Below are 72,089 nucleotides of genomic sequence, written 5' to 3' on the forward strand. Positions count from 1 at the left end.
AACTTGGAAGAACAACTAAATGTTGAACAGAAACAAATATATCAACAAGTGAAAGAGCAGATTGACCATGGATTACTTCATGAAAAGAAAGGGTGCTCATGTACATCATTTCAACCTATCCGAATGCATGTGAGTGGTCAAGCTGGAACAGGAAAAAGTTTCTTAATTAAAGTAATTACAAGTTATCTGCAGACAACAACTGAGTTGCATGTGTCTTGTGTTGTCACTGCTCCAACTGGGTTGGCAGCACATAACATTAAAGGAATTACTTTACATTGTTTACTAATGCTACCAGTAGAGCATGAGAACAAATTGGAATACCACTAGCTATCTGGAGAAGCTTGTTGTGAAGTTTCAAGAGTCTTGAAGAAAATGAAACTTCTCATTATTGATGAGGTGAGCATGGTCTCAAACTTGATGCTTGCCTTTGTGCATTTAAGAATGCAGCAAATTCTTAAAACAGAGTATGACGTGTTATTTGGAGGAAAACACGTCATAGTTGTTGGAGATCTATTGCAACTGACACCGGTAAAAGGACAACCGGTATGGAAAACACTTACACATGAAGATACCAGAAAGTCTCTTGATAGTGTTGGTAATGTGAACATTTGGACTAATTTTGAATACAAAGAACTGACAACAAATATGCGACAGGCACATGATGCTGAATATGGAAGTATTCTTCAAGATATAAGAATTGGAATTCTTACAAAACATGGCAAACAAGCTTTGGAAAGTCGATTACTTTGCAATGTCTTTCCAAATGAAAATGTAGTTCCTGCAAAAATGTACATGAAAATTGCTGAAAATAAATCAGTGACCTGTTTAATGCCAACACTGCGCGAGTGTTCCTGATTCAACAAAGAACTATTGAAACTGGAAAATGAAGAAATTATAAAAATGGAAGCCATCGATAAAATAGAGCATGAAGGAATCACTATTATTTTGACGGGAAAGTTGAAAACAAAACTGGACTCTTTAGAAAAAAAAATATCTAAAACAGCTGGTTTAGAAAAGACACTGTATGCGTGTGTAAACTGTTGGGTAATTTTAAGGCGTAATTTGGATGTAGAAAAAGGGTTAGTTAATGGCGCAATGGGTAAAGTGTTAATTATCAGAAAAAAGATGGAATTAAAATTTTAAAAATTAAATTTGATCAGATTGAAGATGTTAAAGAAATTGGTCGTTGTTCAGTTCGTTTTTTGCTTATTAAAGATTTATATGTCCGTAGGAAACAATTTCCATTTTCTCTGGCATATGCAGTGACTATTCATAAATCTCAAGAATTAAGTGTAGACAGTGCATTGGTGAATATTGGATCTACTGTATTTAAAGAGGGTATGGCATATGTTGCTGTGTCGCGAGTCAGAACATTATCTGGTTTGTTTTTGATTGATTTTGATGAGACAAAGGTTACTGCTGATGCAAACTGTGTAAAAGAGTATAATAGGTTAAGAAGGGTGTATGCTCCAAATTTAGGTCAATATCCTGTATTTGAAGAGCGTGTGATTGGTCGAAAAAGAAGGTTTGAGAATATCTGAAGGTGTCGAGAAGGGAATAGAACAAGATTATGGTGCCGATTCGGATCCTGGAGAAACTGGGTACGAACCGTCGGTCGGAGCGTTTTATCCATCCGACTCTTACCCGGGAAATAAACATTACAAACATGCAAGTACGATTCCCACGGAAACACCATTTCCGTACAAATCGTAAAAAAAACACCGACCGACGAAAAAATACATACCAATGTGATCCGAGACAGCGCCGACGTGACAAGGGGACGCATTCAGCCTGCGGTTCACGAACCAGGAAGTACGATCTGCACCGACGTCACCCCGCACGGATAAAATTCTCCGCCTGCCAAAAACTGCCGGGAAATCAGGACGACGCACACAAGGAGCACCTGTACGCGACGGACAGCCATGGACCCGAACCTACGTGTCATCCCAGCCCTCATAGCAGTCCACCTGCTCTACAGGCACCGACGCAGATGCCGCAGAAGGTCAGAATAACACCAAGGGGCAAAGGGGGGCAGGACACATAACCCCCACCCAAGTCACAAATTACACATGTCCTGGACATACCTGACCTGCAGGACCTGGTCACCTCGAGGGGGTGGGGGCGTGTCCAGCAACGCAAGCATTCGCCACAATGGAAGTGGATGTTGACGCGAACCGGCAACACAACAATACCGGTACGTACCGTACCCAGGCCTTAAGAGCGTGGGTACGGGTCGTACCACGCCCACCACTACGTCACCCCAACAATGGCGTTACAGCCCGTACCCACGTTCTAAAAGCCTGGGTACGGGCCGTACCAGCATTGTTGGGGTGATGTAGGGGTACGCGTGGTACGACCCGTACCCACGCTCTGAAGAGCTGAGTACGGTGCGTACCCCTACGGCACCCCATTGGGGGTCTGCACCGTACCCAGGCCTTCAGAGCGTTGGTACGGGTCGTACCACGCGTACCCCTACATCACCCCAACAATGCTGGTACGGCCCGTACCCAGGCCTTTAGAACGTGGGTACGGGCCGTACCACCATTGTTGGGGTGACGTAGGGGTGGGCGTGGTACGACCCGTACCAACGCTCTGAAGGCCTGGGTATGGTGTAGACCCCCAATGGGGTGCCATAGGGGTACGCACCGTACCCAACCCATGTATGTCCCGACCGTACATGCCCAGACATAGGAGGGGTGTGTGCAGAGTCCTCCCAGCAGTGCCCAGACACAGGAGGGGTGGGTGCCTATCACGCCCAGCAGTGCCCAGACATGGAGAGGTGGGTGCCTATCACTCCCAGCAGTGCCCAGACACAGGAGGGGTGGGTGCCTATCACTCCCAGCAGTGCCCAGACATAGGAGGGGTGGGTGCAGAGTCCTCCCAGCAGTGCCCAGATGCAGGAGGTGTGGGTGCAGAGTCCTCCCAGCAGTGCCCAGACACAGGAGGGGTGGGTGCAGAGTCCTCCCAGCAGTGCCCAGACACAGGAGGGATGTGTGCAGAGTCCTCCCAGCAGTGCCCAGACACAGGAGGGGTGTGTGCAGAGTCCTCCCAGCAGTGCCCAGATGCAGGAGGGGTGGGTGCAGAGTCCTCCCAGCAGTGCCCAGACACAGGAGGGGTGTGTGCAGAGTCCTCCCAGCAGTGCCCAGACACAGGAGGGGTGTGTGCCTATCACTCCCAGCAGTGGCCAGACACAGGAGGGGTGTGTGCAGAGTCCTCCCAGCAGTGCCCAGACATAGGAGGGGTGTGTGCAGAGTCCTCACAGCAGTGCCCAGACACAAGAGGGGTGGGTGCCTATGACTCTCAGCAGTGCCCAGACACAGGAGGGGTGGGTGCAGAGTCCTCCCAGCAGTGCCCAGACATAGGAGGGGTGTGTGCAGAGTCCTCCCAGCAGTGCCCAGACGCAGGAGGGGTGGGTGCCTATGACTCCCAGCAGTGCCCAGACACAGGAGGGGTGGGTGCAGAGTCCTCCCAGCAGTGCCCAGACGCAGGAGGGGTGGGTGCAGAGTCCTCCCAGCAGTGCCCATACACAGGAGGGGTGGGTGCAGAGTCCTCCCAGCAGTGCCCAGACAAAGGAGGGGTGTGTGCCTATCACTCCCAGCAGTGGCCAGACACAGGAGGGGTGTGTGCAGAGTCCTCCCAGCAGTACCCAGACATAGGAGGGGTGTGTGCAGAGTCCTCCCAGCAGTGCCCAGACACAGGAGGGGTGGGTGCCTATCACTCCCAGCAGTGCCCAGACACAGGAGGAGTGTGTGCAGAGTCCTCCCAGCAGTGCCCAGACACAGGAGGGGTGTGTGCCTATCACTCCCATCTGTGCCCAGACATAGGAGGGGTGTGTGCAGAGTCCTCCCAGCAGTGCCCAGACACAGGAGGGGTGGGTGCCTATCACTCCCAGCAGTGCCCAGACACAGGAGGGGTGTGTGCAGAGTCCTCCCAGCAGTGCCCAGACACAGGAGGGGTGTGTGCCTATCACTCCCAGCAGTGGCCAGACACAGGAGGGGTGTGTGCAGAGTCCTCCCAGCAGTGCCCAGACATAGGAGGGGTGTGTGCAGAGTCCTCCCAGCAGTGCCCAAACACAGGAGGGGTGGATGCCTATGACTCCCAGCAGTGCCCAGACACAGGAGGGGTGGGTGCAGAGTCCTCCCAGCAGTGCCCATGGAAAAAAAGGGTGCAGTACCCACAGATACAATGCCCACAATAGTCAGTCAGGTGCTCAAAGACCCTGCAGAACACGTAACATGTGTGCGAGGCTGGGAGTACACACATGCATAGTGTGTAAAAGGGAACATGTCCACATAAAGTAACTTCAATATACTCCACACACAAGTACAGTGACCACCAAGGATGCCACAAATGATGCAGGTGGAGACATTGCCCAGCATGCATGGCCAAAGTAGAATGGATCTGTCATACACCAAGGATATGTAGACACAGCTCAGCACAACATTTAGGAAACACCCTGCAGGGAAGATGTCAGGGTCCACAGAGGAAGGGACATACCTTGGGACAATGTCACCATGCAGTAAGAGCATACATGAACAAAGTTATTTCGCAAATACCTTCTGATGGCACACAGATACCAGGGTCCATCCCATGAGCAGCACACCACTACATTTGCCAGACACCTAACACATTATCCCCACCCCAAACATGGAGCAGCACCACCAACAGCAATACCAGAAAAGCAGTAGAGTGCAAAGGGGAAAAAACATAGCTTTATTCAGCATAAAAAACGATTTGTAATTAAAAGTTGAATATGTACAAGGCCCATAGGGCAGTCCATAGTCCAATTCCTGGTGGGGGACACATAGGGACGCGTGTCCCCTAGCTTGCCTGCACAGTTCATACCTCCTATGCTTCCACAGGGGGGGGGCATCATGTGGGGGGGAAGGACCAGGCGCCGCAGGGACAGGAGGGGCAAGGGTAGGTGTTGTGGGTGCAGGGACGGAGGACTCCACCACAGGGGATGGGGAAGCGCCAAAGGTGGAGGTCAGAATGGCGCTGCACACGGTTGCAAGGTCCTCCAGCGTCTCCCCTGCACCCGAAGGAACCACAGGCCCCAAGGAGGGGAGGGTGTCGGAGGGATGGGTTGCAGGGCTACTGGGGAGGGTGTGGACAGGGGGGGGACACAACCACCCTGACCGGGGACTCCTTTGACCGCTTGCGGGGTGGTGTCACTTTGGGGCTCAGGGACAGAGCGGCCATGAAGGAGTCTTTGGTGGTATCCTGGCCAGGAGAGCTGAGGGGATTGGATTTGGAGGTAGTGGGTTATGATGAATGTGGACTCCCACTGTGGCTGCGTGTCTTCCGTTTGCCCCCGACCCAGTGGGTGTGCCTACTTCCCCCTGTGTGTGCGTGAGAGGAGGTGTGCGCTTGGCCTTCCCTGGTGGTGTGGTGCCTGTGTCTGGTGGGGTGCGTGCATGGCTACGTCTGGGTGTGCTTTGGGCAGGCATGGGAGTGGGAAGTGTGGATGGTGCAGGGGTAGGGGGGGACGTAGCGCTGCAGGAGACCCACTGCTGCAGTCAGTGTCGAGTCAATGGACCTCAGCAACTGGCGTTGTTCAGACTGCGCAGCTGAGATGCCCTCCATGTATGCCTCCATCTGGGTGAGCACTCGTGTGTGACCATAGAGGACATTAAGCATCGCAGTCTGACCAACCTGCAACTGGCGCAGAATGTCCACAGACTCGGCATTGGCGGCAGCAGTGGAGACAGGGGCAGGGGGTGCGGTGCCTGGCAAGAAGGAGACACGTGGTGACCTAGCACGGCGGGAAGGGACCAGAGCAAGTGGGAGGCCGGTGATGGGAATCAAGGGGGCGGGTAGAGATCGAGTGCTGCTGTCAGCTGTGGGAGCAGCCTCCGCCCCTTCTGGGAGATCAGCCTCGGACCCATCAGAGTCATAGTCGGTGGTGTTACTGGACAGGTCCTCCGCCTCACTACCCTCGGCCTCCGTGCCACTCGATGTGCCAGACAAGACAGCACTGCTGCCACTGGTGCCTGCTCCCTCCTCATGGTCCGTGCCAGTGTCTCCCTCGGAGTCCCCCGACGATGCTGTGGGCAAGGTGAAGAGACAGGAAATGATCAGACACCTGTATACATATGTCACATGAGTCAAATCGACATAGGTCACAGTGCATAGCCCGAAAAGCAACATGAGTAACATCTACAACACAAGGTACATATGTAGGCCCTGCAACACCCAGCTGGTTGACCCACCATGCCACTGAGAAACAATGGAGAGCATGACCCAACAGCAAATTACTTGTTATCAAATAGGACAGAGGAGCCAGGCTCTGGGGACAATCGTGCACAGCATCTGTACCACACAGCGTTGACAAAAAAGGGATGAGCAGGAACCATGTCTATTAACTTTTTGCACATGCTGCAAAGCCAATACATTAAAACATGCACAACATGACTGGGTCACTGCACCTTGAGTGTATGTCCAGACAAACATCACACACAGGCCAGACCTAGCAGGGAGACTTCAGATTTGGACATGTAGGCCTTGCCCGCACAAAGCACCCCCTACCTGAGACAATGTGATTGTGACAGAGGAAGTACTTACACCTCTTACTCTGGGATAAAAACACATGGCCTGCACTAAATCCTGATTGTACACAAACTACCCCTGGTGCGCCTGTCCACATATATCATTGACAATCAGCCATCATCAGATTGTCATTCCAAGACACACAGGCCCTGCCCACTGTGAGTATGCACAAGCAAAATTGGGTCACACTGTACAGTGGACACATGTAGCACAGTTTACGTCAATACAGATGAGGCCAGGGTACAATGCCACAGAGCCCAACCTATGCCGAAGACACAGAAAATGTCCACATAGTTGGATGACACACATGATACCTAGGAAAAGGTGCCCCAGGGCACGGTAGTGGCCACACACCTCCATGGTCCTGGATGGATATGACTGCAACTGAAGCAACCGTCCCTGCACTATGCATTAATCCCACTCATGGACATCATGTCAGATGGCACAACATTGGACATGCATGCTGGAAGGCAGTACACTTTAAAGACACACTCCTATGTTGGGACTCAGCATGAGTGCCAACTGACATGGACCCCACAATGACTGAACTGGCCAGGGCACAGCCAAGGTACCAACACCTGTTACACTCCACCCCCGCACATGATGCTGCAAGCATTGGGCACTTGGATTTACTGCCAGCCTAGATTACCTTGTGCAAGAGTGACTACACAGGGAACACATGGCAAGGAGGGGAAGGGAGGAAGAACAGCACCGGTTTACTTTGGGGAATTGGTTATGCACTGCACATGTAAACCCTGGCAGTGTATCCATGCAACTGCGCACTTCCAAAAGCTGGTGACACACAACAAACACACATGTACCTACCCCCTTCCTGCTGCTGCTTCTCCAGTAAGCGCCTATCCAAGTCGGGGAAGACCACCGCCAGCACACGCTTCTAAATGTGGGTCAGACGCCGGCACCCACAGTTCTTCCGGCTCTCATGTGAGTCCCCCAGCAGGACCCGTGCAATCCTCCTCGTCCAGCACCGGATATCCTGCCAGCGTTTCCTCACCTGGGCTAGGCGCCGCTTCCGTCCCTCCGTATTCCTCACGGCTTGCTTCCATATCTCCCCCTTGGCATGGACGCCTACCTGTGAGGATGCAAAAGTGAGAATACTTTAATTCACCTGAGCAATGACACAGAGACACACATATTAACAAATTGTCTTCTTTGAACAGGCCATGGTATGCAGGCAACTCATTGCACATTTGTCATAGGGACATAATCCACTGTGGAAGGCAAAATGCACTACGTGGCATTGAAGGTACACAGGTGGCATGAGGGGTGCCACACAATCAATGATCCTGGATCACACTGTGCATCACAAGCTACACAAGGATTATGTACAACACCTCAAAGCAGTCACATGTCCCAGCCCACTGACGCTACCTCAGCAGAGTACACAGACACACACAGGCACAGGACAATCACCTGCCATTGCCAACTGCGGGTACAAACCTCACTCTGCCCATGTGCCACTAGACTGGGGGGTGTCACAGGTGTGGGGCTGGCTCAGCACCGCAGTCACACAGCACTGCTCCCTGCTCACATCACATGGGCAGGGTATATCCATCCCTCATGCAACTGGTGTGCAACACTCCCCATATGCACTCACCCACATGACAGGGGACTTACACACACACCAATGTCCAGGGGACGAACACATCATTTGTACACGCACAGGTACACTAAACAAACACACATCTATGGGTACTGTCACCTGTCACACTGGGGGGACCACAGAATCACATCAGGACAGGAGCAACAACATTCCCAGGAGGAGTAGCCATGCAGAGTGTGGCATGCACCATGCATTGATTGTCACAGTAAGCACAATGCAAGTGAGGAGTGCACACAGGAACCACAGCATGCTCTGCATGGGAGACATGAGGCCTTCCCCACCCTGTGACCCACTCCAAACAACATTGCATGTCTGTCACACAGGGACACAGTGCCAGAAGTCACAGTCACAAAACAGGGGCACAGTTTAAGCTAGTGGAGTCTGCACTCACCTGCTCCTCCATGGTGAATGGCTGGGCCCTCTCCACAGACCTGGACATGGTGCCAGAGGAATCACGAACAGCAGCAGTGTTGTGGAATGAAAGGACCGACCCTACACAATCGTGTACGGTCCGTATCACTGTGGCGTACGCATACACCAGCACTCCCATAGTGATAGGGACCCTACACACGCGTGTACGGTCCGTATCACTGTGGTGTACGCATACGCCAGCACTCCCATAGTCATAGGGACCCTACACACGCGTGTACGGGCCGTATCACTGTGGCGTACGCATTTGCCAGCACTCTCATAGTGATAGGGACCCTACACACACGTGTACGGTCCTTATCACTGTGGCGTATGCATACGCCAGCACTCCCATAGTGATAGGGACCCTACACACACGTGTACGGTCCGTATCACTGTGGCGTACGCATTCGGCAGCACTCCCATAGTGATAGGGACCCAACACACGCGTGTACGGTCCGTATCACTGTGGCGTACGCATACGCCAGCACTCCCATAGTGATAGGGACCCTACACACGCCCTCAGACCGTATGTACGGTGCGGTTCACACCTGACAGTGGTGACAGGCGGCACACAGGAAGGAATTGAGCTGTCATACCTGGCCAAGGCTGGACATCAAGGCATTGTCTGTGCAGTACTACATGTGTCGGGCACAGGTGGGTCAGGCTGTGATGTGGCACTATACTCCTGAGGTGTGAAGCTAATTAAAGTATGATGAGCTGTGTACACATGTCATGTGTGATGGTGCCCTATGTGCCACACATCCCCTTCACTCCTTTGACATGTGTGCATGTAGTACAGACTTGGTGAGCCATGCGTCACTGGCATGGCACAGTCACCAACACCCGCAAATGTCCCCTGATGCCAGGTACACGGAATACTACCCCTGACAAGTGAATGCCCGCGTTGCACGCTGTAACTATGTCATGTGTGTGTCATGTGTTCCCATAGGTTTGCTGTAGGTGTTTGGTCAAATGCATCTGCAGTTGCTGCAACCAATATGTGTCTGTGTGTAGATGGGCATGGCACACTGTTACGCACACCAGCACCCATGTGTAATCCGACGTAAGGTGTGTATGTATGCATCGACACGGAGTTTCAAAACAAGGACATATCTGCATACTCTCAATGTATGTGTGATCAGTCTTGACATGTAATCCTTCATGGCAAGGTGTGTGGTCTGTCCTTTTTCTATGACATGTGACCTGTGCCTCTAGTGTTCCGCAACCTGTCTGTACAATAAACATCCTTCTTCTGCACATATTTGGATGTCTGTAACTCCTGTAATGCGTCTGCCTGCTCACTTACACTGGCCCACAGCTAGTTTCATGGCATGGCATATTGAGGTTGAGAATCAACGTTTGTAGCTGGCTCTTGGTAGGTGTGTCACATGCCTGGCATACGTGTCCAGGGCATATTGCACAGACCTGACTCTGTATGCAGCATATGTGTATTGCCTGTTGAGCATGTGCTCAGTACATTGACATTGGTGGTGTCCTGTACTCACTCTTCGTTGTCCCTTCTAATTCTCTGCAGGGATCCGCCTCTCCCTCGACCAATTCCGGACTTGGCTGACCTGAGGGAACATGACTGTATACGCCGCTACCTCTTCCCCCAATGTTTGATTGAGGACTTGACGACACGGCTGGCACCACACCTCCAACCACTACACAGGTATCCTACTGCACTGACACCCAAGATGAAGGTAATGGCAGCCCTACATTTCTTTGCCACGGGTACCCCCAACATACCATTGCCCATGTCGGCGGCATGTCCCAAACCATGTTCAGCTGTGTTCTGCATGATTTTTTAGAGGCCATGTTGGATCACCTGGATGAGTTCATAAAATTCCCAACTCCTGAGCAGTTGACAGGTATCAAGCATGAGTTCTATGCCCTGGGAGGGATGCCCCATGTCATTGGGTCCATAGATGGAACACATGTGGCTTTGGTACCACCACAGGCACAGGAGGTAGCGTATAGGAACCACAAGCATTACCACTCCATTAATGCCCTTGTGGTGTGTCTTGCCAACATGGTGATTTCACATGTCAGTGCTCGTTTTCCAGGAACAGCACACGATGCCTACATCATGAGGCGTAGCAGGGTGCCTGAAATTATGCTGCAGCTGCGCAACGAACAAGCATGCATTGTTGGTGGGTATACTCTGGCAGTCCTGTATTTAACATCATCTTCCTGTCTTACTGCTTCTCCTGCCCACTGTTGTCCATGATGTTTCCATGTAGGGGACGCTGGCTATCCCAACATGCCATGGCTGATCACGCCTCTCCGCAACCCCAGCACGGCTGCCGATCACCGCTACAACAACGCCCATGGGCGGACCAGGCGAGTGATAGAGAGGACGTTTGGCCTCCTGAAGAGCCGATTCCGTTGCCTCCACAAGACCGCTGGCGCACTCCCATATGCACCGGTGAAGGTCTGCAAGATCTTCCTCGTGTGCTGCATGCTGCACAACATGGCAGTGGAGAAAGCTGTGCCACTCATCCTGGATCCAGATGAGCAGGATTATCCACCCGTGGAGGATGAAGGGCTTGGTGACGAGGCAAGTGATGTGGAGGAGGAGGAGGCGGTAGAGGACATCCGGAGTCGGCTCATACGCAACTTCATTGCTTAGTGGTGAGTTCCAGTGTCTGAGTGTGCACGCATTGGGCCGTGTGTGGCATGTGTTGCAATGTGTGTGTCCATCTGCATGTCTGCAAAGTGAGTCAGAGGTGTGTTTGGATGTGTCACTCGAGTGATGGTGCAACAGAAGAATGTTTTTCCAGAGTCATCATTGTCAGCTAGCATGTTGACAACCTTATACGTGTCGAGTACATGCACATGCATGCGGATGTGCTTCTTTTGGCTGACTTCTGGTGTGTCTCTCATCCACAGGTACTTGCGCATGCTGTCTGCTGGTGGCATTGTTGTGCTCCTGTTATTCCTCATGAACACAGCAACATGTGCTGAATCAGCGTTACATGCACGGACAAGTTTGAAAATCTCCTTAGGGTAAGGGATGCAGCACGGCTTTTTGGGAGTGGTATTTGTTTTGAATGTGTGTGCACTGCTCCTGTTCATATTTGGATACTTTACATACATGTAGAATCACCATGGGGCACATGACATGGAGCTGAATTCACCTGAATTGATGGTCAGACTTGGTGACAGTCATCTGTAATGGGATTGTGGATTGTGATGGAGCCATCAATGTGTGTAACACTGCCCTCGGAAATATACAGGTTGCACCGGGTTGACATGGTGTGTGAATTCCCCATTAGGGGCTCAATGGTGTATAGCAGCCTCTCCGTGAGCAGCAGGGGGTGTTTAGCTGTAACCCGTCACTTGTGTGCCAGTGCCATGGATTTCCAGCATCTGTGGTGCTAAGGGGGGTGCCAGTGTTGGTCCCACGTGTTCATCCACATGACCTGTGTATGTGTTGACAGAGTTGCATTAGCATTCCGACACACATGAGTAATAAAGGTGTCCCTCTGCCTCCAAGGTGCCTCATCTCTGTCAATGGTGGTCTGTTGCCACTGTGCATGCAGCATGTCTGGCATTGTTCTCAGAGATGGTGCATATGAGTCTATGTGTAGAGTAGTAAGATGCAAGCTGTTTGTCAGGGATTAGATTCTGTATTGTGCATGATGTCCATCGCTGTGTAGGTATTGTGGCATGTCAGTCTGCACGACGGCCACTGTGCTGCATGTGAATCAATTGTGTGTGTGTGTGTGCCATGTTGAACCAGACATTCCTTCCTTGACATACACCTTTTGCATAGTTCCTTCCTGAGATCCTTGTCTTTGTGTGCTACTTGTGGCATTGTTTTCTTGACATGGCGCATGCTGCTGCAGGCCCTGCAGCAAGGGCACCCAGTGTCCACGCAAACGAGCTGGTGTTCATCATGGATTGCTTGCTGACATGTGCTATGCTGATCAGCAGCATCTGTGCGTCATGCAGCAGCACACTCTGCATTATGCACAAGATCCCCAGTTCCATCAACCTCAAGGCAAGAGGGAGACCATCCCCCAGGTCAACTACGACATCCGTGTCTAATCCTACCCTGCACTCTACGGACATGTGCGTTAGAAATCCCATGATACTTGTCCACATCCAGGGTGCATCTGCACAGCTCTGCTACTACATCCGGCGACCAGGCCACATCAACGTCCAACAGAGATGGGGGGAGTGGATCACTGCCAGCTGCAGGATGACCTTCTCAATCCACGCACACACTCAGGATGCAGCCCACAACCACAACACAACCTTGTGGCACTGTGATCCAACACCCAATTGTGCCATCTCCATGCATCCAACCTTGGCTGGCCCACCATTCTCCACATCCACCTGACTCAAGCATGCAGGACATGGTTCTGCCACGTGTCTACACATACCTGGGAGTGGCACCCCAGGACAATCCACATGATCCCTGACCTCCGCGCATGACTGTTGCTCTTCTAAATAGGTCTGTAGGCACAGTTGTGCGGGCACCCCCTCCGCTGGTTGGGCCCATCACGGGTGAGTATGGTGCTCCATGTCTGTCTTGGATGGTACATTGTGACCCATGTGTGTCCTGTGCCAGACTCAGACCCCAGTGTATGGATGTTTGGAGTTACTTCACACACATGTAGTGGAATACTGCAAAATGACGGCATCATCTTGTGATTGTGATGAATTTTATTAGTGCTGGGGTATCTGTTTGGGGGGTGACAAGAGGTGCTTGGCGGGAGTGTAGAATCCAAAGTTCACAGGGGGAGTTGGTATCCTTGCCATTGAAAGTCATCAGAGTCTGTGCCACAGTCTTGTCAACATTGGTCAGACAGTGACCAGCAAGGCCATGTGGCAGAGAATGTCATTTGCTGCTGTGCTGCTGTTGGGCCAGAGGGCCAGGTGCCAGGCCAGGTGACCTGGGAGATGGTGATGTTCCGCTGACTCTCACAGACTTTTGCGTGGACGACCCACCTTCCTGCGGGGACCCTCAGAAGCAGGCCTTGACGATGCTAGGGACGCTCCGTCAAATGAATCCTCCTCCTCCTCCCTCCCTGTTTCTGGTGCTGGTCTACGCCTGGTGGCACAGGGAGGGTTTGCCAGGCTTTGGGCGATCTGATGGAGTGATTGGCTCACGTCCCTGTGCACCGCCAGGAGCTCAGCCAGTCTTGCCTCCATCCGTCCATGGTGTTGTAGATGACTGATGACTAGCATGATGCTCGACCTGCATGTTCTTGATCTCATTGAGGGTCTCCACTACCTGGTCGATGCCTCTGGAGTCACGCCGGTATGTGTCCAGGATGTTGTGGACGTGTGACATTACCGGTTCCTGAGCCAACTGGTCAGGTTCGCACCTCAGCCGTCTTCCACTCCCACCACCCCTGCCCACTTGCGCCTGGCCTGCCGTTGTGGGCACATTAGGTCTCCGGGACCCCTGAGGGATGGCATTTGCGGTTTCGCCTGCCTCCTCCTGGGTGCCCGGAGCACCTTGTCCCTCGTGGACAGACTGGCTGTGTTGTTGTGTGCGGGCAGGGCTCCTGGGTGTCTCCTGGGATGTGGCCGGAATGGGGGTGGTGGTTGGCACAGTTGTACCTGACGAGGGTGCTGCAGGTGGTTGGACACCAGAGGGGCCAGGTTGGTCTGGGTCATCCACGGAGTGGTGAGAGTCGTCGCTGCCGGTGGGGTCCTCTTCACGCAGAGCCTGGTCCTGTGAGTCTTCCCCCCCAGTGTTGGGGGGAGATCGACGACGTTTACCTGTGTGTGAGAGAGACAGTGTTAATTGTGTTACATGCGACATCCATGTTCATTCATTTTTGATTAGGCACAGTTCCTCTGGGTGGTTGGATTTGGCTAGCATTCCTCTCACAGTGCACTTGTGCATGGGTATGTCCCTTGGCCACAGCTTTCGACACTTTACCTATGTGTGACACAATCTTAGTTGATGCATCTTTTGGGAACGCAGTCAGCAGTGTAGTGAGCGGGCGTAGCAAGCCATGCAGAGCCGCCTTACGTGTTGCATTGTACGTGGCCAAATGGTGTTTTTTCCATGCTATTTGAGAATGCAGGTAGGTAAATTAACAATTTGTGACAGGGTTCTGACAAACACAGTGGGTGGGTATACTGGGTGTAAGGTTCTGTTTGTGCCTGCAGCACGGATGTACTCGTGCACAGATTGACACATGGCCCAGTGTTTATCAAAGGTTGAAGGGGGGTTCACGCACTGCCAAAACTTGTCTACATGCACACAGTCCACCTGCTGACGAGCGGACATGCCCACACCACCCAAGGGTGATTTGGTCTCCCTCTGTCTCCCTTTCTCCCTCCCTCTGTCAGCCTCCTCCACCTCCTCCCACTGTCTGTCTCCCTTTCTCCCTTCCTCTGACAGCCGCCTCCCTCTGTCCGTCTCCCTTTCTCCCTCCCTCTGTCAGCCTCCTCCCTCTGTTCGTCTCCCTTTCTCCCTCCCTCTGTCAGCCTCCTCCCACTGTCCGTCTCCCTTTCTCCCTCCCTCTGTCAGCCTCCTCCCTCTGTCCGTCTCCCTTTCTCCCTTTCTCCCTCCCTCTGTCAGCCTCCTCCCACTGTCCGTCTTCCTCTGTCTCCCTTTCTCCCTCCCTCTGTCAGCCTCCTCCCTCTGTCCGTCTCCCTTTCTCCCTTTCTCTGTCAGCCTCCTCCCTCTGTCCGTCTCCCTTTCTCCCTCCCTCTGTCAGCCTCCTCCCTCTGTCCGTCTCCCCTTCTCCCTCCCTCTGTCAGCCTGCTCCCACTGTCCGTCTCCCTCTGTCTCCCTTTCTCCCTCCCTCTGTCAGCCTCCTCCCTCTTTTTGTCTCCCTTTCTCCCTCCCTCTGTCAGCCTCCTTCCTCTGTCCGTTTCCCTCTGTCTCCCTTTCTCCCTCCCTCTGTCAGCCTCCTCCCTCTGTCCGTCTCCCTTTCTCCCTCCCTCTGTCAGCCTCCTCCCACTGTCCGTCTCCCTCTGTCTCCCTTTCTCCCTCCCTCTGTCAGCCTCCTCCCTCTGTCCGTCTCCCTTTCTCCCTCCCTCTGTCAGCCTCCTCCCACTGTCCTTCTCCCTCTGTCTCCCTTTCTCCCTCCCTCTGTCAGCCTCCTCCCTCTGTCCGTCTCCCTTTCTCCCTTCCTCTGTCAGCCTCCTCCCTCTGTCTGTCTCCCTTTCTCCTTCCCTCTGTCAGCCTCCTCCCTCTGTCCATCTCCCTTTCTCCCTCCCTCTGTCAGCCTCCTCCCTCTGTCCGTCTCCCTTTCTCCCTCCCTCTGTCAGCCTCCTCCCACTGTCCGTCTCCCTCTGTCTCCCTTTCTCCCTCCCTCTGTCAGCCTCCTCCCTCTGTCCGTCTCCCTTCCTCTGTCAGCCTCCTCCCTCTGTCCGTCTCCCTTTCTCCCTCCCTCTGTCAACCTCCTCCCACTGTCCGTCTCCCTCTGTCTCCCTTTCTCCCTCCCTCTGTCAGCCTCCTCCCTTTGTCCATCTCCCTTTCTCCCTCCCTCTGTCAGCCTCCTCCCACTGTCCGTCTCCCTCTGTCTCCCTCCCTCTGTCAGCCTCCTCCCTCTGTCCGTCTCCCTTTCTCCCTCCCTCTGTCAGCCTCCTCCCACGGTCCGTCTCCCTCTGTCTCCCTTTCTCCCTCCCTCTGTCAGCCTCCTCCCTCTGTCCATCTCCCTTTCTCCCTCCCTCTGTCAGCCTCCTCCCTATGTCTGTCTCCCTTTCTCCCTCCCTCTGTCAGCCTCCTCCCCCTGTCCGTCTCCCTCTGTCACCCTTTCTCCCTCCCTCTGTCAGCCTCCTCCCTCTGTCCGTCTCCCTTTCTCCCTCCCTCTGTCAGCCTCCTCCCACTGTCCATCTCCCTCTGTCTCCCTTTCTCCCTCCCTCTGTCAGCCTCCTCCCTCTGTCCGTCTCCCTTTCTCCCTCCCTCTGTCAGCCTCCTCCCACTGTCTGTCTCCCTCTGTCTCCCTTTCTCCCTCGCTCTGTCAGCCTCCTCTCTCTGTCTGTCTCCCTTTCTCCCTCCCTCTGTCAGCCTCCTCCCTCTGTCTGTCTCCCTTTTGTCCTCCCTCTGTCAGCCTCCTCCCTCTGTCTGTCTCCCTTTCTCCCTCCCTCTGTCAGCCTCCTCCCTCTGTCCGTCTCCCTTTTGTCCTCCCTCTGTCAGCCTCCTCCCTCTGTCCGTCTCCCTTTCTCCCTCCCTCTGTCAGCCTCCTCCCACTATCCGTCTCCCTCTGTCTCCCTTTCTCCCTCCCTCTGTCAGCCTCCTCCCTCTGTCCGTCTCCCTTTCTCCCTCCCTCTGTCAGCCTCCTCCCTCTGTCCGTCTCCCTTTCTCCCTCCCTCTGTCAGCCTCCTCCCACTGTCCGTCTCCCTCTGTCTCCCTTTCTCCCTCCATCTGTCAGCCTCCTCCCTCTGTCTGTCTCCCTTTCTCCCTCCCTCTGTCAGCCTCCTCCCACTGTCCGTCTCCCTCTGGCTCCCTTTCTCCCTCCCTCTGTCAGCCTCCTCCCTCTGTCCGTCTCCCTTTCGCCCTCCCTCTGTCAGCCTCCTCCCACTGTCCGTCTCCCTCCGTCTCCCTTTCTCCCTCCGTCTGTCAGCCTCCTCCCTCTGTCCGTCTCCCTTTTGTCCTCCCTCTGTCAGCCTCCTCCCTCTGTCCGTCTCCCTCTGTCTCCCTTTCTCCCTCCCTCTGTCAGCCTCCTCCCTCTGTCCGTCTCCCTTTCTCCCTCCCTCTGTCAGCCTCCTCCCTCCCTCTGTCTGTCTCCCTGTGTCCACCTCTGTCTCTGTCCCTCTCTCTGCCCCTCTCTCTCCCTCTGTGTGTCACCCTCTGTCACCTCAGCCCAGCTTCCTGGGCACACACAGTTTGCAGGTCTTTCAAAGGCCATTGGCTTGTTCATGTGGGTTTGTTTCTTCTCTGCGGGCACCCATTGGGCGGAGTGTCTGAGTCTGCACTGCTGCTGTGGCGGTGTGTGAAGACACTCTTTCAGAGTGATGCGTCTTCATTAGCTGCTGTTATGTGCAAATTGTGCCTTTATACCCATGTCGTCCTGCAATGCGGCCACCATTAGCAGGCAAAACAGTACTGTGTGGGGACACACTGTTTGTATGGCTGTGCCCTAAGCCATATGGGCTGAGGGCATTGTTGTGTGCGTCAGAGTTGCTCTATATTAGTTTTGAGGCCCACCCTCCCGGCATCGGGGACATCCTGTCTTGTGTTGGTGTTTTGTGTGGCCTGTGACTTGGCATGGCCTTGCTTGGGGCATGGGGCATGGAGGCGCTAGTGGCATGTGTGTGTTTTTGGAGTGTGGTTGTGTACGGTGCAGGCTTTGGGGTGGTTGCGTGCATGATTGGTATTTGGGTTGTATATGGCGTTCCCTCATGTGAGGTGAGTTGTTTGTGTACTCACCAGGCTCTCGGACTCCTTCTACTCCGTCTACTCCCACCGGCGGCAGCGTGGCCATCACCTTCTCCTCCCAGGGATGGTAGTGTACCGGTCTGCGGGCCGGACCTCCTTCAGTGATGTTGGCCTGGTTGCGGTCGTCCGTCATTTTGCGGCGGACCGTCCTCCGCAGATCGTACCACCTGGCTTGGCACTCATGCCTGGTCCTTCTGGTGGACCCAACAGCATTCACAGAATTGACAATCCTCTCCCACATGGCAGATTTTTCGGATATGCTGGTCCATCTGACCAATGTTCCAAAGAGCTGTGGCTCGACTCTTACGATTTCGTCGAAAAGGACCTCCAGCTCCTCTTTTGTGAACTTTGGATTCTTGTTAGTGGGCATGATGTGGGGTGTGGGTGTGGATGGTTGTGGGGGTGTGGGTGTGGATGGTTGTGGGTGTGTGAGTGTGGTTGTGCAGGTGTGTGTGTGTGAATGTGATGAGGGTGTGTTTGTGATGGTGGTTGTGTGCAGGAGTGCAAGTGTAAGGTGTATTGATGTATGTAGTATGGTGCAGTGCGTTGTCTCTGTGGTCTGGCAGTAGGGGATCTGTTGCAAAGGATCATGGTTTGTGTGTGCTGGGCCTTTTTATTGGTCCATTTGTGGGTGTGGCTGTGTTTGAACTTTGGGTGGGTGTGTTATAAGGAGTGGTAGTGGTTTGGGCCTCTGTTTAGCTGTTTGTCAGTTGCAGGTCAGTGTATAGGATGTATTTGGGCTTGTTGGATATGTTTAGTGGTGTTGTGTGCATCGAATTGACTCTCCTTGTGTTTTTTTGGTTGGTCCTGGTTCAGTACGAGTGTTTTTTGCGTCTGTACGGTGCGTACATGGGCCATGTTGTTGTACAGTGCTGTCCTTTGCTATGGCTTAGTATGACTAGTACATGCGCGATGTTGTGTGAGGGTGCTGGTGTGTGGGCCTGGGGTAGGGTGCGTACGAACACGGGCAGGGTGTTGGTCTGCACCGTCCATCGGTGGTGGTGTTTCGCACCGTACATACAGGGGGGGCTGGGTGTAGGGTCCGTACATACACTGGTGGGGTGTGGGTACGGTCCGTACATACACGGGTGGGGGTACGTTCCATACATACACGGGTGGGGAGTTGGTACGCTCCATGCATACACGGGTGGGGGTACGGTCCGTACATACACGGGTGGGGGTACGCTCCATACATACACTGGTGGGGTGTGGGTAAGGTCCGTACATACACGGGTGGGGAGTTGGTATGCTCCATGCATACACGGGTGGGGGTACGGTCCGTACATACACGGGTGGGGGTACGGTCCATACATACACGGGTGGGGGTACGGTCCGTACATACACTGGTGGGATGTGGGTACGATCCGAACATACACAGGTGGGGGTACGCTCCATACATACACGGGTGGGGAGTTGGTACGCTCCATGCATACACGGGTGGGGGTACGGTCCGTACATACACGGGTGGGGGTACGGTCCGTACATACACTGGTGGGTTGTGGGTACGGTCCGTACATACACAGGTGGGGAGTTGGTACGCTCCATGCAAACACGGGTGGGGGTACGGTCCTTACATACACGGGTGGGGGTACGGTCCGTACATACACTGGTGGGGTGTGGGTATGGTCCGTACATACACGGGTGGGGGTACACTCCATTCATACACGGGTGGGGAGTTGGTACGCTCCATGCATACACGGGTGGGGGTACGGTCCGTACATACACTGGTGGGGTGTGGGTACGGTCTGTACATACACAGGTGGGGGTACGCTCCATACATACACGGGTGTGGAGTTGGTACGCTCCATGCATACACGGGTGGGGGTACGGTCCATACATACACGGGTGGGGGTACTGTCCGTACCTACACTGGTGGGGTGTGGGTACGGTCCGTACATACACGGGTGGGGGTACACTCCATACATACACGGTGGGGAGTTGGTACGCTCCATGCATACACGGGTGGGGGTACGCTCCATACATACACTGGTGGGGGTTCGGCGCGTACATCCGCGGCCGGGGGGCGTTTTGCGCGTACATGCGGGGGATGGGGGTGGGTGTTCTGCGCGTACATACGGGGTCTGTGGTGGGGTGTTCGGCGCGTATGCGGGCACATGTATCCATGGTTGCTATAGGAATTCGGTCCGTACGGTGTTTTCTTCATCCAGTTGTAAAATCGAAGGGACGGGAGTGATCGTACTTGCGCGGTCGGACTTCATGTTTCTGATTCGTACGGTAAATCGTCCGGGGATGTGTTGGACACATTTTCCGACCCGAGGACGTGTGGGGAAATTTTCCCAATGCGATTCTTATGGACTTCTTCCCATGCGAATCATACTTGGCAGTTTGTACGCTACTTGTACGATTCGTACGGTAAAAAATCCGGATACGATTCGTACGGGGAAAATTTTTCCAGGATCGGAATCGACCCCTTAGTTGTGATTGCAAGTAAAAAGAAATTGGACACTGTTGAAGAGGTTGTTGGTTATCAGTTCAGGTGTCAATTGAAATGCTAATATAGGGGTCAATGTTTTTTATCTTGAAGGTTTGCAAGAACAAATTATGCAGAATTGGCAAAAAAGATTTTGTTCTCTGTTGCATTCTGTTTTTGAAAAATTGACAAGAGATACAAGTAAAATACAATCTGTTTCAGATGTTTGTAATCTTTTGGATGTGTGTTCTGGTTTTACACAATTTACACATCCAACAAGATGCTCAGGAATTTTTAATGTCCTTATCACTGTGGCGTATGCATACGCCAGCACTCCCATAGTGATAGGGACCATACACACGCGTGTACGGTCCGTATCACTGTGGTGTACGCATTCGCCAGCACTCCCATAGTGATAGGGACCCAACACACGCGTGTACGGTCGGTATCACTGTGGCGTACGCATACGCCAGCACTCCCATAGTGATAGGGATCCTACACACGCCCTCAGACCGTATGTACGGTGCGTTTCACACCTGACAGTGGTGACAGGTGGCACACAGGAAGGAATTGAGCTGTCATACCTGGCCAAGGCTGGACATCAAGGCATTGTCTGTGCAGTACTACATGTGTCGGGCACAGGTGGGTCAGGCTGTGATGTGGCACTATACTCCTGAGGTGTGAAGCTAATTAAAGTATGATGAGCTGTGTACACATGTCATGTGTGATGGTGCCCTATGTGCCACACATCCCCTTCACTCCTTTGACATGTGTGCATGTAGTACAGACTTGGTGAGCCATGCGTCACTGGCATGGCACAGTCACCAACACCCGCAAATGTCCCCTGATGCCAGGTACACGGAATACTACCCCTGACAAGTGAATGCCCGCGTTGCACGCTGTAACTATGTCATGTGTGTGTCATGTGTTCCCATAGGTTTGCTGTAGGTGTTTGGTCAAATGCATCTGCAGTTGCTGCAACCAACATGTGTCTGTGTGTAGATGGGCATGGCACACTGTTACGCACACCAGCACCCATGTGTAATCCGACGTAAGGTGTGTATGTATGCATCGACACGGAGTTTCAAAACAAGGACATATCTGCATGCTCTCAATGTATGTGTGATCAGTCTTGACATGTAATCCTTCATGGCAAGGTGTGTGGTCTGTCCTTTTTCTATGACATGTGACCTGTGCCTCTAGTGTTCCGCAACCTGTCTGTACAATAAACATCCTTCTTCTGCACATATTTGGATGTCTGTAACTCCTGTAATGCGTCTTCCTGCTCACTTACACTGGCCCACAGCTAGTTTCATGGCATGGCATATTGAGGTTGAGAATTAACGTTTGTAGCTGGCTCTTGGTAGGTGTGTCACATGCCTGGCATACGTGTCCAGGGCAGATATTGCACAGACCTGACTCTGTATGCAGCATATGTGTATTGCCTGTTGAGCATGTGCTCAGTACATTGACATTGGTGGTGTACTGTACTCACTCTTCGTTGTCCCTTCTAATTCACTGCAGGGATCCGCCTCTCCCTCGACCAATTCCGGACTTGGCTGACCTGAGGGAACATGACTGTATACGCCGCTACCGCTTCCCCCAATGGTTGATTGAGGACTTGACGACACGGCTGGCACCACACCTCCAACCACTACACAGGTATCCTACTGCACTGACACCCAAGATGAAGGTGATGGCAGCCCTACATTTCTTTGCCACGGGTACCCCCAACATACCATTGCCCATGTCGGCGGCATGTCCCAAACCATGTTCAGCTGTGTTCTGCATGATTTTTTAGAGGCCATGTTGGATCACCTGGATGAGTTCATAAAATTCCCAACTCCTGAGCAATTGACAGGTATCAAGCGTGAGTTCTATGCCCTGGGAGGGATGCCCCATGTCATTGGGTCCATAGATGGAACACATGTGGCTTTGGTACCACCACAGGCACAGGAGGTAGCGTATAGGAACCACAAGCATTACCACTCCATTAATGCCCTTGTGGTGTGTCTTGCCAACATGGTGATTTCACATGTCAGTGCTCGTTTTCCAGGAACAGCACACAATGCCTACATCATGAGGCGTAGCAGGGTGCCTGAAATGATGCTGCAGCTGCGCAACGAACGAGCATGCATTGTTGGTGGGTATACTCTGGCAGTCCTGTATTTAACATCATCTTCCTGTCTTACTGCTTCTCCTGCCCACTGTTGTCCATGATGTTTCCATGTAGGGGACGCTGGCTATCACAACATGCCATGGCTGATCACGCCTCTCCGCAACCCCAGCACGGCTGCCGATCACCACTACAACAACGCCCATGGGCGGACCAGGCGAGTGATAGAGAGGACGTTTGGCCTCCTGAAGAGCCGATTCCGTTGCCTCCACAAGACCGCTGGCGCACTCCCATATGCACCGGTGAAGGTCTGCAAGATCTTCCTCGTGTGCTGCATGCTGCACAACATGGCAGTGGAGAAAGCTGTGCCACTCATCCTGGATCCAGATGAGCAGGACCATCCACCCGTGGAGGATGAAGGGCTTGGTGACGAGGCAAGTGATGTGGAGGAGGAGGAGGCGGTAGAGGACATCCGGAGTCGGGTCATACGCAACTTCATTGCTTAGTGGTGAGTTCCAGTGTCTGAGTGTGCACGCATTGGGCCGTGTGTGGCATGTGTTGCAATGTGTGTGTCCATCTGCATGTCTGCCAGGTGAGTCAGAGGTGTGTTTGGATGTGTCACTCGAGTGATGGTGCAATAGAAGAATGTTTTTCCAGAGTCATCATTGTCAGCTAGCATGTTGACAACCTTATACATGTCGAGTACATGCACATGCATGCGGATGTGCTTCTTTTGGCTGACTTCTGGTGTGTCTCTCATCCACAGGTACTTGCGCATGCTGTCTGCTGGTGGCATTGTTGTGCTCCTATTATTCCTCATGAACACAGCAACATGTGCTGAATCAGCGTTACATGCACGGACAAGTTTGAAAATCTCCTTAGGGTAAGGGATGCAGCACGGCTTTTTGGGAGTGGTATTTGTTTTGAATGTGTGTGCACTGCTCCTGTTCATGTTTGGATACTTTACATACATGTAGAATCACCATGGGGCACATGACATGGAGCTGAATTCACCTGAATTGATGGTCAGACTTGGTGACAGTCATCTGTAATGGGATTGTGGATTGTGATGGAGCCATCAATGTGTGTAACACTGCCCTCGGAAATATACAGGTTGCACCGGGTTGACATGGTGTGTGAATTCCACATTAGGGGCTCAATGGTGTATAGCAGCCTCTCCATGAGCAGCAGGGGGTGTTTAGCTGTAACCCGTCACTTGTGTGCCAGTGCCATGGATTTCCAGCATCTGTGGTGCTAAGGGGGGTGCCAGTGTTGGTCCCACGTGTTCATCCACATGACCTGTATATGTGTTGACAGTGTTGCATTAGCATTCCGACACACATGAGTAATAAAGGTGTCCCTCTGCCTCCAAGGTGCCTCATCTCTGTCAATGGTGGTCTGTTGCCACTGTGCATGCGGCATGTCTGGCATTGTTCTCAGAGATGGTGCATATGAGTCTATGTGTAGAGTAGCAAGATGCAAGCTGTTTGTCAGGGATTAGATTCTGTATTGTGCATGATGTCCATCGCTGTGTAGGTATTGTGGCATGTCAGTCTCCACGACGGCCACTGTGCTGCATGTGAATCCATTGTGTGTGTGTGTGCCATGTTGAACCAGACATTCCTTCCTTGACATACACCTTTTGCATAGTTCCTTCCTGAGATCCTTGTCTTTGTGTGCTACTTGTGGCATTGTTTTCTTGACATGGCGCATGCTGCTGCAGGCCCTGCAGCAAGGGCACCCAGTGTCCACGCAAACAAGCTGGTGTTCATCATGGATTGCTTGCTGACATGTGCTATGCTGATCAGCAGCATCTGTGCGTCATGCGGCAGCACACTCTGCATTATGCACAAGATCCCCAGTTCCATCAACCTCAAGGCAAGAGGGAGACCATCCCCCAGGTCAACTACGACATCCGTGTCTAATCCTACCCTGCACTCTACGGACATGTGCGTTAGAAATCCCATGATACTTGTCCACATCCAGGGTGCATCTGCACAGCTCTGCTACTACATCCGGCGACCAGGCCACATCAACGTCCAACAGAGATGGGGGGGGTGGATCACTGCCAGCTGCAGGATGACCTTCTCAATCCACGCACACACTCAGGATGCAGCCCACAACCACAACACAACCTTGTGGCACTGTGATCCAACACCCAATTGTGCCATCTCCATGCATCCAACCTTGGCTGGCCCACCATTCTCCACATCCACCTGACTCAAGCATGCAGGACATGGTTCTGCCACGTGTCTACACATACCTGGGAGTGGCACCCCAGGACAATCCACATGATCCTTGACCTCCGCGCATGACTGTTGCTCTTCTAAATAGGTCTGTAGGCACAGTTGTGCGGGCACCCCCTCTGCTGGTTGGGCCCATCACGGGTGAGTATGGTGCTCCATGTCTGTCTTGGATGGTACATTGTGACCCATGTGTGTCCTGTGCCAGACTCAGACCCCAGTGTATGGATGTTTGGAGTTACTTCTGAAATCAGGCATGGTTTGTCTTTACAACACACACATGTAGTGGAATACTGCAAAATGACGGCATCATCTTGTGATTGTGATGAATTTTATTAGTGCTGGGGTATCTGTTTGGGGGGTGACAAGAGGTGCTTGGCGGGAGTGTAGAATCCAAAGTTCACTGGGGGAGTTGGTATCCTTGCCATTGAAAGTCATCAGAGTCTGTGCCACAGTCTTGTCAACATTGGTCAGACAGTGACCAGCAAGGCCATGTGGCAGAGAATGTCATTTGCTGCTGTGCTGCTGTTGGGCCAGAGGGCCAGGTGCCAGGCCAGGTGACCTGGGAGATGGTGATGTTCCGCTGACTCTCACGGCCTTTTGCGTGGACGACCCACCTTCCTGCGGGGACCCTCAGAAGCAGGCCTTGACGATGCTAGGGTCGCTCCGTCAGATGAATCCTCCTCCTCCTCCCTCCCTGTTTCTGGTGCTGGTCTATGCCTGGTGGCACAGGGAGGGTTTGCCAGGCTTTGGGCGATCTGATGGAGTGATTGGCTCACGTCCCTGTGCACCGCCAGGAGCTCAGCCAGTCTTGCCTCCATCCGTCCATGGTGTTGTAGATGACTGATGACTAGCATGATGCTCGACCTGCATGTTCTTGATCTCATTGAGGGTCTCCACTACCTGGTCGATGCCTCTGGAGTCACGCCGGTATGTGTCCAGGATGTTGTGGACGTGTGACATTACCGGTTCCTGAGCCAACTGGTCAGGTTCGCACCTCAGCCGTCTTCCACTCCCACCACCCCTGCCCACTTGCGCCTGGCCTGCCGTTGTGGGCACATTAGGTCTCCGGGACCCCTGAGGGATGGCATTTGTGGTTTCGCCTGCCTCCTCCTGGGTGCCCGGAGCACCTTGTCCCTCGTGGACAGACTGGCTGTGTTGTTGTGTGCGGGCAGGGCTCCTGGGTGTCTCCTGGGATGTGGCCGGAATGGGGGTGGTGGTTGGCACAGTTGTACCTGACGAGGGTGCTGCAGGTGGTTGGACACCAGAGGGGCCAGGTTGGTCTGGGTCATCCACGGAGTGGTGAGAGTCGTCGCTGCCGGTGGGGTCCTCTTCACGCAGAGCCTGGTCCTGTGAGTCTTCCCCCCCAGTGTTGGGGGGAGATCGACGACGTTTACCTGTGTGTGAGAGAGACAGTGTTAATTGTGTTACATGCGACATCCATGTTCATTCATTTTTGATTAGGCACAGTTCCTCTGGGTGGTTGGATTTGGCTAGCATTCCTCTCACAGTGCACTTGTGCATGGGTATGTCCCTTGGCCACAGCTTTCGACACTTTACCTATGTGTGACACAATCTTAGTTGATGCATCTTTTGGGAACGCAGTCAGCAGTGTAGTGAGCGGGCGTAGCAAGCCATGCAGAGCCGCCTTACGTGTTGCACTGTACGTGGCCAAATGGTGTTTTTTCCATGCTATTTGAGAATGCAGGTAGGTAAATTAACAATTTGTGACAGGGTTCTGACAAACACAGTGGGTGGGTATACTGGGTGTAAGGTTCTGTTTGTGCCTGCAGCACGGATGTACTCGTGCACAGATTGACACATGGCCCAGTGTTTATCAAAGGTTGAAGGGGGGGTTCACGCACTGCCAAAACTTGTCTACATGCACACAGTCCACCTGCTGACGAGCGGACATGCCCACACCACCCAAGGGTGATTTGGTCTCCCTCTGTCTCCCTTTCTCCCTCCCTCTGTCAGCCTCCTCCGCCTCCTCCCACTGTCTGTCTCCCTTTCTCCCTTCCTCTGACAGCCGCCTCCCTCTGTCCGTCTCCCTTTCTCCCTCCCTCTGTCAGCCTCCTCCCTCTGTTCGTCTCCCTTTCTCCCTCCCTCTGTCAGCCTCCTCCCACTGTCCGTCTCCCTCTGTCTCCCTTTCTCCCTCCCTCTGTCAGCCTCCTCCCTCTGTCCGTCTCCCTTTCTCCCTCCCTCTGTGTTAGACCTGGCACCTTGGCGTGAGTCTCCCTCCCTGTTTTTGCCGCTGTGCCTCATGTGATTTTATGGTGTTGGCCGCTCAGCGCGCTGTGCCACTGCCAACCAGTGTCGCGGTGCGAGTGCTCCCTGTGTAAATTGTATATGTTGGTTGGATTCCATGATTGGATTGTTTGATTTACTATCAGACCCCAGTAAAGTGCGCCAGGAGCGCCAGGGCATGTAAAGGCAAACACCGCTGGTGGGCTTGCAGCACGGGTTGTGCCACCCACAGATGCGGCCGGTAAAATATGTCTAAGGTCTGCCATCGCAGAACCTGCGTGCAGTCTGGTACTGACACGCCGACCGACAAGTGCCCACACTTGCCGGTCCCTGAAACCTTCCCTTAGCTGCATGTTAGTCACCCCTCTGGTAGGCCCACGGGCAGGGTGCATTGTGAGCCTGAGGTAGGACAAGCCTAGATGCCTGGCATGTCCTGGTAGTGAATGACCGCCATTTTGTTGTTCACTGCTGTAAGGCTACCCTGTTCTCATAGGCCAGTATGGGCGGCCTGGATTATTACACCCTATGATCCTAACCGACCCAGGGAACATGGTAGGAGATCGAGTTTAGTATGCCTGAACTCGGAATAATAAGGTACATCTTTTCGCAAGGTTTATTTTAATATTCCGGGTTTGCAAATGTCACTTTTAGAAAGTTGGCCTTTGCTTGCCTAAACATTTCCGCCGCCTCTGCATGATGTGTATCTGATGTCTGGCTGGTGTGAGTGACAGGGCTGGGGGAACCCAGGTGGGCAGGGCTAGGTAGCCTGGTATGAATAGGACGATCGACAGGTAGATGGGTGGGAGGAGTGCTCCTAGGTTCTGGATAGGACAGTGCTCCGCTACCTCGATGCCGGCTCCACCCCCTGTGAAGCGTCTGATGACTCTGCCCTGCACTCTGAAAGAAGAAGCCTGCATCACGTAAACAAAGTGCTCAGAAACCGGACTGAACTAGGCAAGGGCCCCACTGGCCTGGGAGAACAAAAGATTTGTGGTATAAATGGAGGAGCCCTGCTCCTAAGAAACTAGATCCGCTTTTGACCAAGAAGAATCTCTGCCTGAGGAGGAGGCACTTTCAAGACTTGTGCTTTTCCAAAACGATCTCCAAGGGCTTGGAACTGAGCTTGCCCCCTGAACTGAGCCCCAGGACCTTTGGGCTCTACCTGATCTTCACTCGCCTGCTGCTGGACTGTGGTGTCCTTTCCCTCGCCGGAGCTGTGACCCTCGTGCCTCAGTCCCTCCCTGAGCCGTGACCAGGACTGCTTAGCCGCCCCCGCCTTGAGAAGAGCCTCGCTCGATCGGAGCCGCTCCCCCTACGCTGTGCTGGGCTGCCCCTGTCACCTCGCTCGCTGGAGGCTCGCTGTGCACCTTCACCCTCCTGCCGGAATCAGCGTTTGTGAGCATCTCCAAGCTTCGGACGGCCCGGACGTATCTGCGTGCCCGGCTGCCCCGCTTTGTTCACCCGCCACCTGCAACACCCCGCTCTTGCCGTGAGCCTCGTGAAGTGTGGGAGCCCCGGACGCCGCCTCGCTCTTCTGTTGAAGAGCCGCTGACATCCCGCACCCACCTTCACGACAAGAAACAAGGTACTGTACTTACGAACTCGACCGCGAGCTCGCATCGGATCCAGGGTCCGCAACGTTCTGATTTCCCTGTCATCTGCCGTGTGCTTCCCGGTCGCCGCTTCAGCACGGAGTGTGCTGAGGCCTACAGTCACCTTGTGCCAGACTAAAGAACTTTCTGTACAAAGAGAACTTTACCGTATTCCTAAGAATTGTGGCCCCATCAGTTCAACGTTACTGGGCCTTGTATTTAACTCTGCTGAAACTACATAAAAGCTTATTTTTACATACTACCGGATTGGTGTCCATTTGTGGTGCATGCAAGGGGTTTACTGTATGTGTAATTGCATTTGCTTAACCGTGTACGCCTGAGACTTAGCCTAGACTGCTCGCGCCACGCACCTAGAGGGTGAGCAGGGGTTATTCTGGGGAGTCATCCTTCGCCCTGACAAGAAGTAAAGGGTCCCTGCTTGATGTGGGTTCACACCTGCGTCAACCAGAGGCCCCTCATTTCTAACATTGGTGGCAGCGGTGGGATTTACGGATTTGCATTTGTGGTTTGCGTATAGTGAATCACTGATCACCACGTAGTGAGAGCAGACCAGTAACACAGCCACAAGGCTAGCATTTGTTTTTGTTTTGCCAAGTATCTCTGTTGTTAGAGCCATGCCTGGTTCACACTCCGCCGGAAGGGCGGCTTCCATAATCTCTGGATTTGAAGACGTAGATTGGGAAGAAGGCGCACTTCTGGATCGTACCAATGAAGACTTGAAAGGTCTTTGCTCCAAGTTCAGGATTGCCCAAACTGGATTGAAGAAGAAGGAGCAATTTGTGAAGGCGCTGAGGGCCTGGTATGAGTCAAAGGCACCAGAGAATCAGGTGGAAGTGGTTCCACCAGAAAGTGTCCATGAGTTCGGCAGATGCCTGTCGCCAGAAGAGTTGGCGGACAGGGCAGCAACCCGGGCACACGAGGTGGAAATGGCAAAACTTAATGGGCAGATGGATATGGAAAAACAAAGATTAGCCATGGAAGAAAAGAAACTACAATTAGAGCATGACATGAAGCTGAGGGAGCTGGAGCTGAAAGCAAAAAGTTTGGAGCTTAATCCCTCTGGTGGCAGCACACCGCCAGCACCGGCGGAACCAAGAGTTTATATTCCCAAGGATGTAGTGAAGGAGTTCTTCAGGAATGACGACATCGGGCAGTGGTTCAGAGCCTACGAGGTAGCCATGTCTTCCCACCGGGTCCCTGAGAAAGATTGGGGAGCGGGGTTGTGGGGAAGGTTCCTGAGTGAAGGGCGGGACACACTGTTAGATTTACCTGTTGATGTTCGTAATTCTTATTCCCATATGAAGGAAGCATTGATGGCTAGGTATGGGTTGACCCCTGAGTTATACAGACAGAGGTTCAGGGGTTGCACTAAGATTCCCAATAGTACGTATGTGGAGTATGTGACTTTCTTTTGCAGAGCGCTGGATGGTTGGGTGAAGGGTAGTAAGGTGATTGATTATCAAGGGCTTCTTGATCTAATGGCATGGGAGCACTTGTCCAGTAATTGTTTTCCTGAGCTACGCCAGCACCTGATCGATAGTAAGCTGACTAACCCGAGGAAGCTTGCTGAGGAGGCGGACCGCTGGGTCAGTACCAGGGTCCACAAGGGTACCGTGGGAGATTCCGCCAAAGGTGGGCAGGGTCCCCAGCAGAAGAGTGGGGGGGACAGGAGTAAACAGAAGCAGTTCCAAAAAGGGCCCCAAAATAATCCCCAAGGGAACCAAGGGAAGGGTTCTCAGCCTCCCCCACCCCAGAAACCAACCGGGGCCCCGACAGGTCCTCCTGTTCAGAAGGGGCCCGTAAGATGTTACAGGTGTAACAATTTGGGGCATTTTGCCTCTGATGTAAAGTGTCCGTTGTTTGGTAAACCAGCACCCACTGGTGCTCCACCCCGGCAGGTGACTAGTGTAGCCTTGGGGGAGGAGAGGGATGTCCAAGGTGGGTGGGGTCCCGCAGAGATGTCCCTGGTCTCGCTAGGAGACCGTGAAGTGGTCCCTCCAACCCAGCTGCCTGAGAACACTAAGAAGTACAGGCAGTGGGTGACCATAAATGGCCATAGGGTGGAAGCTCTAGAGATACAGGAGCCAGTGTGACAGCTGTCAGGTGTCACCTGGTGTCTCAGGAGCAGGTGGTCCCCAATACATTCTATCCCGTTGTTGCCGCTGACAACACAGAGAGGCACTGCAAGGTGGCTCAGGTTCCCTTCGAGTGGGGGGGGGTCTCTGGTACTCTTCAGGTAGCTGTGAGGCCCGCCATGCCTGTAGACTGTTTGTTAGGGAATGATTTGGAGAGCTCACCTTGGGCTCAGGTGGAGCGGAGTGCTCACCTGGAGATGTTGGGTATGCCGGATTGGGCGTGTGTCACCACACGGTCCATGGCAGCCAGTAGAGGTACTCGAGAGGTCCTGGAGCCTGAGAGGGAGGCCCAAGAGCCAGCCTCAGAGAGAAGGAGCAAGGGGCGCGGGAAGCCGGCCCCTGAAGTTCCCACGGTCCAGGAGGAAGCAGACCTTGAGGGGGATGCCCTGGAGCCTACAGGGGAACAAATAGCTGAACTGGGAGACCTACCGGAGCTGACCCATTGGCAGCAGGAAGGGGGTCCCACCAGGGAGGACTTTTGTAAGGCACAGAAGGAGTGCCCTTCTCTCGTGGGTATGCGGCAGCAGGCTGCAGCCCAGGCCGCAGGTGATCAGTCAGGATCGCATTTCATTTACTGGGAGAACGACCTCCTATATACAGAGCCTAAGGTTGCTGAGCCTGGGTCAGCCCGTGCGCTGGTGGTACCCCAGGACTTCAGAGCCTTCCTACTGGGGCTGGCTCACGATGTGCCATTGGCAGGGCATTTGGGGCAGGACAAGACCTTTGAAAGGCTTGTCACCCACTTTTATTGGCCTCAAATGCGCAGGAGTTCGGATACTCACTGCAGGACATGCCAGACTTGCCAGGCAAGTGGAAAGAGTGGGAGGAAGCAGAAGGCTCCACTCCAGCCATTCCCTGTGGTCGGTACTCCATTCCAGCGAGTGGGGATTGACATTGTAGGGCCACTGGACCCCAGGACAGCGATGGGCAATAGGTTCATCCTGGTCCTGGTGGACCATGCCACCCGGTACCCGGAAGCCATTCCTCTGAGGACAGTGACGGCCCCCGTGGTGGGACGTGCACTGATGGGAATTTTCTCCCGAGTGGGATTCCCTCTAGAGGTGGTGTCTGACCGAGGTACCAATTTCATGTCCAAGTACATGAAATCTCTTTGGCAAGAGTGTGGTGTAACCTACAAGTTCACCACACCTTACCACCCCCAAGGGAACGGGTTGGTTGAGAGATTCAACCGAACCCTCAAAGGCATGATAATGGGCCTGGAAGGACCCATGAGGCGCAAGTGGGACGTCCTCTTACCATGCCTTCTCTTCGCTTACCGCGAGGTGCCACAGAAGTCTCTGGGGTTCAGTCCCTTTGAGCTTCTGTATGGTCACCCCGTCAGAGGACCTCTAAGTCTGGTCAAGGAAGGCTGGGAGCAATCTCCCAGGAAACCTCCCCAGAATGTATATAGCTACATGCTGGCCTTCAGGAATCAGACTAGGCGTTTCAGGCAACTTGCTGAGGCAAATCTGGAAGCCAGCCAGGAGGAGATGAAGCGGTGGTACGACCAGAATGCCACTCTGGTAGAGCTTCAGCCTGGGCAGAAAGTATGGTTCTTGGCCCCCGTGGAGCCATGTGCGCTCCAGGATAAGTGGACCGGTCCCTTTGAGGTGGTGGAGCGCAAGAGTCCTGTTACCTACGTGGTGGACCTGAAGACTCCCAGGAACCCCTTACGGGTCCTACATGTCAACCGCCTCAAGCCCCACTTGGAGAGGTCCCAAGTGGGCATGCTCTTGGCCACAGATGCGGGGATGGAAGAGGAGACAGAACCTCTTCCTGACCTCCTGTCAGCCAAGGAGCAAGATGGGTCAGTGGATGGTGTCATCCTCTCTTCCACCCTGACCCCTGAGCAACAGAATGATTGTCGCCAGTTGCTGGGACAATTTTCTGATCTGTTTTCCCTGGTCCCTGGTGTCACTGATTGGTGCGTCCATGATGTGGACACTGGGGATAGCCCACCTGTGCGGCACAAGGCCTACAGGGTGACTGACAGGGTGAGGACATGCATCAAGGAGGAGGTCTCCAAGATGTTTGCACTCGGGGTCATTGAGTCTTCTAGCAGTCCTTGGGCCAGCCCCGTGGTCTTGGTCCCAAAGGCTGCAGCGCCGGGAGCCACACCCGAACTCCGGTTCTGTGTGGACTACAGAGGACTCAATTCAGTCACTAGGACTGACGCACACCCCATCCCCAGAGCTGATGAGCTCATCGATCGGCTAGGGGCTGCCAACTACCTCAGCACGTTTGATCTAACGTCTGGGTATTGGCAGATCGCCTTGACCGAGGGGGCCAAAGAGAGGTCAGCATTTTCCACCCCAGATGGGCACTACCAGTTCCGGGTCATGCCATTTGGGATGAAAAATGCCCCTGCCACCTTCCAGAGATTGGTCAACCAGGTGTTGGCTGGGCTGGATTCGTTCAGTGCAGCCTACCTGGATGACATCGCCGTGTTCAGCTCCACGTGGGAGGAACACTTGCGTCACCTCTGGGAAGTGTTGATGGCGCTGCGGAAGGCAGGCCTCACGATCAAGGCGAGTAAGTGCCAGATCGGGCAGGGTTCCGTGGTATACTTGGGACACCAAGTTGGGAGTGGCCAGGTGGCACCCCTTCAGCCCAAGATAGAAACCATCCTGAATTAGGAGGCGCCCAAAACCCAGACAGAGGTGAGAGCCTTCCTAGGTCTCACCGGGTACTACAGGAGGTTTGTCAAGGGGTATGGCAACATGGTTGCCCCCTTGACAGCGCTGACTTCGAAGAAGCAGCCCAGGAAGGTGATCTGGACTGACACCTGTCAGAGAGCTTTTGAGGCCTTGAAGACTGCTATGTGCACGGCGCCCGTGCTCTTGGCTCCCAACTTCTCCAAAGAGTTTATCGTTCAGACAGACGCTTCAGAGCATGGTGTGGGGGCTGTTCTTTCACAGATTAATGAGGAGGGCCTAGATCAACCCGTAGCCTTTCTTAGCAGGAGGTTACTTCCACGGGAACAGAGGTGGAGTGCTATTGAGCGTGAGGCATTTGCTGTGGTCTGGGCGCTGAAGAAGCTAAGACCCTACTTGTTTGGGTCTCACTTCCGGGTTCAGACGGACCACAGGCCCCTCAGATGGTTGATGCATATGAGGGGTGAGAATCCAAAGCTGTTGAGGTGGTCCATTTCCCTACAGGGGATGGATTTCATGGTGGAACATCGCCCTGGTACGGATCACGCCAATGCTGACGGTCTGTCCAGATTTTTCTGCCTTAGTGATGAGGAACTCCCTGGGGTAGGGTAGTTCTCCCCACTTTTCAGCTGGAGGGGACACGTGTTAGACCTGGCACCTTGGCGTGAGTCTCCCTCCCTCTTTTTGCCGCTGTGCCTCATGTGATTTTATGGTGTTGGCCGCTCAGCGCGCTGTGCCACTGCCAACCAGTGTCGCGGTGCGAGTGCTCCCTGTGTAAATTGTATATGTTGGTTGGATTCCATGATTGGATTGTTTGATTTACTATCAGACCCCAGCAAAGTGCGCCAGGAGCGCCAGGGCATGTAAAGGCAAACACCGCTGGTGGGCTTGCAGCACGGGTTGTGCCACCCACAGATGCGGCCGGTAAAATACGTCTAAGGTCTGCCATCGCAGAACCTGCGTGCAGTCTGGTACTGACACGCCGACCGACAAGTGCCCACACTTGCCGGTCCCTGAAACCTTCCCTTAGCTGCATGTTAGTCACCCCTCTGGTAGGCCCACGGGCAGGGTGCATTGTGAGCCTGAGGTAGGACAAGCCTAGATGCCTGGCATGTCCTGGTAGTGAATGACCGCCATTTTGTTGTTCACTGCTGTAAGGCTACCCTGTTCTCATAGGCCAGTATGGGCGGCCTGGATTATTACACCCTATGATCCTAACCGACCCAGGGAACATGGTAGGAGATCGAGTTTAGTATGCCTGAACTCGGAATAATAAGGTACATCTTTTCGCAAGGTTTATTTTAATATTCCGGGTTTGCAAATGTCACTTTTAGAAAGTTGGCCTTTGCTTGCCTAAACATTTCCGCCGCCTCTGCATGATGTGTATCTGATGTCTGGCTGGTGTGAGTGACAGGGCTGGGGGAACCCAGGTGGGCAGGGCTAGGTAGCCTGGTATGAATAGGACGATCGACAGGTAGATGGGTGGGAGGAGTGCTCCTAGGTTCTGAATAGGACAGTGCTCCGCTACCTCGATGCCGGCTCCACCCCCTGTGGAGCGTCTGATGACTCTGCCCTGCACTCTGAAAGAAGAAGCCTGCATCACGTAAACAAAGTGCTCAGAAACCGGACTGAACTAGGCAAGGGCCCCCCTGGCCTGGGAGAACAAAAGATTTGTGGTATAAATGGAGGAGCCCTGCTCCTAAGAAACTAGATCCGCTTTTGACCAAGAAGAATCTCTGCCTGAGGAGGAGGCACTTTCAAGACTTGTGCTTTTCCAAAACGATCTCCAAGGGCTTGGAACTGAGCTTGCCCCCTGAACTGAGCCCCAGGACCTTTGGGCTCTACCTGATCTTCACTCGCCTGCTGCTGGACTGTGGTGTCCTTTCCCTCGCCGGAGCTGTGACCCTCGTGCCTCAGTCCCTCCCTGAGCCGTGACCAGGACTGCTTAGCCGCCCCCGCCTTGAGAAGAGCCTCGCTCGATCGGAGCCGCTCCCCCTACGCTGTGCTGGGCTGCCCCTGTCACCTCGCTCGCTGGAGGCTCGCTGTGCACCTTCACCCTCCTGCCGGAATCAGCGTTTGTGAGCATCTCCAAGCTTCGGACGGCCCGGACGTATCTGCGTGCCCGGCTGCCCCGCTTTGTTCACCCGCCACCTGCAACACCCCGCTCTTGCCGTGAGCCTCGTGAAGTGTGGGAGCCCCGGACGCCGCCTCGCTCTTCTGTTGAAGAGCCGCTGACATCCCGCACCCACCTTCACGACAAGAAACAAGGTACTGTACTTACGAACTCGACCGCGAGCTCGCATCGGATCCAGGGTCCGCAACGTTCTGATTTCCCTGTCATCTGCCGTGTGCTTCCCGGTCGCCGCTTCAGCACGGAGTGTGCTGAGGATTACAGTCACCTTGTGCCAGACTAAAGAACTTTCTGTACAAAGAGAACTTTACCGTATTCCTAAGAATTGTGGCCCCATCAGTTCAACGTTACTGGGCCTTGTATTTAACTCTGCTGAAACTACATAAAAGCTTATTTTTACATACTACCGGATTGGTGTCCATTTGTGGTGCATGCAAGGGGTTTACTGTATGTGTAATTGCATTTGCTTAACCGTGTACGCCTGAGACTTAGCCTAGACTGCTCGCGCCACGCACCTAGAGGGTGAGCAGGGGTTATTCTGGGGAGTCATCCTTCGCCCTGACAAGAAGTAAAGGGTCCCTGCTTGATGTGGGTTCACACCTGCGTCAACCAGAGGCCCCTCATTTCTAACATTGGTGGCAGCCGTGGGATTTACGGATTTGCATTTGTGGTTTGCGTATAGTGAATCACTGATCACCACGTAGTGAGAGCAGACCAGTAACACAGCCACAAGGCTAGCATTTGTTTTTGTTTTGCCAAGTATCTCTGTTGTTAGAGCCATGCCTGGTTCACACTCCGCCGGAAGGGCGGCTTCCATAATCTCTGGATTTGAAGACGTAGATTGGGAAGAAGGCGCACTTCTGGATCGTACCAATGAAGACTTGAAAGGTCTTTGCTCCAAGTTCAGGATTGCCCAAACTGGATTGAAGAAGAAGGAGCAATTTGTGAAGGCGCTGAGGGCCTGGTATGAGTCAAAGGCACCAGAGAATCAGGTGGAAGTGGTTCCACCAGAAAGTGTCCATGAGTTCGGCAGATGCCTGTCGCCAGAAGAGTTGGCGGACAGGGCAGCAACCCGGGCACACGAGGTGGAAATGGCAAAACTTAATGGGCAGATGGATATGGAAAAACAAAGATTAGCCATGGAAGAAAAGAAACTACAATTAGAGCATGACATGAAGCTGAGGGAGCTGGAGCTGAAAGCAAAAAGTTTGGAGCTTAATCCCTCTGGTGGCAGCACACCGCCAGCACCGGCGGAACCAAGAGTTTATATTCCCAAGGATGTAGTGAAGGAGTTCTTCAGGAATGACGACATCGGGCAGTGGTTCAGAGCCTACGAGGTAGCCATGTCTTCCCACCGGGTCCCTGAGAAAGATTGGGGAGCGGGGTTGTGGGGAAGGTTCCTGAGTGAAGGGCGGGACACACTGTTAGATTTACCTGTTGATGTTCGTAATTCTTATTCCCATATGAAGGAAGCATTGATGGCTAGGTATGGGTTGACCCCTGAGTTATACAGACAGAGGTTCAGGGGTTGCACTAAGATTCCCAATAGTACGTATGTGGAGTATGTGACTTTCTTTTGCAGAGCGCTGGATGGTTGGGTGAAGGGTAGTAAGGTGATTGATTATCAAGGGCTTCTTGATCTAATGGCATGGGAGCACTTGTCCAGTAATTGTTTTCCTGAGCTACGCCAGCACCTGATCGATAGTAAGCTGACTAACCCGAGGAAGCTTGCTGAGGAGGCGGACCGCTGGGTCAGTACCAGGGTCCACAAGGGTACCGTGGGAGATTCCGCCAAAGGTGGGCAGGGTCCCCAGCAGAAGAGTGGGGGGGACAGGAGTAAACAGAAGCAGTTCCAAAAAGGGCCCCAAAATAATCCCCAAGGGAACCAAGGGAAGGGTTCTCAGCCTCCCCCACCCCAGAAACCAACCGGGGCCCCGACAGGTCCTCCTGTTCAGAAGGGGCCCGTAAGATGTTACAGGTGTAACAATTTGGGGCATTTTGCCTCTGATGTAAAGTGTCCGTTGTTTGGTAAACCAGCACCCACTGGTGCTCCACCCCGGCAGGTGACTAGTGTAGCCTTGGGGGAGGAGAGGGATGTCCAAGGTGGGTGGGGTCCCGCAGAGATGTCCCTGGTCTCGCTAGGAGACCGTGAAGTGGTCCCTCCAACCCAGCTGCCTGAGAACACTAAGAAGTACAGGCAGTGGGTGACCATAAATGGCCATAGGGTGGAAGCTCTAGAGATACAGGAGCCAGTGTGACAGCTGTCAGGTGTCACCTGGTGTCTCAGGAGCAGGTGGTCCCCAATACATTCTATCCCGTTGTTGCCGCTGACAACACAGAGAGGCACTGCAAGGTGGCTCAGGTTCCCTTCGAGTGGGGGGGGGTCTCTGGTACTCTTCAGGTAGCTGTGAGGCCCGCCATGCCTGTAGACTGTTTGTTAGGGAATGATTTGGAGAGCTCACCTTGGGCTCAGGTGGAGCGGAGTGCTCACCTGGAGATGTTGGGTATGCCGGATTGGGCGTGTGTCACCACACGGTCCATGGCAGCCAGTAGAGGTACTCGAGAGGTCCTGGAGCCTGAGAGGGAGGCCCAAGAGCCAGCCTCAGAGAGAAGGAGCAAGGGGCGCGGGAAGCCAGCCCCTGAAGTTCCCACGGTCCAGGAGGAAGCAGACCTTGAGGGGGATGCCCTGGAGCCTACAGGGGAACAAATAGCTGAACTGGGAGACCTACCGGAGCTGACCCATTGGCAGCAGGAAGGGGGTCCCACCAGGGAGGACTTTTGTAAGGCACAGAAGGAGTGCCCTTCTCTCGTGGGTATGCGGCAGCAGGCTGCAGCCCAGGCCGCAGGTGATCAGTCAGGATCGCATTTCATTTACTGGGAGAACGACCTCCTATATACAGAGCCTAAGGTTGCTGAGCCTGGGTCAGCCCGTGCGCTGGTGGTACCCCAGGACTTCAGAGCCTTCCTACTGGGGCTGGCTCACGATGTGCCATTGGCAGGGCATTTGGGGCAGGACAAGACCTTTGAAAGGCTTGTCACCCACTTTTATTGGCCTCAAATGCGCAGGAGTTCGGATACTCACTGCAGGACATGCCAGACTTGCCAGGCAAGTGGAAAGAGTGGGAGGAAGCAGAAGGCTCCACTCCAGCCATTCCCTGTGGTCGGTACTCCATTCCAGCGAGTGGGGATTGACATTGTAGGGCCACTGGACCCCAGGACAGCGATGGGCAATAGGTTCATCCTGGTCCTGGTGGACCATGCCACCCGGTACCCGGAAGCCATTCCTCTGAGGACAGTGACGGCCCCCGTGGTGGGACGTGCACTGATGGGAATTTTCTCCCGAGTGGGATTCCCTCTAGAGGTGGTGTCTGACCGAGGTACCAATTTCATGTCCAAGTACATGAAATCTCTTTGGCAAGAGTGTGGTGTAACCTACAAGTTCACCACACCTTACCACCCCCAAGGGAACGGGTTGGTTGAGAGATTCAACCGAACCCTCAAAGGCATGATAATGGGCCTGGAAGGACCCATGAGGCGCAAGTGGGACGTCCTCTTACCATGCCTTCTCTTCGCTTACCGCGAGGTGCCACAGAAGTCTCTGGGGTTCAGTCCCTTTGAGCTTCTGTATGGTCACCCCGTCAGAGGACCTCTAAGTCTGGTCAAGGAAGGCTGGGAGCAATCTCCCAGGAAACCTCCCCAGAATGTATATAGCTACATGCTGGCCTTCAGGAATCAGACTAGGCGTTTCAGGCAACTTGCTGAGGCAAATCTGGAAGCCAGCCAGGAGGAGATGAAGCGGTGGTACGACCAGAATGCCACTCTGGTAGAGCTTCAGCCTGGGCAGAAAGTATGGGTCTTGGCCCCCGTGGAGCCATGTGCGCTCCAGGATAAGTGGACCGGTCCCTTTGAGGTGGTGGAGCGCAAGAGTCCTGTTACCTACGTGGTGGACCTGAAGACTCCCAGGAACCCCTTACGGGTCCTACATGTCAACCGCCTCAAGCCCCACTTGGAGAGGTCCCAAGTGGGCATGCTCTTGGCCACAGATGCGGGGATGGAAGAGGAGACAGAACCTCTTCCTGACCTCCTGTCAGCCAAGGAGCAAGATGGGTCAGTGGATGGTGTCATCCTCTCTTCCACCCTGACCCCTGAGCAACAGAATGATTGTCGCCAGTTGCTGGGACAATTTTCTGATCTGTTTTCCCTGGTCCCTGGTGTCACTGATTGGTGCGTCCATGATGTGGACACTGGGGATAGCCCACCTGTGCGGCACAAGGCCTACAGGGTGACTGACAGGGTGAGGACATGCATCAAGGAGGAGGTCTCCAAGATGTTTGCACTCGGGGTCATTGAGTCTTCTAGCAGTCCTTGGGCCAGCCCCGTGGTCTTGGTCCCAAAGGCTGCAGCGCCGGGAGCCACACCCGAACTCCGGTTCTGTGTGGACTACAGAGGACTCAATTCAGTCACTAGGACTGACGCACACCCCATCCCCAGAGCTGATGAGCTCATCGATCGGCTAGGGGCTGCCAACTACCTCAGCACGTTTGATCTAACGTCTGGGTATTGGCAGATCGCCTTGACCGAGGGGGCCAAAGAGAGGTCAGCATTTTCCACCCCAGATGGGCACTACCAGTTCCGGGTCATGCCATTTGGGATGAAAAATGCCCCTGCCACCTTCCAGAGATTGGTCAACCAGGTGTTGGCTGGGCTGGATTCGTTCAGTGCAGCCTACCTGGATGACATCGCCGTGTTCAGCTCCACGTGGGAGGAACACTTGCGTCACCTCTGGGAAGTGTTGATGGCGCTGCGGAAGGCAGGCCTCACGATCAAGGCGAGTAAGTGCCAGATCGGGCAGGGTTCCGTGGTATACTTGGGACACCAAGTTGGGAGTGGCCAGGTGGCACCCCTTCAGCCCAAGATAGAAACCATCCTGAATTAGGAGGCGCCCAAAACCCAGACAGAGGTGAGAGCCTTCCTAGGTCTCACCGGGTACTACAGGAGGTTTGTCAAGGGGTATGGCAACATGGTTGCCCCCTTGACAGCGCTGACTTCGAAGAAGCAGCCCAGGAAGGTGATCTGGACTGACACCTGTCAGAGAGCTTTTGAGGCCTTGAAGACTGCTATGTGCACGGCGCCCGTGCTCTTGGCTCCCAACTTCTCCAAAGAGTTTATCGTTCAGACAGACGCTTCAGAGCATGGTGTGGGGGCTGTTCTTTCACAGATTAATGAGGAGGGCCTAGATCAACCCGTAGCCTTTCTTAGCAGGAGGTTACTTCCACGGGAACAGAGGTGGAGTGCTATTGAGCGTGAGGCATTTGCTGTGGTCTGGGCGCTGAAGAAGCTAAGACCCTACTTGTTTGGGTCTCACTTCCGGGTTCAGACGGACCACAGGCCCCTCAGATGGTTGATGCATATGAGGGGTGAGAATCCAAAGCTGTTGAGGTGGTCCATTTCCCTACAGGGGATGGATTTCATGGTGGAACATCGCCCTGGTACGGATCACGCCAATGCTGACGGTCTGTCCAGATTTTTCTGCCTTAGTGATGAGGAACTCCCTGGGGTAGGGTAGTTCTCCCCACTTTTCAGCTGGAGGGGACACGTGTTAGACCTGGCACCTTGGCGTGAGTCTCCCTCCCTCTTTTTGCCGCTGTGCCTCATGTGATTTTATGGTGTTGGCCGCTCAGCGCGCTGTGCCACTGCCAACCAGTGTCGCGGTGCGAGTGCTCCCTGTGTAAATTGTATATGTTGGTTGGATTCCATGATTGGATTGTTTGATTTACTATCAGACCCCAGCAAAGTGCGCCAGGAGCGCCAGGGCATGTAAAGGCAAACACCGCTGGTGGGCTTGCAGCACGGGTTGTGCCACCCACAGATGCGGCCGGTAAAATACGTCTAAGGTCTGCCATCGCAGAACCTGCGTGCAGTCTGGTACTGACACGCCGACCGACAAGTGCCCACACTTGCCGGTCCCTGAAACCTTCCCTTAGCTGCATGTTAGTCACCCCTCTGGTAGGCCCACGGGCAGGGTGCATTGTGAGCCTGAGGTAGGACAAGCCTAGATGCCTGGCATGTCCTGGTAGTGAATGACCGCCATTTTGTTGTTCACTGCTGTAAGGCTACCCTGTTCTCATAGGCCAGTATGGGCGGCCTGGATTATTACACCCTATGATCCTAACCGACCCAGGGAACATGGTAGGAGATCGAGTTTAGTATGCCTGAACTCGGAATAATAAGGTACATCTTTTCGCAAGGTTTATTTTAATATTCCGGGTTTGCAAATGTCACTTTTAGAAAGTTGGCCTTTGCTTGCCTAAACATTTCCGCCGCCTCTGCATGATGTGTATCTGATGTCTGGCTGGTGTGAGTGACAGGGCTGGGGGAACCCAGGTGGGCAGGGCTAGGTAGCCTGGTATGAATAGGACGATCGACAGGTAGATGGGTGGGAGGAGTGCTCCTAGGTTCTGAATAGGACAGTGCTCCGCTACCTCGATGCCGGCTCCACCCCCTGTGGAGCGTCTGATGACTCTGCCCTGCACTCTGAAAGAAGAAGCCTGCATCACGTAAACAAAGTGCTCAGAAACCGGACTGAACTAGGCAAGGGCCCCCCTGGCCTGGGAGAACAAAAGATTTGTGGTATAAATGGAGGAGCCCTGCTCCTAAGAAACTAGATCCGCTTTTGACCAAGAAGAATCTCTGCCTGAGGAGGAGGCACCGGGAAAGCTGTAGGAGGAAGACTGTCCCTATCCTGGGGGATTGGCCTGCAGTGGTGACCTTGCTGCCAAAGGGGAGAAGAGAAACTGTTGCTGAAGACTTTGCTTTATTTTTACTTTCAAGACTTGTGCTTTTCCAAAACGATCTCCAAGGGCTTGGAACTGAGCTTGCCCCCTGAACTGAGCCCCAGGACCATTGGGCTCTACCTGATCTTCACTCGCCTGCTGCTGGACTGTGGTGTCCTTTCCCTCGCCGGAGCTGTGACCCTCGTGCCGCAGTCCCTCCCTGAGCCGTGACCAGGACTGCTTAGCCGCCCCCGCCTTGGGAAGAGCCTCGCTCGATTGGAGCCGCTCCCCCTACGCTGTGCTGGGCTGCCCCTGTCACCTCGCTCGCTGGAGGCTCGCTGTGCACCTTCACCCTCCCGCCGGAATCGGCGTTTGTGAGCATCTCCAAGCCTCGGACGGCCCGGACGTATCTGCGTGCCCGGCTGCCCCGCTTTGTTCACCCGCCACCTGCAACACCCCGCTCTTGCCGTGAGCCTGAAGACCAGACACCCCTCGTGAAGTGTGGGAGCCCCGGACGCCGCCTCGCTCTTCTGTTGAAGAGCCGCTGACATCCCGCACCCACCTTCACGACAAGAAACAAGGTACTGTACTTACGAACTCGACCGCGAGCTCGCATGGGTCCAGGGTCCGCAACGTTCTGATTTCCCTGTCATCTGCCGTGTGCTTCCCGGTCGCCGCTTCAGCACGGAGTGTGCTGAGGCCTACAGTCACCTTGTGCCAGACTAAAGAACTTTCTGTACAAAGAGAACTTTACCGTATTCCTAAGAATTGTGGCCCCATCAGTTCAACGTTACTGGGCCTTGTATTTAACTCTGCTGAAACTACATAAAAGCTTATTTTTACATACTACCGGATTGGTGTCCATTTGTGGTGCATGCAAGGGGTTTACTGTATGTGTAATTGCATTTGCTTAACCGTGTACGCCTGAGACTTAGCCTAGACTGCTCGCGCCACGCACCTAGAGGGTGAGCAGGGGTTATTCTGGGGAGTCATCCATCGCCCTGACAAGAAGTAAAGGGTCCCTGCTTGATGTGGGTTCACACCTGCGTCAACCAGAGGCCCCTCATTTCTAACACTCTGTCAGCCTCCTCCCACTGTCCGTCTTCCTCTGTCTCTCTTTCTCCCTCCCTCTGTCAGCCTCCTCCCTCTGTCTGTCTCCCTTTCTCCCTTCCTCTGTCAGCCTCCTCCCTCTGTCCGTCTCCCTTTCTCCCTCCCTCTGTCAGCCTCCTCCCTCTGTCCGTCTCCCCTTCTCCCTCCCTCTGTCAGCCTCCTCCCACTGTCCGTCTCCCTCTGTCTCCCTTTCTCCCTCCCTCTGTCAGCCTCCTCCCTCTGTCCATCTCCCTTTCTCCCTCCCTCTGTCAGCCTCCTTCCTCTGTCCGTTTCCCTCTGTCTCCCTTTCTCCCTCCCTCTGTCAGCCTCCTCCCTCTGTCCATCTCCCTTTCTCCCTCCCTCTGTCGGCCTCCTCCCTCTGTCCGTCTCCCTTTCTCCCTCCCTCTGTCAGCCTCCTCCCACTGTCCGTCTCCCTCTGTCTCCCTTTCTCCCTCCCTCTGTCAGCCTCCTCCCTCTGTCCGTCTCCCTTTCTCCCTCCCTCTGTCAGCCTCCTCCCACTGTCCGTCTCCCTCTGTCTCCCTTTCTCCCTCCCTCTGTCAGCCTCCTCCCTCTGTCCATCTCCCTTTCTCCCTTCCTCTGTCAGCCTCCTCCCTCTGTCCGTCTCCCTTTCTCCCGCCCTCTGTCAGCCTCCTCCCTCTGTCCATCTCCCTTTCTCCCTCCCTCTGTCAGCCTCCTCCCTCTGTCCGTCTCCCTTTCTCCCTCCCTCTGTCAGCCTCCTCCCACTGTCCGTCTCCCTCTGTCTCCCTTTCTCCCTTTCTCCCTCCCTCTGTCAGCCTCCTCCTTCTGTCTGTCTCCCTTCCTCTGTCAGCCTCCTCCCTCTGTCCTTCTCCCTTTCTCCCTCCCTCTGTCAACCTCCTCCCACTGTCCGTCTCCCTCTTTCTCCCTTTCTCCCTCCCTCTGTCAGCCTCCTCCCTCTGTCCATCTCCCTTTCTCCCTCCCTCTGTCAGCCTCCTCCCACTGTCCGTCTCCCTCTGTCTCCCTCCCTCTGTCAGCCTCCTCCCTCTGTCTGTCTCCCTTTCTCCCTCCCTCTGTCAGCCTCCTCCCACTGTCCGTCTCCCTCTGTCTCCCTTTGTCCCTCCCTCTGTCAGCCTCCTCCCTCTGTCCATCTCCCTTTCTCCCTCCCTCTGTCAGCCTCCTCCCTCTGTCTGTCTCCCTTTCTCCCTCCCTCTGTCAGCCTTTTCCCCCTGTCCGTCTCCCTCTGTTACCCTTTCTCCCTCCCTCTGTCAGCCTCCTCCCTCTGTCCGTCTCCCTTTCTCCCTCCCTCTGTCAGCCTCCTCCCACTGTCCATCTCCCTCTGTCTCCCTTTCTCCCTCCCTCTGTCAGCCTCCTCCCTCCGTCCGTCTCCCTTTCTCCCTCCCTCTGTCAGCCTCCTCCCACTGTCTGTCTCCCTCTGTCTCCCTTTCTCCCTCCCTCTGTCAGCCTCCTCCCTCTGTCTGTCTCCCTTTCTCCCTCCCTCTGTCAGCCTCCTCCCTCTGTCCGTCTCCCTTTTGTCCTCCCTCTGTCAGCCTCCTCCCTCTGTCCGTCTCCCTTTCTCCCTCCGTCTGTTAGCCTCCTCCCTCTGTCCGTCTCCCTTTTGTCCTCCCTCTGTCAGCCTCTTCCCTCTGTCCGTCTCCCTTTCTCCCTCCCTCTGTCAGCCTCCTCCCACTGTCCGTCTCCCTCTGTCTCCCTTTCTCCCTCCCTCTGTCAGCCTCCTCCCTCTGTCCGTCTCCCTTTCTCCCTCCCTCTGTCAGCCTCCTCCCTCTGTCCGTCTCCGTTTCTTCCTCCCTCTGTCAGCCTCCTCCCACTGTCCATCTCCCTCTGTCTCCCTTTCTCCCTCCATCTGTCAGCCTCCTCCCTCTGTCTGTCTCCCTTTCTCCCTCCCTCTGTCAGCCTCCTCACACTGTCTGTCTCCCTCTGTCTCCCTTTCTCCCTCCCTCTGTCAGCCTCCTCCTCTGTCTGTCTCCCTTTCTCCCTCCCTCTGTCAGCCTCATCCCTCTGTCCGTCTCCCTTTTGTCCTCCCTCTGTCAGCCTCCTCCCTCTGTCCGTCTCCCTTTCTCCCTCTGTCTGTCAGCCTCCTCCCTCTGTCCGTCTCCCTTTTGTCCTCCCTCTGTCAGCCTCCTCCCTCTGTCCGTCTCCCTTTCTCCCTCCCTCTGTCAGCCTCTTCCCACTGTCCGTCTCCCTCTGTCTCCCTTTCTCCCTCCCTCTGTCAGCCTCCTCCCTCTGTCCGTCTCCCTTTCTCCCTCCCTCTGTCAGCCTCCTCCCACCGTCCGTCTCCCTCTGTCTCCCTTTCTCCCTCCCTCTGTCAGCCTCCTCCCTCTGTCCGTCTCCCTTTCTCCCTCCCTCTGTCAGCCTCCTCCCACTGTCCGTCTCCCTCTGTCTCCCTCCCTCTGTCAGCCTCCTCCCTCTGTCTGTCTCCCTTTCTCCCTCCCTCTGTCAGCCTCCTCCCACTGTCCGTCTCCCTCTGTCTCCCTTTGTCCCTCCCTCTGTCAGCCTCCTCCCTCTGTCCATCTCCCTTTCTCCCTCCCTCTGTCAGCCTCCTCCCTCTGTCTGTCTCCCTTTCTCCCTCCCTCTGTCAGCCTTTTCCCCCTGTCCGTCTCCCTCTGTTACCCTTTCTCCCTCCCTCTGTCAGCCTCCTCCCTCTGTCCGTCTCCCTTTCTCCCTCCCTCTGTCAGCCTCCTCCCACTGTCCATCTCCCTCTGTCTCCCTTTCTCCCTCCCTCTGTCAGCCTCCTCCCTCCGTCCGTCTCCCTTTCTCCCTCCCTCTGTCAGCCTCCTCCCACTGTCTGTCTCCCTCTGTCTCCCTTTCTCCCTCCCTCTGTCAGCCTCCTCCCTCTGTCTGTCTCCCTTTCTCCCTCCCTCTGTCAGCCTCCTCCCTCTGTCCGTCTCCCTTTTGTCCTCCCTCTGTCAGCCTCCTCCCTCTGTCCGTCTCCCTTTCTCCCTCCGTCTGTTAGCCTCCTCCCTCTGTCCGTCTCCCTTTTGTCCTCCCTCTGTCAGCCTCTTCCCTCTGTCCGTCTCCCTTTCTCCCTCCCTCTGTCAGCCTCCTCCCACTGTCCGTCTCCCTCTGTCTCCCTTTCTCCCTCCCTCTGTCAGCCTCCTCCCTCTGTCCGTCTCCCTTTCTCCCTCCCTCTGTCAGCCTCCTCCCTCTGTCCGTCTCCGTTTCTTCCTCCCTCTGTCAGCCTCCTCCCACTGTCCATCTCCCTCTGTCTCCCTTTCTCCCTCCATCTGTCAGCCTCCTCCCTCTGTCTGTCTCCCTTTCTCCCTCCCTCTGTCAGCCTCCTCACACTGTCTGTCTCCCTCTGTCTCCCTTTCTCCCTCCCTCTGTCAGCCTCCTCCCTCTGTCTGTCTCCCTTTCTCCCTCCCTCTGTCAGCCTCATCCCTCTGTCCGTCTCCCTTTTGTCCTCCCTCTGTCAGCCTCCTCCCTCTGTCCGTCTCCCTTTCTCCCTCTGTCTGTCAGCCTCCTCCCTCTGTCCGTCTCCCTTTTGTCCTCCCTCTGTCAGCCTCCTCCCTCTGTCCGTCTCCCTTTCTCCCTCCCTCTGTCAGCCTCTTCCCACTGTCCGTCTCCCTCTGTCTCCCTTTCTCCCTCCCTCTGTCAGCCTCCTCCCTCTGTCCGTCTCCCTTTCTCCCTCCCTCTGTCAGCCTCCTCCCACCGTCCGTCTCCCTCTGTCTCCCTTTCTCCCTCCCTCTGTCAGCCTCCTCCCTCTGTCCGTCTCCCTTTCTCCCTCCCTCTGTCAGCCTCCTCCCTCCCTCTGTCTGTCTCCCTGTGTCCACCTCTGTCTCTGTCCCTCTCTCTGCCCCTCTCCCTCCCTCTGTGTGTCACCCTCTGTCACCTCAGCCCAGCTTTCTGGGCACACACAGTTTGCAGGTCTTTCAAAGGCCATTGGCTTGTTCATGTGGGTTTGTTTCTTCTCTGCGGGCACCCATTGGGCGGAGTGTCTGAGTCTGCACTGCTGCTGTGGCGGTGTGTGCTGACACTCTTTCAGAGTGATGCGTCTTCATTAGCTGCTGTTATGTGCAAATTGTGCCTTTATACCCATGTCGTCCTGCAATGCGGCCACCATTAGCAGGCAAAACAGTACTGTGTGGGGACACACTGTTTGTATGGCTGTGCCCTAAGCCATATGGGCTGAGGACATTGTTGTGTGCTTCAGAGTTGCTCTGTATTAGTTTTGAGGCCCACCCTCCCGGCATCGGGGACATCCTGTCTTGTGTTGGTGTTTTGTGTGGCCTGTGACTTGGCATGGCCTTGCTTGGGGCATGGGGCATGGAGGCGCTAGTGGCATGTGTGTGTTTTTGGAGTGTGGTTGTGTACGGTGCAGGCTTTGGGGTGGTTGCATGCATGATTGGTATTTGGGTTGTATATGGCGTTCCCCCATGTGAGGTGAGTTGTTTGTGTACTCACCAGGCTCTCGGACTCCTTCTACTCCATCTACTCCCACCGGCGGCAGCGTGGCCATCACCTTCTCCTCCCAGGGTTGGTAGTGTACCGGTCCAAGGCTGCGTTCTGGCACCAACTCTTTTCTCTCTTTATGTAAATGACATCCCTGACACCCTCTTGGGCTGCGAGCATGACTCTCCCAAGTTGTGTGGTCAAGCCGTTCCGGCCTTATTATTTGCGGATGATACGATTTTAATCTCCCAGACGCCTAAAGGACTACAAAATCTCCTGAACAAATTTCGGGCCTACTGCCTGGATAAAAACCTTGAAATTAATGCTTCCAAAACGAAGGTTATGACGATCAGCCCCCATAGAGGGTTTAATAAAGTCTTTGATGTAAATAATGAAAAGATTGAACAAGTGAATAATTTTAAATATTTGGGTATTACCCTCGATACTAAAATGAATTGGAAAACGCAAATAGAAAAATCGAGGCTAACATTAATACAAAATCAAGCCCCTATTATTAGGAAGTTTAAAAGTAGCCCTACTACAGCAATATCACCTGCTATTGAACTTTTTAAATATAAAGTCCAATCAGCTACCCTATACGGGGCAGAATTATGGGGCTACGTAGTACGAGATTCCTTTTCAGCCCAAGAAAACAGTTTTTTTAGGCAACTTCTAGCGATCCCGGGCTGCACCCCTCTTGTCCCGTTATTTTGGGATCTGAATATACGTCGTTTGGACGATCATGCCCATTTACGCCCATTACTGTACTGGGTGCGCCTGTGGTCTACCGATGAGCTTGCAGACTATAGAGATGCATTGAAGGAAATAATTCAAATAAAGAATGCTACTCGGCTGGTTTGGTTAGCGTATATTGAAAACTGGTTTACAAAGTTGGGCTTACGCAATTTTTGGACAGATCCTGATACTCTTACTAATTCTTCCAAACAATTGCTGAAGGACACATATTGGGACTATATTTATAATTCTGCACTACATAACCCCAAACTTGGATCATTGACCCTTAAATTTTAAAATTTTAAATGTGGAAGCAAATTTGAATATTTTATGGATGAAATTGAAACCCCTTTGGCTAAATCACTGTATTTAAAGTATCGCTATGGCATTTTGCAACGTAATTTTAGAACATCGAAGTGGGCGCCCAACAATAATAATAATAAATCTGATCTGTGCAAATTGTGCGATATGGACACTAAGGAGGATGAGACCCATGTCCTATTTATATGCCCTGAATATATGCGGGCAAGGATAAAATGGATTAAACCTATCTGCTTAAATCTGGGTCTTCGGCGTGTCCAGGATGGGGAAAGAATATTTAAGGGCGACACATCACAGAGTATAGTATTTAGCCTGAGTCGTTTTTTACTTAATGTTGCGATAATTAGGAAAAGAAATGGTCAAAAAATGTAATGGTACTGTCATTTATCCCTGGTTCTTAAATTTTTTACTCTTATTTTAAATGGTTGATCAACCAACATTGTGCTCAAACTAATATTTAAAACCTTTTATATTGTATTTATGTATGGATTATTTGTACCCATTAGAAATGCTGCATTTTGTCATAATGATTGTTTTTCATATTGTATGGAACTCTTTTATGGTTATTGTAACCGAAATAAAGAATTAAAGAAGTGTACCGGTCTGCGGGCCGGACCTCCTCCAGTGATGTTGGCCTGGTTGCGGTCGTCCGTCATTTTGCGGCGGACCGTCCTCCGCAGATCGTACCACCTGGCTTGGCACTCATGCCTGGTCCTTCTGGTGGACCCAACAGCATTCACAGAATTGACAATCCTCTCCCACATGGCAGATTTTTCGGATATGCTGGTCCATCTGACCAATGTTCCAAAGAGCTGTGGCTCGACTCTTACGATTTCGTCGACAAGGACCTCCAGCTCCTCTTTTGTGAACTTTGGATTCTTGTTAGTGGGCATGGTGTGGGGTGTGGGTGCGGATGGTTGTGGGGGTGTGGGTGTGGATGGTTGTGGGTGTGTGAGTGTGGTTGTGCAGGTGTGTGTGTGTGAATGTGATGAGGGTGTGTTTGTGATGGTGGTTGTTTGCAGGAGTGCAAGTGTAAGGTGTATTGATGTATGTAGTATGGTGCAGTGCGTTGTCTCTGTGGTCTGGCAGTAGGGGATCTGTTGCAAAGTATCATGGTTTGTGTGTGCTGGGCCTTTTTATTGGTCCATTTGTGGGTGTGGCTGTGTTTGAACTTTGGGTGGGTGTGTTATAAGGAGTGGTAGTGGTTTGGGCCTCTGTTTAGCTGTTTGTCAGTTGCAGGTCAGTGTATAGGATGTTTTTGGGCTTGTTGGATATGTTTAGTGGTGTTGTGTGCATCGAATTGACTCTCCTCGTGTTTTTTTGGTCTGTCCTGGTTCAGTACGAGTGTTTTTTGCGTCTGTACGGTGCGTACATGGGCCATGTTGTTGTACAGTGCTGTCCTTTGCTATGGCTTAGTATGACTCGTACATGCGCGATGTTGTGTGAGGGTGCTGGTGTGTGGGCCTGGGGTAGGGTGCGTACGAACACGGGCAGGGTGTTGGTCTGCACCGTCCATCGGTGGTGGTGTTTCGCACCGTACATACAGGGGGGGCTGGGTGTAGGGTCCGTACATACACTGGTGGGGTGTGGGTACGGGCCGTACATACACGGGTGGGGGTACGTTCCATACATACACGGGTGGGGAGTTGGTACGCTCCATGCATACACGGGTGGGGGTACGGTCCGTACATACACGGGTGGGGGTACGCTCCATACATACACTGGTGGGGTGTGGGTAACGTCCGTACATACACGGGTGGGGAGTTGGTATGCTCCATTGTTGGACAGGCCTCACAGACGGCTTGCTTCCTCCCCGCACGACAGGGCCCGAGCTCCGGCCCACCTGGCATATCCCCGCGACAAGCACCTGTACCCCGTCTCCCGACGGACCCTCTGCCCTCGGACCCCTACTCATCACGGGGTCCAGCCCCACCGGCTTCCCCAGAAGGGTCAAGCCGCCATCTTGGGCCCTGCACCACGCGGCCGCATGGCCTCCCCTCGACCCTAACCCCGGGCCTGGCCGGCCCCGACATCCCGGCACCACCATCCACCCAGGAGGTGAGCGGACCACTTGGCAGGTCAATGGGAGAACGAAGTGTCAAGGGCTCGTCCCCCCCGCCAGGTGCTGATCGCCTCCAGCTCCCCCAGGCGCTGGCTCCACCCCCTGCTGGGTGTCTGGACACCTTCATCCCGGACCCTCCGACCTCCAAGTGCGAGGGCCCGGACATCAAAGGGCACCAGCCCTATAACTGAGGCAGCTCCTGAGCAGGAAGGCAGTTGTATCCTGGAGTCGAGAGACACCGAGTGAACTCAACCCTGACGGTCTACTGGCGCTGCCGTAGCCCGCTCTTGTGAACCATCGTCCTGCCTGCTGGCGCTGCCGCGGCCTTCTGCAACCTTCATCTTCCTGGGACCTGCTGGCGCTGCCGCGGCCCGTTGTAACGACCATCCTCACCGGGACCTGCTGGCGCTGCCGCGGACCGTACATCTTCCTGGGACCTGCTGGCGCTGCCGCGGCCCGTTGTAACGACCATCCTCACCGGGACCTGCTGGCGCTGCCGCGGACCGTACACCTTCCTGGGACCTGCTGGCGCTGCCGCGGCCCGTTGTAACGACCATCCTCACCGGGACCTGCTGGCGCTGCCGCGGACCGTACCACCTAACCACCAAGCTCGAGGATTGCGAGCTCATCATCATCTCATCTGAACTACCTGATTGGTAAATAGACTGACCCGCTCCCCCCTTACCTACCTTACGAGACTCTAATCGAGGGGACCCCTGAGTCCAGACCTCCTTGTACCATTCTACTGTATCGTAAATAAGTACCTATAAAGAACACTGAACCTTATCCGTGTGTGATATCTGTCTGTGGGGGGGAAGTTACTTGTCTGTACGATCGCTGGAGACGGCTCTCCCTGGAGACCTCTCCCCCTGACCCCGGCCGGCCCTCCCGGTCCGTCTACCTTTTCTAACATTGGTGGCCAGCGGCGCGATCCGAATCAACGCGTAATCGTACAGAAAGTAGCTCACCCCACGACATAAGCACGATGTCGACCAAAGATAGCAGCTCCACCGAGAAATTCCAAATGAAGACAATTTTGCATAGAACTTGGCATTGCTACCACCGGCCTGAGTACCAAGGATGATCTAAAGGGCGCTCTGGAGTCATGGACAGAAACGGGGGTCACAGGACCCTCCGACCAAAGCAGCGTCACACCAGACCAAACCAGCGTCACACCAGAGGGGAACGCCACGGCTCCCGAGGAACGGGGAACGGGCCTCCCGCAAGAGGAGATCCGAGAAAGAGACAGAGTCTGATTACACGAGTTGGAGATGGCACGACTCAAGATGGATGGGGAACTCAAGTTAGCTGAACAGAAACTCAACCTCGAGCATATGCGGCTTCGAGAGGAACGAGAAGAAAAGCAGAGACAGAGAGAGCTGGAAGAGAAAAAAATAACGCTCGAGCACGAGCGCCGACTAGCGGAAATAGAACTGCGCAAACAGAATAAGGAACTGGGGGTGCCTGAGCGACCACACACCCCGGGGCCAAGTGAGAAAAAAGTTCACATCCCCAAGGATGTTGTCCGCGAGTATGTCCGAGAAGACGACATACAACAGTGGTTTAAAGCCTACGAGATCGCAATGACCTCCCACCGGATCGACCGGAGTGATTGGGGAGCCGGACTTTGGGGGAGATTTATCAACGAGGGTCGCGATGCCCTGCTGCAGCTCCCCGATCACCAAATGTCGTCCTACGACCACATGAAGGCTGCCCTCCTCACCCGCTACGGCCTCACGCCCGAGATGTACCGCCAGAGGTTCAGAGATTGCACCAGGATCCCAGGTACAACTTGGGTAGAATACGTGAACTATTTCAGCCGGGCATTCGAAGGTTGGATCAAGGGAAGTCAGGTCACCACCTACGAACAACTCTTCAACCTTATGGTATGGGAGCACCTGTCAAACAACTGTTTCGTCGAGCTCAGGCAGCACCTACTCGACAGTAAGCTGACTGACCCCCGGCAGCTCGCCGCCGAAGCTGACCGGTGGGAAAGCACCCGAGTGGGCCGGAGAGGGCCCCACGACCAGAACAGAGGCAACCAAGGCCAGCACCGTCCTCGGGGAGGAGGAGGGGGCCAGGGGCGAGGGAGAGACGCCTTACCAGCAACACCCGTGGCCAGCACCCCGCCTCCGGCCGGCCGGGGCAACCCCCCGTTGCGGCCTGGGTACCGAGCCAACGTCACGTGCCACCGGTGCCAGCGACTAGGCCACTACGCCAACGACCCGACCTGCCCGCTAAACCAAACACCCAAGCCCCGCCAGGTAGCGGCCGCTGCCCTAGGGGAAGAGCAATCATCGGAGGGACCCGAAGAGTACGAGCCGGCCCAGCAAGGGTGGGAACCGGCCGCCATGGTCCTGGCATGCCTAGGGGGAAGAGACATGGTTCCGCGGGCTCCCCTACCCGCCAACACCAGAAAATACGGTCAGTGGGTGACCATTAATGGACAGAGAGCCGAGGCCTTGCGTGACACCGGCGCCAGCGTGACGGCCGTCCGCTGTCATCTGGTGAAGCCCGAGCAGATCCTGCCGAACATTCTCTGCCCCGTCCGCTCGGCAGATAACTCTGAGAGTATGTGTAAGATGGCCTGCGTCCCGTTTGAATGGGGAGGGGTCTCCGGCCTACTGAAGGTGACGGTCCGGGACGATGCCCCCGTGGACTGCCTCCTGGGGAATGACCTCGAGAGTTCCCCGTGGGCCACCGTCGAGAGAAGAGAGCACCTGGGGATGCTGGGCCTCCCGGACTGGGCCTGCATAACCACCCGATCCATGGCCGCCCGTGCCGCCCCCCGATCAGAAGAACCCGAATGGCCGGCACCTCCGCCCCCGGTTGCCCCCGTAGAGGACAACGGCGAGGCCGACCTCCCGGACCCGACTACCGAAGAGGACGCGCAACACCAGGACCTTCCGGATCTGGCTCAGTGGCGTCAAGAGGGGGGGCCCACCCAAGAACAGTTCCGCCAGGAACAAAAGACCTGTCCCTCCCTCGAGGGACTCCGCCAACAAGCCAATACCCAAAACGCCGGGGACACCACCGGAACCCACTGGGTCTACTGGGACAACGACCTGCTCTACAGCGAGCAAAGAATCACCGAGCGGGGGGCCGGTCGAGTTCTGGTGGTGCCGCTCCGCTTCCGAGACTTTCTGCTCAACTTGGCCCACGATGTCCCCCTGGCTGGACACCTGGGCCAGGACAAAACATACAGTCGCCTGGTGACCCCCTTTTTCTGGCTGAAAATGAGGAATGACGTCCTGAACCACTGCCGATCTTGCCCCACGTGCCAAGCCAGCGGGAAGAGTGGTCGGAAGCTGAAAGCCCCTCTGCAACCCTTCCCTGTGGTCACCACCCCGTTCGAGAGAGTGGGGATAGACATTGTGGGGCCTCTGGACCCCCGCACGGCACAAGGACACAGGTTCATCTTGGTACTAGTGGACCACGCCACCCGCTACCCCGAGGCGGTGCCCCTACGGACAGTGACAGCTCCGGTGGTTGGCCGGGCCCTGATGGGGATCTTCTCCCGGGTAGGCTTCCCCCGAGAAGTCGTCAGCGACCGAGGTACGAATTTCATATCTAAACACATGAAGTCCCTCTGGCAACAATGCGGGGTCACCTACAGATTCACGACCCCCTATCACCCCCAAGGGAACGGACTAGTGGAGCGTTTTAACCGCACTCTCAAGGGGATGATTGGGGGATTGGAAGAGCCTCTCCGTCGCCAATGGGATGTACTACTCCCGTGCCTCCTCTTCGCCTACCGAGAAGTCCCCCAGAAGTCCCTCGGCTTTAGCCCTTTCGAACTCCTGTACGGGCACCCTGTGCGAGGGCCCCTCAGCCTAGTCAAGGAAGGTTGGGAGATGGCCCCCTTAACGACCCCTCCAGACGTCTTCAAATACATCCTGGCCCTACGAAACCAGACCCGGCGCTTCAGGGAGATGGCCAAGGCGAACCTCGAGGCCAGCCAGGAGGACATGAAGAGATGGTATGATCACAATGCCTCCTCCGTTGAATTCGAGCCTGGGCAGCAAGTATGGGTGATGTCCCCCACCGAACCATGTGCCCTGCAAGACAAGTGGACGGGGCCCTTCAAAGTGGTCGAACGTAAAAGCCCCGTCACTTACCTCATCGACATGGGGTCCCCCCGGAACCCCCTGCGGGTCCTCCACACCAACCGGCTCAAACCACACTTTGTGCGCTCCGAACTTAGCCTCTTGATGGCTACAGACAGTGGTACAGAAGAAGACTCCGAGCCCCTCCCGGATCTCCTAAAGACTCAGGAGAAGGACGGCTCCGTGGACGGGGTCCGGCTCTCTGACGCCCTCACTTCGGAGCAACGCCAGGACTGCCGGGACCTCCTGCTGCAGTTCGCTGCCCTGTTCTCCCTCACCCTCGGGGTCACCCCTTGGTGTTTGCACGACGTAGACACCGGGGACAGTCCCCCTGTCCGGCACCGGGCCTACCGCGTGCCAGATCGGGTACGGGCCTGCATACAGGAAGAAGTGGCCAAGATGCTCACGATCGGGGTCATCGAGCCCTCGGACAGTCCCTGGGCCAGCCCGGTCGTATTAGTTCCCAAGGCCGCTGCCCCCGGCACCGCCCCGGAACTGAGATTCTGCGTCGACTACCGGGGCTTGAACGCTGTCACCCGGACCGACGCTCATCCCATCCCCCGAGCAGACGAGCTGATCGACCGGCTGGGGGCCGCCCGCTACCTTAGTACCTTCGACCTAACGGCGGGCTACTGGCAGATCGGCCTCACACCCAGGGCTCAGGAACGGTCAGCCTTCTCCACCCCCGATGGCCACTATCAATTTAAGGTCATGCCCTTTGGCATGAAGAATGCCCCGCCACGTTCCAACGTCTTGTGAACCAGGTCTTGGCGGGGCTCGAAGAATTCAGCGCTGCCTACCTGGACGATATCGCTGTATACAGCCGCCACTGGTCCGACCACCTCCGTCACCTCCAAGAGGTCCTCCAAGCCCTCCAGCGGGCCGGCCTCACCATTAAGGCCGGCAAGTGCCAAATTGGCCAAGGGTCTGTGACCTACCTTGGGCACCAAGTGGGGAGCGGACTGGTGGCCCCACTACAACTTAAGATTGCTGCCATCCAGTCACCCAGACCGAGGTCCGGGCCTTCTTGGGGCTCACCGGCTACTACCGGCGGTTCGTGAAGGACTACGGCAGCATCGTGGGGCCCCTCACGGGTCTCACATCCAAGAATCAACCGAAGCGGGTCAACTGGACTCCTGATTGTCAAGCGGCCTTCGAGGAGCTGAAGGCCGCCCTGTGCACCGCCCCGGTGCTCCAGGCCCCCGATTATAGTCGGGAATTTGTGGTGCAGACCGACGCCTCCGACCACGGCATCGGAGCCGTCCTCTCTCAGTTAAACCCCGAAGGTCATGACCAGCCGGTGGCCTTCATCAGTCGACGTCTCCTGGCCCGAGAACAGCGTTGGAGCACCATCGAGAGAGAGGCATTCGCAGTAGTGTGGGCCCTCAAAAAGCTCCGACCCTATCTCTTCGGTACCCACTTCCGGGTACAAACCGACCATCGACCCCTGCAATGGCTGATGCAGATGCGGGGGGAGAACCCAAAACTCTTGCGCTGGTCCATTTCCCTGCAGGGAATGGACTTCACTGTGGAGCACCGCCCAGGCCAAGACCACGCCAACGCGGATGGCCTGTCCCGCTTTTTCCGCCTCGACGAAGAGAGTCCCCAAGGAGATGGGTGACTCTCCCCGCCTTCAGCTGGGGGGGACGCATGTTGGACAGGCCTCACAGACGGCTTGCTTCCTCCCCGCACGACAGGGCCCGAGCTCCGGCCCACCTGGCATATCCCCGCGACAAGCACCTGTACCCCGTCTCCCGACGGACCCTCTGCCCTCGGACCCCTACTCATCACGGGGTCCAGCCCCACCGGCTTCCCCAGCCGGGTCAAGCCGCCATCTTGGGCCCTGCACCACGCGGCCGCATGGCCTCCCCTCGACCCTAACCCCGGGCCTGGCCGGCCCCGACATCCCGGCACCACCATCCACCCAGGAGGTGAGCGGACCACTTGGCAGGTCAATGGGAGAACGAAGTGTCAAGGGCTCGTCCCCCCTGCCAGGTGCCGATCGCCTCCAGCTCCCCCAGGCGCTGGCTCCACCCCCTGCTGGGTGTCTGGACACCTTCATCCCGGACCCTCCGACCTCCAAGTGCGAGGGCCCGGACATCAAAGGGCACCAGCCCTATAACTGAGGCAGCTCCTGAGCAGGAAGGCAGTTGTATCCTGGAGTCGAGAGACACCGAGTGAACTCAACCCTGACGGTCTACTGGCGCTGCCGTAGCCCGCTCTTGTGAACCATCGTCCTGCCTGCTGGCGCTGCCGCGGCCTTCTGCAACCTTCATCTTCCTGGGACCTGCTGGCGCTGCCGCGGCCCGTTGTAACGACCATCCTCACCGGGACCTGCTGGCGCTGCCGCGGACCGTACATCTTCCTGGGACCTGCTGGCGCTGCCGCGGCCCGTTGTAACGACCATCCTCACCGGGACCTGCTGGCGCTGCCGCGGACCGTACACCTTCCTGGGACCTGCTGGCGCTGCCGCGGCCCGTTGTAACGACCATCCTCACCGGGACCTGCTGGCGCTGCCGCGGACCGTACCACCTAACCACCAAGCTCGAGGATTGCGAGCTCATCATCATCTCATCTGAACTACCTGATTGGTAAATAGACTGACCCGCTCCCCCCTTACCTACCTTACGAGACTCTAATCGAGGGGACCCCAGAGTCCAGACCTCCTTGTACCATTCTACCGTATCGTAAATAAGTACCTATAAAGAACACTGAACCTTATCCGTGTGTGATATCTGTCTGTGGGGGGGAAGTTACTTGTCTGTACGATCGCTGGAGACGGCTCTCCCTGGAGACCTCTCCCCCTGACCCCGGCCGGCCCTCCCGGTCCGTCTACCTTTTCTAACATCCATGCATACACGGGTGGGGGTACGGTCCGTACATACACGGGTGGGGGTACGGTCCGTATATACACTGGTGGGATGTGGGTACGGTACGTACATACACGGGTGGGGGTATGCTCCATACATACACGGGTGGGGAGTTGGTACGCTCCATGCATACACGGGTGGGGGTACGGTCCGTACATACACGGGTGGGGGTACGGTCCGTACATACACTGGTGGGGTGTGGGTACGGTCCGTACATACACGGGTGGGGAGTTGGTACGCTCCATGCATACACGGGTGGGGGTACGCTCCATTCATACACGGCTGGGGAGTTGGTATGCTCCATGCATACATGGGTGGGGGTACGGTCCATACATACACGGGTGGGGGTACGGTCCGTACATACACTGGTGGGGTGTGGGTACGGTCTGTACATACACAGGTGGGGGTACGCTCCATACATACACGGGTGGGGAGTTGGTACGCTCCATGCATACATGGGTGGGGGTACGGTCCATACATACACGGGTGGGGGTACGGTCCGTACATACACTGGTGGGGTGTGGGTACGGTCTGTACATACACAGGTGGGGGTACGCTCCATACATACACGGGTGGGGAGTTGGTACGCTCCATGCATACACGGGTGGGGGTACGGTCCATACATACACGGGTGGGGGTACTGTCCGTACCTACACTGGTGGGGTGTGGGTACGGTCCGTACATACACGGGTGGGGGTACGCTCCATACATACACGGGTGGGGAGTTGGTACGCTCCATGCATACACGGGTGGGGGTACGCTCCATACATACACTGGTGGGGGTTCGGCACGTACATCCGCGGCCGGGGGGCGTTTTGCGCGTACATGTGGGGGATGGGGGTGGGTGTTCTGCGCGTACATACGGGGTCTGTGGTGGGGTGTTCGGCGCGTATGCGGGTACATGTCTCCATGGTTGCTATAGGAATTCGGTCCGTACGGTGTTTTCTCCATCCAGTTGTAAAATCGAAGGGACGGGAGTGATCGTACTTGCGCGGTCGGACTTCATGTTTCTGATTCGTATGGTAAATCGTCCGGGGATGTGTTGGACACATTTTCCGACCCGAGGACGTGTGGGGAAATTTTCCCAATGCGATTCGTATGGACTTTTTCCCATGCGAATCGTACTTGGCAGTTTGTACGCTACTTGTACGATTCGTAAGGTAAAAAATCCGGATACGATTCGTACGGGGAAAATTTTTCCAGGATCGGAATCGACCCCTTAGTTGTGATTGCAAGTAAAAAGAAATTGGACACTGTTGAAGAGGTTGTTGGTTATCAGTTTGAAAATAGTTCAGGTGTCAATTGAAATGCTAATATAGGGGTCAATGTTTATTATCTTGAAGGTTTGCAAGAACAAATTATGCAGAATTGGCAAAAAAGATTTTGTTCTCTGTTGCATTCTGTTTTTGAAAAATTGACAAGAGATACAAGTAAAATACAATCTGTTTCAGATGTTTGTAGTCTTTTGGATGTGTGTTCTGGTTTTACACAATTTACACATCCAACAAGATGCTCAGGAATTTTTAATGTCCTTATCACTGTGGCGTATGCATACGCCAGCACTCCCATAGTGATAGGGACCCTACACACGCGTGTACGGTCCGTATCACTGTGGCGTACGCATTCGCCAGCACTCCCATAGTGATAGGGACCCAACACACGCGTGTACGGTCCGTATCACTGTGGCGTACGCATACGCCAGCACTCCCATAGTGATAGGGATCCTACACACGCCCTCAGACCGTATGTACGGTGCGTTTCACACCTGACAGTGGTGACAGGTGGCACACAGGAAGGAATTGAGCTGTCATACCTGGCCAAGGCTGGACATCAAGGCATTGTCTGTGCAGTACTACATGTGTCGGGCACAGGTGGGTCAGGCTGTGATGTGGCACTATACTCCTGAGGTGTGAAGCTAATTAAAGTATGATGAGCTGTGTACACATGTCATGTGTGATGGTGCCCTATGTGCCACACATCCCCTTCACTCCTTTGACATGTGTGCATGTAGTACAGACTTGGTGAGCCATGCGTCACTGGCATGGCACAGTCACCAACACCCGCAAATGTCCCCTGATGCCAGGTACACGGAATACTACCCCTGACAAGTGAATGCCCGCGTTGCACGCTGTAACTATGTCATGTGTGTGTCATGTGTTCCCATAGGTTTGCTGTAGCTGTTTGGTCAAATGCATCTGCAGTTGCTGCAACCAACATGTGTCTGTGTGTAGATGGGCATGGCACACTGTTACGCACACCAGCACCCATGTGTAATCCGATGTAAGGTGTGTATGTATGCATCGACACGGAGTTTCAAAACAAGGACATATCTGCATACTCTCAATGTATGTGTGATCAGTCTTGACATGTAATCCTTCATGGCAAGGTGTGTGGTCTGTCCTTTTTCTATGACATGTGACCTGTGCCTCTAGTGTTCAGCAACCTGTCTGTACAATAAACATCCTTCTTCTGCACATATTTGGATGTCTGTAACTCCTGTAATGCGTCTTCCTGCTCACTTACACTGGCCCACAGCTAGTTTCATGGCATGGCATATTGAGGTTGAGAATTAACGTTTGTAGCTGGCTCTTGGTAGGTGTGTCACATGCCTGGCATACGTGTCCAGGGCAGATATTGCACAGACCTGACTCTGTATGCAGCATATGTGTATTGCCTGTTGAGCATGTGCTCAGTACATTGACATTGGTGGTGTACTGTACTCACTCTTCGTTGTCCCTTCTAATTCACTGCAGGGATCCGCCTCTCCCTCGACCAATTCCAGACTTGGCTGACCTGAGGGAACATGACTGTATACGCCGCTACCGCTTCCCCCAATGTTTGATTGAGGACTTGACGACACGGCTGGCACCACACCTCCAACCACTACACAGGTATCCTACTGCACTGACACCCAAGATGAAGGTGATGGCAGCCCTACATTTCTTTGCCACGGGTACCCCCAACATACCATTGCCCATGTCGGCGGCATGTCCCAAACCATGTTCAGCTGTGTTCTGCATGATTTTTTAGAGGCCATGTTGGATCACCTGGATGAGTTCATAAAATTCCCAACTCCTGAGCAGTTGACAGGTATCAAGCGTGAGTTCTATGCCCTGGGAGGGATGCCCCATGTCATTGGGTCCATAGATGGAACACATGTGGCTTTGGTACCACCACAGGCACAGGAGGTAGCGTATAGGAACCACAAGCATTACCACTCCATTAATGCCCTTGTGGTGTGTCTTGCCAACATGGTGATTTCACATGTCAGTGCTCGTTTTCCAGGAACAGCACAAAATGCCTACATCATGAGGCGTAGCAGGGTGCCTGAAATGATGCTGCAGCTGCGCAACGAACGAGCATGCATTGTTGGTGGGTATACTCTAGCAGTCCTGTATTTAACATCATCTTCCTGTCTTACTGCTTCTCCTGCCCACTGTTGTCCATGATGTTTCCATGTAGGTGACGCTGGCTATCACAACATGCCATGGCTGATCACGCCTCTCCGCAACCCCAGCACGGCTGCCGATCACCACTACAACAACGCCCATGGGCGGACCAGGCGAGTGATAGAGAGGACGTTTGGCCTCCTGAAGAGCCGATTCCGTTGCCTCCACAAGACCGCTGGCGCACTCCCATATGCACCGGTGAAGGTCTGCAAGATCTTCCTCGTGTGCTGCATGCTGCACAACATGGCAGTGGAGAAAGCTGTGCCACTCATCCTGGATCCAGATGAGCAGGACCATCCACCCGTGGAGGATGAAGGGCTTGGTGACGAGGCAAGTGATGTGGAGGAGGAGGAGGCGGTAGAGGACATCCGGAGTCGGCTCATACGCAACTTCATTGCTTAGTGGTGAGTTCCAGTGTCTGAGTGTGCACGCATTGGGCCGTGTGTGGCATGTGTTGCAATGTGTGTGTCCATCTGCATGTCTGCCAAGTGAGTCAGAGGTGTGTTTGGATGTGTCACTCGAGTGATGGTGCAATAGAAGAATGTTTTTCCAGAGTCATCATTGTCAGCTAACATGTTGACAACCTTATACATGTCGAGTACATGCACATGCATGCGGATGTGCTTCTTTTGGCTGACTTCTGGTGTGTCTCTCATCCACAGGTACTTGCGCATGCTGTCTGCTGGTGGCATTGTTGTGCTCCTATTATTCCTCATGAACACAGCAACATGTGCTGAATCAGCGTTACATGCACGGACAAGTTTGAAAATCTCCTTAGGGTAAGGGATGCAGCACGGCTTTTTGGGAGTGGTATTTGTTTTGAATGTGTGTGCACTGCTCCTGTTCATGTTTGGATACTTTACATACATGTAGAATCACCATGGGGCACATGACATGGAGCTGAATTCACCTGAATTGATGGTCAGACTTGGTGACAGTCATCTGTAATGGGATTGTGGATTGTGATGGAGCCATCAATGTGTGTAACACTGCCCTCGGAAATATTAAAGGTTGCACCGGGTTGACATGGTGTGTGAATTCCCCATTAGGGGCTCAATGGTGTATAGCAGCCTCTCCATGAGCAGCAGGGGGTGTTTAGCTGTAACCCGTCACTTGTGTGCCAGTGCCATGGATTTCCAGCATCTGTGGTGCTAAGGGGGGTGCCAGTGTTGGTCCCACGTGTTCATCCACATGACCTGTATATGTGTTGACAGTGTTGCATTAGCATTCCGACACACATGAGTAATAAAGGTGTCCCTCTGCCTCCAAGGTGCCTCATCTCTGTCAATGGTGGTCTGTTGCCACTGTGCATGCGGCATGTCTGGCATTGTTCTCAGAGATGGTGCATATGAGTCTATGTGTAGAGTAGCAAGATGCAAGCTGTTTGTCAGGGATTAGATTCTGTATTGTGCATGATGTCCATGGCTGTGTAGGTATTGTGGCATGTCAGTCTCCACGACGGCCACTGTGCTGCATGTGAATCCATTGTGTGTGTGTGTGCCATGTTGAACCAGACATTCCTTCCTTGACATACACCTTTTGCATAGTTCCTTCCTGAGATCCTTGTCTTTGTGTGCTACTTGTGGCATTGTTTTCTTGACATGGCGCATGCTGCTGCAGGCCCTGCAGCAAGGGCACCCAGTGTCCACGCAAACAAGCTGGTGTTCATCATGGATTGCTTGCTGACATGTGCTATGCTGATCAGCAGCATCTGTGCGTCATGCGGCAGCACACTCTGCATTATGCACAAGATCCCCAGTTCCATCAACCTCAAGGCAAGAGGGAGACCATCCCCCAGGTCAACTACGACATCCGTGTCTAATCCTACCCTGCACTCTACGGACATGTGCGTTAGAAATCCCATGATACTTGTCCACATCCAGGGTGCATCTGCACAGCTCTGCTACTACATCCGGCGACCAGGCCACATCAACGTCCAACAGAGATGGGGGGGTGGATCACTGCCAGCTGCAGGATGACCTTCTCAATCCACGCACACACTCAGGATGCAGCCCACAACCACAACACAACCTTGTGGCACTGTGATCCAACACCCAATTGTGCCATCTCCATGCATCCAACCTTGGCTGGCCCACCATTCTCCACATCCACCTGACTCAAGCATGCAGGACATGGTTCTGCCACGTGTCTACACATACCTGGGAGTGGCACCCCAGGACAATCCACATGATCCCTGACCTCCGCGCATGACTGTTGCTCTTCTAAATAGGTCTGTAGGCACAGTTGTGCGGGCACCCCCTCTGCTGGTTGGGCCCATCACGGGTGAGTATGGTGCTCCATGTCTGTCTTGGATGGTACATTGTGACCCATGTGTGTCCTGTGCCAGACTCAGACCCCAGTGTATGGATGTTTGGAGTTACTTCTGAAATCAGGCATGGTTTGTCTTTACAACACACACATGTAGTGGAATACTGCAAAATGACGGCATCATCTTGTGATTGTGATGAATTTTATTAGTGCTGGGGTATCTGTTTGGGGGGTGACAAGAGGTGCTTGGCGGGAGTGTAGAATCCAAAGTTCACAGGGGGAGTTGGTATCCTTGCCATTGAAAGTCATCAGAGTCTGTGCCACAGTCTTGTCAACATTGGTCAGACAGTGACCAGCAAGGCCATGTGGCAGAGAATGTCATTTGCTGCTGTGCTGCTGTTGGGCCAGAGGGCCAGGTGCCAGGCCAGGTGACCTGGGAGATGGTGATGTTCCGCTGACTCTCGCGGCCTTTTGCGTGGACGACCCACCTTCCTGCGGGGACCCTCAGAAGCAGGCCTTGACGATGCTAGGGACGCTCCGTCAGATGAATCCTCCTCCTCCTCCCTCCCTGTTTCTGGTGCTGGTCTACGCCTGGTGGCACAGGGAGGGTTTGCCAGGCTTTGGGCGATCTGATGGAGTGATTGGCTCACGTCCCTGTGCACCGCCAGGAGCTCAGCCAGTCTTGCCTCCATCCGTCCATGGTGTTGTAGATGACTGATGACTAGCATGATGCTCGACCTGCATGTTCTTGATCTCATTGAGGGTCTCCACTACCTGGTCGATGCCTCTGGAGTCACGCCGGTATGTGTCCAGGATGTTGTGGACGTGTGACATTACCGGTTCCTGAGCCAACTGGTCAGGTTCGCACCTCAGCCGTCTTCCACTCCCACCACCCCTGCCCACTTGCGCCTGGCCTGCCGTTGTGGGCACATTAGGTCTCCGGGACCCCTGAGGGATGGCATTTGCGGTTTCGCCTGCCTCCTCCTGGGTGCCCGGAGCACCTTGTCCCTCGTGGACAGACTGGCTGTGTTGTTGTGTGCGGGCAGGGCTCCTGGGTGTCTCCTGGGATGTGGCCGGAATGGGGGTGGTGGTTGGCACAGTTGTACCTGACGAGGGTGCTGCAGGTGGTTGGACACCAGAGGGGCCAGGTTGGTCTGGGTCATCCACGGAGTGGTGAGAGTCGTCGCTGCCGGTGGGGTCCTCTTCACGCAGAGCCTGGTCCTGTGAGTCTTCCCCCCCAGTGTTGGGGGGAGATCGACGACGTTTACCTGTGTGTGAGAGAGACAGTGTTAATTGTGTTACATGCGACATCCATGTTCATTCATTTTTGATTAGGCACAGTTCCTCTGGGTGGTTGGATTTGGCTAGCATTTCTCTCACAGTGCACTTGTGCATGGGTATGTCCCTTGGCCACAGCTTTCGACACTTTACCTATGTGTGACACAATCTTAGTTGATGCATCTTTTGGGAATGCAGTCAGCAGTGTAGTGAGCGGGCGTAGCAAGCCATGCAGAGCCGCCTTACGTGTTGCACTGTACGTGGCCAAATGGTGTTTTTTCCATGCTATTTGAGAATGCAGGTAGGTAAATTAACAATTTGTGACAGGGTTCTGACAAACACAGTGGGTGGGTATACTGGGTGTAAGGTTCTGTTTGTGCCTGCAGCACGGATGTACTCGTGCACAGATTGACACATGGCCCAGTGTTTATCAAAGGTTGAAGGGGGGGTTCACGCACTGCCAAAACTTGTCTACATGCACACAGTCCACCTGCTGACGAGCGGACATGCCCACACCACCCAAGGGTGATTTGGTCTCCCTCTGTCTCCCTTTCTCCCTCCCTCTGTCAGCCTCCTCCGCCTCCTCCCACTGTCTGTCTCCCTTTCTCCCTTCCTCTGACAGCCGCCTCCCTCTGTCCGTCTCCCTTTCTCCCTCCCTCTGTCAGCCTCCTCCCTCTGTTCGTCTCCCTTTCTCCCTCCCTCTGTCAGCCTCCTCCCACTCTCCGTCTCCCTCTGTCTCCCTTTCTCCCTCCCTCTGTCAGCCTCCTCCCTCTGTCCGTCTCCCTTTCTCCCTCCCTCTGTGTTAGACCTGGCACCTTGGCGTGAGTCTCCCTCCCTCTTTTTGCCGCTGTGCCTCATGTGATTTTATGGTGTTGGCCGCTCAGCGCGCTGTGCCACTGCCAACCAGTGTCGCGGTGCGAGTGCTCCCTGTGTAAATTGTATATGTTGGTTGGATTCCATGATTGGATTGTTTGATTTACTATCAGACCCCAGTAAAGTGCGCCAGGAGCGCCAGGGCATGTAAAGGCAAACACCGCTGGTGGGCTTGCAGCACGGGTTGTGCCACCCACAGATGCGGCCGGTAAAATATGTCTAAGGTCTGCCATCGCAGAACCTGCGTGCAGTCTGGTACTGACACGCCGACCGACAAGTGCCCACACTTGCCGGTCCCTGAAACCTTCCCTTAGCTGCATGTTAGTCACCCCTCTGGTAGGCCCACGGGCAGGGTGCATTGTGAGCCTGAGGACAAGCCTAGATGCCTGGCATGTCCTGGTAGTGAATGACCGCCATTTTGTTGTTCACTGCTGTAAGGCTACCCTGTTCTCATAGGCCAGTATGGGCGGCCTGGATTATTACACCCTATGATCCTAACCGACCCGGGGAACATGGTAGGAGATCGAGTTTAGTATGCCTGAACTCGGAATAATAAGGTACATCTTTTCGCAAGGTTTATTTTAATATTCCGGGTTTGCAAATGTCACTTTTAGAAAGTTGGCCTTTGCTTGCCTAAACATTTCCGCCGCCTCTGCATGATGTGTATCTGATGTCTGGCTGGTGTGAGTGACAGGGCTGGGGGAACCCAGGTGGGCAGGGCTAGGTAGCCTGGTATGAATAGGACGATCGACAGGTAGATGGGTGGGAGGAGTGCTCCTAGGTTCTGAATAGGACAGTGCTCCGCTACCTCGATGCCGGCTCCACCCCCTGTGAAGCGTCTGATGACTCTGCCCTGCACTCTGAAAGAAGAAGCCTGCATCACGTAAACAAAGTGCTCAGAAACCGGACTGAACTAGGCAAGGGCCCCCCTGGCCTGGGAGAACAAAAGATTTGTGGTATAAATGGAGGAGCCCTGCTCCTAAGAAACTAGATCCGCTTTTGACCAAGAAGAATCTCTGCCTGAGGAGGAGGCACCGGGAAAGCTGTAGGAGGAAGACTGTCCCTATCCTGGGGGATTGGCCTGCAGTGGTGACCTTGCTGCCAAAGGGGAGAAGAGAAACTGTTGCTGAAGACTTTGCTTTATTTTTACTTTCAAGACTTGTGCTTTTCCAAAACGATCTCCAAGGGCTTGGAACTGAGCTTGCCCCCTGAACTGAGCCCCAGGACCATTGGGCTCTACCTGATCTTCACTCGCCTGCTGCTGGACTGTGGTGTCCTTTCCCTCGCCGGAGCTGTGACCCTCGTGCCGCAGTCCCTCCCTGAGCCGTGACCAGGACTGCTTAGCCGCCCCCGCCTTGGGAAGAGCCTCGCTCGATCTGAGCCGCTCCCCCTACGCTGTGCTGGGCTGCCCCTGTCACCTCGCTCGCTGGAGGCTCGCTGTGCACCTTCACCCTCCCGCCGGAATCGGCGTTTGTGAGCATCTCCAAGCCTCGGACGGCCCGGACGTATCTGCGTGCCCGGCTGCCCCGCTTTGTTCACCCGCCACCTGCAACACCCCGCTCTTGCCGTGAGCCTGAAGACCAGACACCCCTCGTGAAGTGTGGGAGCCCCGGACGCCGCCTCGCTCTTCTGTTGAAGAGCCGCTGACATCCCGCACCCACCTTCACGACAAGAAACAAGGTACTGTACTTACGAACTCGACCGCGAGCTCGCATCGGATCCAGGGTCCGCAACGTTCTGATTTCCCTGTCATCTGCCGTGTGCTTCCCGGTCGCCGCTTCAGCACGGAGTGTGCTGAGGCCTACAGTCACCTTGTGCCAGACTAAAGAACTTTCCGTACAAAGAGAACTTTACCGTATTCCTAAGAATTGTGGCCCCATCAGTTCAACGTTACTGGGCCTTGTATTTAACTCTGCTGAAACTACATAAAAGCTTATTTTTACATACTACCGGATTGGTGTCCATTTGTGGTGCATGCAAGGGGTTTACTGTATGTGTAATTGCATTTGCTTAACCGTGTACGCCTGAGACTTAGCCTAGACTGCTCGCGCCACGCACCTAGAGGGTGAGCAGGGGTTATTCTGGGGAGTCATCCTTCGCCCTGACAAGGAGTAAAGGGTCCCTGCTTGATGTGGGTTCACACCTGCGTCAACCAGAGGCCCCTCATTTCTAACATTGGTGGCAGCGGTGGGATTTACGGATTTGCATTTGTGGTTTGCGTATAGTGAATCACTGATCACCACGTAGTGAGAGCAGACCAGTAACACAGCCACAAGGCTAGCATTTGTTTTTGTTTTGCCAAGTATCTCCGTTGTTAGAGCCATGCCTGGTTCACACTCCGCCGGAAGGGCGGCTTCCATAATCTCTGGATTTGAAGACGTAGATTGGGAAGAAGGCGCACTTCTGGATCGTACCAATGAAGACTTGAAAGGTCTTTGCTCCAAGTTCAGGATTGCCCAAACTGGATTGAAGAAGAAGGAGCAATTTGTGAAGGCGCTGAGGGCCTGGTATGAGTCAAAGGCACCAGAGAATCAGGTGGAAGTGGTTCCACCAGAAAGTGTCCATGAGTTCGGCAGATGCCTGTCGCCAGAAGAGTTGGCGGACAGGGCAGCAACCCGGGCACACGAGGTGGAAATGGCAAAACTTCATGGGCAGATGGATATGGAAAAACAAAGATTAGCCATGGAAGAAAAGAAACTACAATTAGAGCATGACATGAAGCTGAGGGAGCTGGAGCTGAAAGCAAAAAGTTTGGAGCTTAATCCCTCTGGTGGCAGCACACCGCCAGCACCGGCGGAACCAAGAGTTTATATTCCCAAGGATGTAGTGAAGGAGTTCTTCAGGAATGACGACATCGGGCAGTGGTTTAGAGCCTACGAGGTAGCCATGTCTTCCCACCGGGTCCCTGAGAAAGATTGGGGAGCGGGGTTGTGGGGAAGGTTCCTGAGTGAAGGGCGGGACACACTGTTAGATTTACCTGTTGATGTTCGTAATTCTTATTCCCATATGAAGGAAGCATTGATGGCTAGGTATGGGTTGACCCCTGAGTTATACAGACAGAGGTTCAGGGGTTGCACTAAGATTCCCAATAGTACGTATGTGGAGTATGTGACTTTCTTTTGCAGAGCGCTGGATGGTTGGGTGAAGGGTAGTAAGGTGAATGATTATCAAGGGCTTCTTGATCTAATGGCATGGGAGCACTTGTCCAGTAATTGTTTTCCTGAGCTACGCCAGCACCTGATCGATAGTAAGCTGACTAACCCGAGGAAGCTTGCTGAGGAGGCGGACCGCTGGGTCAGTACCAGGGTCCACAAGGGTACCGTGGGAGATTCCGCCAAAGGTGGGCAGGGTCCCCAGCAGAAGAGTGGGGGGGACAGGGGTAAACAGAAGCAGTTCCAAAAAGGGCCCCAAAATAATCCCCAAGGGAACCAAGGGAAGGGTTCTCAGCCTCCCCCACCCCAGAAACCAACCGGGGCCCCGACAGGTCCTCCTGTTCAGAAGGGGCCCGTAAGATGTTACAGGTGTAACAATTTGGGGCATTTTGCCTCTGATGTAAAGTGTCCGTTGTTTGGTAAACCAGCACCCACTGGTGCTCCACCCCGGCAGGTGACTAGTGTAGCCTTGGGGGAGGAGAGGGATGTCCAAGGTGGGTGGGGTCCCGCAGAGATGTCCCTGGTCTCGCTAGGAGACCGTGAAGTGGTCCCTCCAACCCAGCTGCCTGAGAACACTAAGAAGTACAGGCAGTGGGTGACCATAAATGGCCATAGGGTGGAAGCTCTTAGAGATACAGGAGCCAGTGTGACAGCTGTCAGGTGTCACCTGGTGTCTCAGGAGCAGGTGGTCCCCAATGCATTCTATCCCGTTATTGCCGCTGACAACACAGAGAGGCACTGCAAGGTGGCTCAGGTTCCCTTCGAGTGGGGGGGGTCTCTGGTACTCTTCAGGTAGCTGTGAGGCCCGCCATGCCTGTAGACTGTTTGTTAGGGAACGATTTGGAGAGCTCACCTTGGGCTCAGGTGGAGCGGAGTGCTCACCTGGAGATGTTGGGTATGCCGGATTGGGCGTGTGTCACCACACGGTCCATGGCAGCCAGTAGAGGTACTCGAGAGGTCCTGGAGCCTGAGAGGGAGGCCCAAGAGCCGGCCTCAGAGAGAAGGAGCAAGGGGCGCGGGAAGCCGGCCCCTGAAGTTCCCACGGTCCAGGAGGAAGCAGACCTTGAGGGGGATGCCCTGGAGCCTACAGGGGAACAAATAGCTGAACTGGGAGACCTACCGGAGCTGACCCATTGGCAGCAGGAAGGGGGTCCCACCAGGGAGGACTTTTGTAAGGCACAGAAGGAGTGCCCTTCTCTCGTGGGTATGCGGCAGCAGGCTGCAGCCCAGGCCGCAGGTGATCAGTCAGGATCGCATTTCATTTACTGGGAGAACGACCTCCTATATACAGAGCCTAAGGTTGCTGAGCCTGGGTCAGCCCGTGCGCTGGTGGTACCCCAGGACTTCAGAGCCTTCCTACTGGGGCTGGCTCACGATGTGCCATTGGCAGGGCATTTGGGGCAGGACAAGACCTTTGAAAGGCTTGTCACCCACTTTTATTGGCCTCAAATGCGCAGGAGTTCGGATACTCACTGCAGGACATGCCAGACTTGCCAGGCAAGTGGAAAGAGTGGGAGGAAGCAGAAGGCTCCACTCCAGCCATTCCCTGTGGTCGGTACTCCATTCCAGCGAGTGGGGATTGACATTGTAGGGCCACTGGACCCCAGGACAGCGATGGGCAATAGGTTCATCCTGGTCCTGGTGGACCATGCCACCCGGTACCCGGAAGCCATTCCTCTGAGGACAGTGACGGCCCCCGTGGTGGGACGTGCACTGATGGGAATTTTCTCCCGAGTGGGATTCCCTCTAGAGGTGGTGTCTGACCGAGGTACCAATTTCATGTCCAAGTACATGAAATCTCTTTGGCAAGAGTGTGGTGTAACCTACAAGTTCACCACTCCTTACCACCCCCAAGGGAACGGGTTGGTTGAGAGATTCAACCGAACCCTCAAAGGCATGATAATGGGCCTGGAAGGACCCATGAGGCGCAAGTGGGACGTCCTCTTACCATGCCTTCTCTTCGCTTACCGCGAGGTGCCACAGAAGTCTCTGGGGTTCAGTCCCTTTGAGCTTCTGTATGGTCACCCCGTCAGAGGACCTCTAAGTCTGGTCAAGGAAGGCTGGGAGCAATCTCCCAGGAAACCTCCCCAGAATGTATATAGCTACATGCTGGCCTTCAGGAATCAGACTAGGCGTTTCAGGCAACTTGCTGAGGCAAATCTGGAAGCCAGCCAGGAGGAGATGAAGCGGTGGTACGACCAGAATGCCACTCTGGTAGAGCTTCAGCCTGGGCAGAAAGTATGGGTCTTGGCCCCCGTGGAGCCATGTGCGCTCCAGGATAAGTGGACCGGTCCCTTTGAGGTGGTGGAGCGCAAGAGTCCTGTTACCTACGTGGTGGACCTGAAGACTCCCAGGAACCCCTTACGGGTCCTACATGTCAACCGCCTCAAGCCCCACTTGGAGAGGTCCCAAGTGGGCATGCTCTTGGCCACAGATGCGGGGATGGAAGAGGAGACAGAACCTCTTCCTGACCTCCTGTCAGCCAAGGAGCAAGATGGGTCAGTGGATGGTGTCATCCTCTCTTCCACCCTGACCCCTGAGCAACAGAATGATTGTCGCCAGTTGCTGGGACAATTTTCTGATCTGTTTTCCCTGGTCCCTGGTGTCACTGATTGGTGCGTCCATGATGTGGACACTGGGGATAGCCCACCTGTGCGGCACAAGGCCTACAGGGTGACTGACAGGGTGAGGACATGCATCAAGGAGGAGGTCTCCAAGATGTTTGCACTCGGGGTCATTGAGTCTTCTAGCAGTCCTTGGGCCAGCCCCGTGGTCTTAGTCCCAAAGGCTGCAGCGCCGGGAGCCACACCCGAACTCCGGTTCTGTGTGGACTACAGAGGACTCAATTCAGTCACTAGGACTGACGCACACCCCATCCCCAGAGCTGATGAGCTCATCGATCGGCTAGGGGCTGCCAACTACCTCAGCACGTTTGATCTAACGTCTGGGTATTGGCAGATCGCCTTGACCGAGGGGGCCAAAGAGAGGTCAGCATTTTCCACCCCAGATGGGCACTACCAGTTCCGGGTCATGCCATTTGGGATGAAGAATGCCCCTGCCACCTTCCAGAGATTGGTCAACCAGGTGTTGGCTGGGCTGGATTCGTTCAGTGCAGCCTACCTGGATGACATCGCCGTGTTCAGCTCCACGTGGGAGGAACACTTGCGTCACCTCTGGGAAGTGTTGATGGCGCTGCGGAAGGCAGGCCTCACGATCAA

The sequence above is a fragment of the Triturus cristatus genome, chromosome 9 (assembly GCF_964204655.1).
Source record: "Triturus cristatus chromosome 9, aTriCri1.1, whole genome shotgun sequence".
Lineage (NCBI taxonomy): Eukaryota > Metazoa > Chordata > Amphibia > Caudata > Salamandridae > Triturus > Triturus cristatus.